The sequence below is a fragment of the Leptinotarsa decemlineata genome, unplaced genomic scaffold (genome assembly GCF_025532065.1).
Source record: "Leptinotarsa decemlineata unplaced genomic scaffold, Ldec_3_MD MMD2_P_RNA_scaffold_8, whole genome shotgun sequence".
Classification (NCBI taxonomy): domain Eukaryota; kingdom Metazoa; phylum Arthropoda; class Insecta; order Coleoptera; family Chrysomelidae; genus Leptinotarsa; species Leptinotarsa decemlineata.
In genome coordinates, this window is record NW_027412535.1 from 2,351,356 (window position 1) to 2,413,975 (window position 62,620).

The following is a 62,620-nucleotide window of genomic DNA, read 5'->3' on the forward strand; positions in this document are numbered from 1 at the left end:
CTTTATGGAGGTGAACAGTGAATGTTTGATTTGTAGAAATTTCAGTACTATTTCTGGCCACTGATCACAAAGATATCAAGTTGATTCATTAGTGAAATGTTATTTTTCCCAAAAGTATTTAATTCATTTCTGGAATTTTATATTGAATACACTTACGTACTTAATTATTTGATTGAAATGGAAATACAATGAATTAATTTCCAATTTTGAGTATTTGTTTCATTTGTACGGAGTTATTTTTATTATCTTATGCATAAATACTGTTGAAATATTTTTTTTAAATATCTACTAATTATTTATTTTTCTATCAATACGATTACGTTTTATTAATTATGGAAAATAATTAACCATTTATTTAATGTTATGGAAATATTTTTGTTAATTAACAAGTATTTTGACTTGTTGACATTTTTTCAAAGTGGATTAGGCCTCATGGGAAAACCAACCGCAATGAAAAAAAAGCCTGTTATTTTATCGCAAGGCGGTGGGGAAAAAAGTAAACTAACAAGATCTACAATAATAGTTTTGAATCATATTTGTTGAACTTAGGAAAACAGTATCGGTGTTACAGAATACACTGACTACGACAGTTTCACGTGAAAATATTCCCGGAAGCACAAATTTTTCAAAAGATATGATTTTTTAAATTAAAATGATGACAGGGGTTGCAGGGGGTGTATTTTTCCGCAACAAAATCGAGAACCATTTAGGTATCATAGAATAAGCCGAATACTTTCGTTTTATGTGAAAATAACCACAGCAGCACACCTTTTTCAAAAAATATGATTTTTTTATCAAAATGATTGAAGGGGTTACAGGGGGTGTATTTTTCCGCGACAAAATCGAGATCCATGTAGGTATCATAGCCGAATACTTTCGTTATATGTGAAAATAACCATAGCAGCACAAATTTTTCAAAAGATATGATTTTTTTTGTCAAAATGATTGAAGGGGTTGCAGAGGGGGTATTTTTTCGCGACAAAATCGAGTACCAAATAGGTATCATAGAATACGGCGATTACTATCGTTTTATGTGAAAATAACCCCAGCAGCACAAATTTTTCAAAAGATATGATTTTTTGTATCAAAATGATTGAAGGGGTTGCAGAGGGGGTGTTTTTCCGCGACAAAATCGAGGACCATATAGGTATCATAGAATTCGCCGAATATTTTCGTTTTATGTGAAAATAATCCCAGCAGGACAAATATTTCAAAAGATATGATTCTTTTATCAAAATGATTGGCGGGGTTGCAGGGGGTGTATTTTTCCGCGACAAAATCGAGAACCATATAGGTTTCATAGAATACGCCGAATACTTTCGTCTTATGTAAAAATAACCCCATCAGCACAAATATTTCAAAAAATATGATTTTTTTTATCAAAATGATTGGAGGGGTTGCAGGGGGTGTATTTTTCCGCCACAAAATCGAGGACCATATAGGTATCATAGAATACGCCGAATACTTTCGTTTTATGTGAAAACAACACCAGCAGCACACATTACAAAATGATTGAAGGGGTTGCAGAGGGGTATATTTCCGCGACAAAATCGAGGACCATATAGGTATCATAGAATACGCCGAATACTTTCGTTTTATGTGAAAATAACCCCAGCAACACGAACATTTCAAAAGATATGATTTTTTTTATCAAAATGATTGAAGGGGTTGCAGAGGTGTACTTTTCCGCGACAAAATCGAGGACCATATAGGTATCATAGAATACACCGAATACTTTCGTTTTATGGTGAAAATAACCCCAGCAGCACAAATATTTCAAAAGATATGATTTTTTTCATCAAAACGATTGAAGGGGTTGCCAAGAGGTGTATTTTTCCGTGACAACTATCGTTTCATGTGAAAATTACCATGGCTGGCCATGAAATTATTGTTATAAAAGACAACTTTTCATGGTTAGCGATGAATTTTAACGACCAATGGCGGCTTGGCGCACTCCTTTCCGTTAATGGTAAATTCCCCCAATTCGTGGCTAAAACCCATGGCTGCCTTCACACTGGTTACTGTTTCTTACTAGTCCAACATATTGTACAATGAAAAAATTTGAAAACATAACCAGTACTTTCTGTCAACAATATCTCCACCCCAATCGGAATCAACATATCCAACGAGAATATCAGAAATACTATCAAGCTTAAGAATTAACTTTAGATTCAATGTTCCCTTGACATAACGGAAAACTCTTTTCAAAGCTTTATACAAACAATCATTTGCCTTATCCTGAAATCTACTGAGTACATTTACACTTTCACATAAATCTGGTCTAGTACCTGACACTGCATAAAGAAGACTTCCTATTATTTTTTTACACTGTTCATTTAAACTTTTTGAAGTTTCATTTTTCAACAGAGCAAAATCTAAATTTTGGTCCATAGGGGTACTTATAGGATTGCATTGGCTCATATTATATTTTTCCAAAACTTGTTTTAAGTAATCAGATTGATCAAGTTCAATATAGCCCTGTTCTAAATTCTGTTTGACATTTATACCTAAATAACTAGAAACAAATCCTAAATCCTTCATAGAAAAATTATTCTTTAGAACAATTTTCAACTTGTTGACATCAGAATCATCAGTACCCATAATTAGTATATCATCTACATACAATAGAATGAACAATTTACTTTTGTTTGAGACTTTACAATAGAGACAAAAATAATTTTGGGACCTTACAAACTTCCGTTTTAATCAAAATATCGAATTTATTATTCCAACATTTTGGAGATTTTCTGAGTCCATAGATTGATTTATTCAATTTACAGTCGAGGAATTTGTTCTATTTTTACCTGGTAATGACATATATACCTCTTCTGTTATATTACCATGTCAGAAAGCACTTTGAACATCCATGTGTGATACATGTAAGCCTAGTTTAGCTGCTATGACTAACATTATTCTAAAAGTAGACAATTTGGCAACCGGAGCATAAATGTCATACAGTTCATTTACCCGGTCTTGCTGAAAACCACGAGCAACCAAACGAGCTTTATATTTGCCGTCACTTTTGATTTTAAACACCCATTTGCTTTCTAACACTTTCTTATCAACAGGCCATGACACTTCACTGCACACATCATTTTGCGTAACACATTGAGTTCCCCTTCTATTGCTGCTTCCCATTTGAGTGCGTTTGTGCCAGAAATTGCCTCTTCCAATGACAATAATGCTTCTAGTGCTGTAAAAAAACTGGTTTCATAGTCGTTCATCCAAGCAGGTTTCTTTAAATCCTCCCTCTTCTTCCTACAATAGGGTCACTAGTTTCTGGAGTATCTTCTCCCTCTGCGAACGAATCATCAGAACTTTCTTCCTCCGTAGAATCATATCCTTCTTCTAGTTTGATCCTCATGTTGAGTATTTTGCGAAATATGTGTTTCTTCATTTTCTTGAATAGTTTCTATATTTATTGGTTGTTCTTCAGTATCTAAATCCAATACAATGACCTTTTCACTGACTTTTTCATTTGTTTTCTCATTTTCTGGTATGAAGACCAAGTCTCTATGAATCTCAACTTTATTAGTATCAGGAAAGTAGACTCTATAGCCTTTGACCTCTTCACCATAGCCTACCAGTATTCCTTTCTTACTCTTTGGATTCAATTTCAGTCTTTTTTCTTTGGGAATATGTGTACCAACTTGAGTCCCAAATACTTTCAGTAATGAAATATCAAAATCTTTTCCATACCATAATTGATAAGGAGTTTTATTAGTGCTTCTTCCTAGTCCTATTCTGTTCATTACAAATGCAGCAGTGTTGATTGCCTCAGCCCAAAATTTATTTTGCAAGTTCTTAATGAAGCATAGTGCTAGCTGCCTCGACTAAAGTTCTATTTTCCCTCTCTGCGCGACCATTTTTTTGTGGGGTATAGATTTTTCGTGCCTGACTCCATTTCTCCTCAAAATATCATCCAACTCTATGTTGGCGAATTCCAGACCATTGTCTGTTCTCAAAGTTTTAACTTTAAAGCCAGTTTGAGTTTCAATAAATTTCAAAAAACTCTCATTTTTTTGTTTTGTTTCTGACTTGTTTTTCAAGAAATGTATTATTCTATAGTTTGGGAATTCATCTTTTAACAGCAAAAAATATCTTGCTCCTCCTATAGATTCTGTCTCGAAAGGCCCACACAAGTCGGCATGGATAAGCTGAAGCTATAGATTCACTTTTATTGAACTTCAATCTATGTTGTTTGCCAACAATACAACCGTTACAAAAATTTTCTTTCTCTATAAATTCTATATTATTGGTTTTTAAGCCTTTTTCACAAGATTGAAATTCATATATGCAAACTTATAATGCCAACCCACACAGCACCAGATATTCATGGAATATTCCCTCTATGTCATAAAACGAATGTATATATTCCAAATATTCATAGAATATTCTTGGAATATATACATGCCTTTAGAATATTCATAGAATATGCTTGAATGAATATGTCAGGATTGTTCCCGAAAGAATGTGCATAGAATATCTATAAATGGATTATTCTCCCGTGAATATTCTAAGAATATTGTCGATCGAATATACCATATGGTATATTCTTAGAATATATCTCCACGGTATATTTTGGAATATTGTATTATATGTATTACTGGAATTTTGAATTATCTTATGATAACGTATTGAAATAATTCAATATTATTAAAAACAAAAATATTTGAAGATTTTAATCGAATGCATAACCTAACTTTTTGAACTTAACGCGAAGATTCTAACTGTTGGAAACGACAAAAAAATTCGAATGGGCCAATAAATGAACCAATGCATCAATGAATCGGTTTATTCTCATCCTATTTGTCTTTTTGTAATTGAAATTATTCAATTACGAAGCGACAAATCCTGGCAACAGAGAAATTGGGAAGTGAACTATTGGACGTTTCTTATTGGTCAATTGAAGTGCAGCGCGCGACAGACATCGCTTGGCAGCTTTGCGTTGAAATCGACATTTGATTTGACATGGCGGTTGACATGGCAGGTTTGCGTGTGTAATGTATGGTGTATTGGTGTCAGTATCAAAGTATAATTCTCTCATGTTCAGTGTACCATTTATAGTTTAAGGCTGTCCAATTTGCAGCACAGCGAATAGTTTGCTTTTGCATCTTCAAACAGTAGAGTTACATATTCAGTCTTTAAGAAAAGTAAGTAAATGACATAATGAAGCACGATGCTTAACGTACAATACCTCATTTCAGGCCCGAGGAAAGTTCGTGTGTGGGATTTGTTGGTTTGACATGTTTATAAACTAGAGTGATTTTAGTTGTGTATCTTCAGTAGAGAAAAGTAAGTGAATGACTCTTTTGTATCATTTGTTTTCATAATTTTTATCATTTTTTTCAAGATAGTATCAATATGCCCAAAAAGGAAACGGAGTGGTACCCGATACAAGACGGTGCGCCAAGAAACTGAAAACGTAATGAGTACTTTTCAACAAGGGAATGCAAGTTGCTCTCCAAGTCATAAAAAGTTGTAAATGTTCATGAGGAACCTATGAGAAAAATATCTATTTGATTTTTATTCCAATTTTATTTTGCCACTTTCAAATAGTAATAATGAACGTTAATGTTGGACAAATAGCAGGAAAACTCTTCTGGTGAGCAAAGTTTGGATAACTTTGAGTAAGTGAAATTCATTGAAGAACCCATCATACCACTCATTTAAAATAATTTATTTGTGGGTTTATTTTTTGAAGTGAGAAACCTATATCTCGCTCATTTCTTGATGTTATACATTTTTTCTTCTTGAATGAAATGATATATTTATTATTTTTCAATTAGCGCTGATGAATCCAGAGAGTTGCTATTTTAGTATATTTTTCAGTGTACATTTTTTTGAAAGTAGGAACATCCTAATTTGAATACATTTGTAATATTTGTAACATGAAAATATTCAGGAATATTTTATTCAGTGAATAAATATCTCGAATTAGATTTTTTAGTTTCAATATTTGTAGAAACGTCAAGTATTTCAATGTATATTGTTTCTGAAATAAATGTATTTATGAATAGTATGTATTTTATTACTTTTATTACTTTATTATATATATATATATATATATATATATATATATATATATATATATATATATATATATATATATATATATATATATATATATATATATATATATCTGCCTAATAGCATATACTCGTCACATTCTTGGAATATTCCAAATATTCCTAGGATATTCATAAAATATATTTTTAGAATATTTTATGGTGATTCCCTATTTTATATTCCTACAATAAGTTATGAATATCCCCAATATTTTATGAATATTCCTCGGATTCTACTCCCGGAATATTCTTAATAGAATATACCTTACATATTCTAAGAATATTTCAAGATATTCCAAGAATATCCCCAAAGAATATTCTTAGAATGTATCAAAGGTTCGCCAGGAGCACTTCCAGGGAATATTCTCCAGGAGATATCTATATTCATGGCATATTCATAGCATAATACAATATCCTTGAATGTATATTCATGAAATATTCCTGGAACATCTATTGCTATGTGGGTAATCAACTAAGCTTTCAGCAACATTACGGTATGACCTATTATCTGTAGGTTTGAATCTGAACATCATTTTGAAGAATTTACTCTGCCGTGGCTACTGCCAGAGTTGAACCTTTTTGGTCAAGTAATTTACTCTTATTCATATCTGATTGAAGAATGTAACCTTTGTCTAAGGCTTTTCCTACAGAGAATAAGTTTATTTTAAATTCTGGGATGTACAGTACTTGTTAAGCTCAGTTTTAATCCATTCCTTTTCATTCCAGGCTTCAAGTACTATTTTTCCAATCCCTTCAACCTTGACAAGAGAACCATCTTCCATTTTCACTAGTTTGGAGACTGAAGTATATATGTATTCAAACTGTGTTAAATCAAAACATATGGTCACTGGCCCCACTGTCCATGCACCAGTCGGTACTGTCAAATTCGGAATCACCTGATAAAGCAGCAGATTTTGAATCTTCACCCATTTTAGTGATAAAGGCATTCCATGAAGCATTTAATGTTCTCTCTCTAGACCGAGAATTTTCTTCCATTTTTTTCTTGAACCAGCAATCATTCAAAGTATTTCCTTGTTTCTTGCAGTAATTGCAAAACTTTCCTTTCTTCCCAGTGTTTCCTGCATCAGAACAAAACTTTTGAATATGACAAGTTACGGTTTTTGAATGGTCTTTCCTGCAGCTAATGCCACTGACTGCTCACTTTGTTCAATTCTTTCCTCTTCCACCAATAGTCTCAAAGTGAGTTGAAAAAAATTTTTGCGTGTACTTACGTATTTTGATGCGTAGATTACGAATCCGAAAGAAAAAAGCGGCGCTCTCCCTTATTTACAAAGTTAAAGCCCTTCAAAGTTCTGGAAATGGCAACTTTTCAGCCTTCTTTTTCACAAAATGAACTATTTAAAAACACAAGAATCTATTCACTAGGTCACCTTTACACCTTATTCCTCCTTCTTTGACACTTTTCACTTCAATAATCAACATTTTTCTTATAAAAAACTTAATTTAAAAACGAATGCTTCTCCTGGTGACGTTATTCTATTTTTAGGTTAGTTACTAGTGACATTTCAGAAAAAAGTGGTTGGTATTTGCAGCCGCCTACTATTTCAAATTCGTAATACACCACCAAAAACCAATTTACGATCTAAAGAATGAAGGTAAAAAACATTTATTTCTGACCGGGATATTATAAGCTTATATCGTCATAGTTACGCTATCAATAAAGAGGGTCATAACTCCCTTGGGACATTATAGATTTTATAATTCCCTCTACCTTTCACAAGTAAAAATAAATAGAAATGAAAACTGAACCATATTTTATTTATTCACGTCATTACAAATAATAAATGTACAATTTTGAAATGTTCTCTGAAAATTACTTCCGCCACTGGAAACAATTTCTTCTTTTGTATGGCTGGAGCTTCTGTTCACTACAGTCGAGGTACCTGCCTCTTCTGATGACAAAGTAGACAACATACCTTACCAGTTCTTGAAAATATGCCAGAAATACAGTTTCAGTGACATCTTTTGGCATAACATTTTTCCGTGTCAGCCAGTCCAGATATATCTTGTATTCTTTTTGGTATACGGCTTCACTTTTCGATGGAATTAATGATTCTCTTGCTTGTTCAGCTTTTTTCAAAATATCCTCCATTATATTTGGGGTAGAAAACACGTTTTCACCGCAAACACAGCTTGATAACAAAGTTCTGTTTATAAACAAGTAACATAGCAACAACCTAGCAACAAGAAAACTCTACTATAATCAACGGTACCTGATTCAAATATACCGGGAAGGTAATGAATTGGTACATTTTTCCGTTTCAAAAATGAACAAAATTTTATTGAAATCGGTCAGAAATAAAATTATCTATGTACCACGGGAATTAATGAGCCTTAATAACCTCAGGCAATTGCTGTCCCTCGGGCCAGAGGCCCTCGGGACGCAAACTTTGCCATCGGTAATTAAGGCCCTCCTAATTCCCTTGATACATAAATAACTATTTAATTACTTCAGGAATATGGACTGCATCAGTCGTACCAGCCATCCCATTAACCTTAAAAACGTAAAATACAGAGATATGTAACCAAAAAGCAGCTCCATACATTTTTTAACATTTTTATTGGAAAAATGTTGATTATTGAAGTGAAAAGTGTCAAATAAGGAGGAATAAGGTGACCTAGTGAATAGATGCTTGTGTTTTTAAATAGTTTATTTTGTGAAAAAGAAGGCTGAAAAGTTGCCCTTTTCAGAACTTTGAAGGGCCGTAACTTTGTAAATAAGGGAGAGCGTCGCTTTTTTCTTTCGGATTCGTAATCTACGCATCAAAATACGCAAGTACACGCAAACATTTTTTCAAAATCGCCGGGTGTCCTCAAAACGAAAATTTACCGTCATATATACCTACAGATGTTTATGTGAAGTTATCGGGATAGATTCGGTTGTCAAACTTTGTTCTGTATAGACGTGTTTCAAAACCGGGTGTTTTTTTCCTAGCGAAATCTAACCAAGTTTTCCTTTGTTTGAAATTAAACCTTTCTTTCCCTTTTGTTTTTGGTGAGTACTATTATATATTGGGAGTAGCAAGGGTTCCTGAAAATGTTAGATCCTGAGGGGGGTCAACCCCCCTATTACTACGGAAAATCAGGATGGTGATAATGATAATACTTTGATGGATGATGAATATGACGAAGAGCAAGCCAGGATAGCAAAACAACAAAAAAATAATGAAGTGGGAAACAATAGTCCAAATACGACAACCAGGTAAAAAAAATCGTTAAACCTATCTATTATAAAAACTCAGATATTGGGCCTTTTTTGGTTATGATTGAAGCCAAGGACGAGCTTCAAAAAAACGTAGGGAGACTTAATCATCTCACGATTGCAACGGAAATTTTTGATCTTCAACTAAAAGATGTAAAAATGGTGAAAATTAAAGGAATTAATAAGTTAGGGATTGAATTTTGCAATGCAGAGACTGCTAATAACTTTACTAAGAATGAGGGTCTGAAAAATAAGGGTTATAATATTTATATTCCACAAAATCAAGTTACATGCAAAGGCATTATCAGAAACGTACCCAAATCTTTTAGTTTTGACAAAATTAAAGCAATAACTCGCAGTCCTTTCAAAATTTTGGACATTAGAAGATCAAATAGGAGAGTTCGTAATGAAGATAACACGGTGGAATATGTTCCCACTGCAACAATTTTAGTGACGTTTGAAGGAATAATCCTTCCCAGACATATTTCTATGAGTTTCCTATCTATGCCAGTCATTCCATACATTCAACCAGTTATGCAATGCTTTTCTTGCTTAGAATTGGGACATACTAGAAATCAGTGTATGAGTAGTAAAGTAAGGTGTCACAACTGTGGCTCCGATACAGTTCATGATAGTACATGCATAAAAAAAATGCAAATTTTGCGATAGTGGTGAGCACAATTCATTGAGTAAAATATGTCCGGAATTTGAACGGCAGAAAGAAATTAAGCGATTAATGGCTTATGAAAACCTTGGTTATTTTGATGCTAAACAGCTTGTTCCTAGAATTGATAGATCTCTTAATGATAGGATAGAAGTCAACATACCGAGAAAGCCTAGATTTAGTAACTTCTCTTTAGTAGCTGGTGACTTTCCGAACATTTCAAAACCTCTTAACTCCCAAAGCAATAGTATAAGTATCGAACAAAGGCGGTCTGTTTTAGGTCTCATTAGGAAAGATTTTCAATTTTTAACTATCAAATATAAAGATATTAACATAATAAACGTTTACTCCACTCCCACAAATAAAATATCTCTCACAATTTTTAACCATATAATTAATAAACTAGATGGATCTCCAATCATAATGGGGGATTTTAATGCTCATCACTATTTAAGGGGAAGCGCTAATAATGATAGGAATGGCAACATTTTAATAGAGATAATTAACAATCATAATATGGTGTTATTGAATGATGGCTCTCCGGCACGTTTATCAAATCCTAATGAGAACCCTAGTCCCCTTGACCTCACTATAGTATCCAATGAGTTAGGCACAAAAACTTGCTGGGAAGTATTGGGGGACTGTGCGAACAGTGACCATTTTCCTACAGCGTGTATCTATAACCAATCTATAATACACACTAACGAGTGCAACCTTGAACATTATAGTAAACGAAATTACTCTAAAGCTGACTGGAGTATTTACTCTAGAGAAATATCCCTTGCACTTTATAATTCTACTGGAAAAATAAGTTACCAGACATTTATCGATATGGTTAACTATGCAGTTGAAATAGCCATTCCAACCATAACCTGTAACCCCTTCAAATCAAAGAAAGCGGAATGTCCTTGGTGGGATGAAGCATGTTCTAAGAAAATCAGAGAACGTAGGGCGGCTATAAACTCTTTCAAATCTAATCCATCTTTAGAAAATTATATACTTGCAAAAAAAAATATTGCACTAAGCAGAAAATTTCTAAAACAAAAAATCTAAATTTAAAATATTTTGTGCTTCGCTTAACAGAGAATCGAATGTAACATATGTTTGGCGAACTGTTCAAAAGTTTAACTTGATCCAACAAGGGACCTCCCCAAAAAAACTCCCTACTGAACAAATCTGTTTGAATATCTTAGACGATCTATCAACCTGCTTCATAGATCCAAGTTTTGTTTTAACGGTTACTGAAAATGTTAGCTCCTTTTCCATTATGGAATTGTGGAACGTTCTAGAAAATAGAAAAAAGTCTGCTCCTGGTAGGGATAATATCACCTATGAGATGATAAAACATTTTCCTTTATGTGCCAAATACAAACTTCTTGAAATTTACAATAACTGCCTCTTTGGAGGAGATATTCCAAGTCAGTGAAAAGAACAAACCCTTGTAGCCTTCCTTAAACAATCCAGGGACCCAAGCTTATCTAGTAGCTATCGGGCGATTATTTTATCTTCATGCATTTCTAAACTATTAGAATCAATGATCAAAAACAGAATGGAATGGTTTATTGAGAATAACCAATTATTGAACCACTTTCAATGTGGTTTTAGAAAAGGAATGGGTACAACCGATAATATAGCTCAACTTATCACTTTTATTCAATTAGCTTTCAGTAATAACGAACAAGTTCTCGCAGTATTTTTGGACATAAAAGCTGCTTATGACCATGTCTCAACATTTTTCTCTTATACGAATATCTACACAAAATGAACATATCTTCTGCATTAGCCAATCTTGTTATACGACTTCTCATCAATAGGCAAGTCTTTATCAAAGATAACAATAATTGTATGTTAGGACCTAAACAAATTTCAACGGGTCTTCCCCAGGGCTCTCCGCTGAGCCCTCTTCTTTTTAATATCTATACGAACTCCATCTATGAAATAATACCTGAAAATATTATCCTGTTGACATATGCAGACGATCTTACAATCCTTATAAAAGATTCAAACACACTTAGAAAGGGCAATCTTATGAACGAGACACTCACTAACATTGCTGCATGAATGAATAAACATAATTTTCAAGTTTCCGTTGGAAAAAGTGAATGTGTTTTGTTTACAAAAAATAATAGCAAAATATCCTTCTTAATCCCATCATTTTCAATGACCAAATCATACCCTTAAAAAAACAGGTTAAATACCTTGGTGTCCATCTCACAAACAATCTTAATTGGGAACCTTACATTGAAACAGTTAAAATGAAAAGTATAAAAGGCATAAATATTATGAGATCATTCAGCAGAGTCTGGTGGGGAGCAGATCCGGCTACTTTTCATATGGCATATAACGGCCTTGTTAAATCACATCTAGACTATGGATCAATTTTTATCAAACCTTCATCTATTCAGTCCCTAAACAAACTTGATTGTATTCAATATCAGGCGCTTCGGGTAATGACTGGATGCATGAGATCTACTCCGACAAATGCGCTGTTGGCGGAGACTTCAGAGATGTCCCTGGACTATAGACGTAAATGCTTGGCTACAAAATTTTTATTAAAAATTATAACAATTCAAGGACATCCACTTATTAACTGCATAGAAAAATTAAAAAAAAATTGTATGACTAATGCTGGTTACTGGTACTGCAAAGAAACTCCTTACCTGGTAGATGCCTTTAATATGATCATTCCTTACAAGGACGAGATTTACTACTCAAACAAACTACCATGTTTTGAATTTGGATATGATCTCCAGTTATGGGAAGTCCCGTCCATAAATTTAAACATTAATAAAGATTCATTATTTAATAATACTTTATTTAAAGAGGCTACCCAGAAGTTTTCAGACTCTTATTCCTTTGTATTTACAGATGCTTCAAAATGCGATGTGGGAAAAAATAATGAAAAAACAGGGATTGGGGTGTACATTCCAGAAATTAATTTTTCATTTTCATCCCGAATACCTAACTTGTTAAATATTTGCAATGCCGAAATCGCTGCAATTAATTCAGGTATAAGTACCTGTTTAAAAAAAAATATCAAAAAATGCATTGTCTTTACTGACTCACGGAATGCTATTTACAAACTTTCTCAGAGAAGAATACACTCATCAAATGACTACGTCTCCCTATGTACTAAACAGCTCTTCTACGACTCCATAGAAAATGGAATGGACTATCGCATTGCCTGGATCCCTGGACATACACACATCGATGGCAATGATAAAGCTGACACGTTGGCATCATAGGAAGGATCCTCAATATCCCCCAACAAATACCATTAGATAAGTCAGAAATATTATGTAAGTTGAGGCATCAAATTTGGCTAAAATTCAATGAGTCCTGGTACAATCTATCCCTTAATAAGGGGAAATGGTATACATTAATTCAGGAAGGTTTTCCAACATCACCTTGGCATAACAAATTTCCTTTCATTGATAGAAGGCACCTCACCACCATAATTCGTATGCGAACAGGACACTGCCTTACAGGAGCCCATTTATTTCGAATTGGTTGCAGAGAACATCCTTACTGTGATTGTGGAAAAGTTGAGGACCTCAATCATATCATACTGGAATGCCCTATAAACTATATACCTGAGTTGGACCTATACCATGAATTTCAAAATCTAGGTTTAAAATCTCCTCTACCATTGCAAACCATTTTATATAATATGAACTTCAAAATAATGCTACTCCTAATGAAATTTATAACCTATAACAGAATTGACTTATAGTATAATAACAAAATTACTCTTACAGATCCCTACTTTTTATAACCTGGGTGCTACTAGTCCGAGGCAACATTTCGGGTGTGTAATGCTCCGCCGTTGCTCCGGAGCGAGAAAAGTGACATCCTTTGTTGTGCTATCTGTCTTATACCTACCTCAAAAATAATTATTCACCTGGTCAGTTGGTCTATACATTGTCTTTCACTGTAAATAAGTTAAGTAAAAATATATATATAGTCATAATTGCAGAATAGGATGTTTATGGAATCACTTCGAGTGAGACAACCTAAACATCTGAGGGAAGGGTGATGGAACAAATCACCGATGACTGGCAAATTGCCGAAAAGGCAGAGCCATAAGAAGAAGAAGAAGACATCGGGATAGAGGAGAATATCCGTCCACTGTTGCCAAGTTTCACATAATTCCTAGCCACGCTTTTGTATGCCCCAAATTGTAAGATATTATGAAAATAATAGTTTGAGGAGATTTTAAGGATGCCCTGAATGTAATAGAAACGAAAGATTCCTAATTTATCAATGTCTTATCTTTTAATTTCTTGAAAAAAATTTGCAGTCTGAAAGTGTAAAAAATAAAAACTGATATTTTTGACATTTTTCTTATATCTCCGGTAATAGGGGATGATCGTTGATGAATTTTCCACTGTAATATAGCACATTATTCATAGATGATAATTACAAGATCAAATAAATTTGCGGTGCCGTCGGAGAAGGTGTAAAAAATTGAAATTTAATTTTTTTCACATATTTTTGCTTATATCTCGGTTGAAGATCCTTCAGCAACAACAAAACAAATGCTCAATACAATGAATAATATTTTTACATATCTATATTTGGAGTTTATGAGTTATACTCTGGGGTTATTGACTGAATTTAATTTGTTATCCCAGTCAGAAAAACCACTTATTCATAAAATTAAATCTGAAACAGAGAGACTTTCAAAAACACTTTGTTGTAATTATATGGAAATAGAAGAGGTAAAACAGAAAAATATTTTTTCTCTAGACCATAATAATCCTAGAAAATTCGTGAAATTAGATAAAATATACCTTGAAGTATCAGCTTCAGAAACATTCCAGTCCTTGAAAATTGACCCCAATGTGTCACAAAAAGATTTAGATTTTTTTTTCAAAACTTGCTTGGAATTTTACGTAGAGTTACAAACATAAAAGATATATTCGATTTTACAGATCCTATTTCTGATATTATATCCATTGTAGAACCATTGAAAGCCCAATCTTTTGAAGAAAAGTCATTAAAGTCCTTAGTAGATTTACAATTTTAAATCAGTTTGTAGATTCTCAAACCCTTGACAATGAATGGTGAAATCATGCCCTATTGAGGCATGATATTTCAAACCTTCCTGTAGAATATTTCTGGATTGAAGGGGTTATATATATATTTTTTTTTTCAAAGAGGAATATTAATCTTCCTCTTTGAAAATGATCACTGGGTGATCGAAACACGTGTCGAGGTGTTAAAAATAACGATTTGGTGTTGGGAAAAAACTCCAGTAATATTCATACTACACCAAAGGTTCCAAACAGTGCATCATAAGTACTTCCTGTAGAAGCAGATGAATATTGGTCTGAAATTTTTGAGTTGAAAAATGCTGTAGGAGCCGAACTATTTCCAAACTTGAAAAAAGTTATAATGTTTCTTTTGATATTGCCTTCTTCGAATGCTTCTACAGAAATAGTTTTCAGTAGTCTGTTCAATATTAAAACAGAGGCTAGAAATTTATTATCGACGTCCACAGTAAGGTCACTGTTGGCTACAAGGGAAGGCATTCGAGAAAATGGGGGTTGTTTACATTTTGTGCCCGAACAAAATATGCTCAATCCTAATATATGGTATCCAGAAAAATAAATTGCAATATTGTAAAAATAGTATTATATATACACACACTATAAAAATGATCTCATCACCAATACTTCCTGATTTTTAAATTTTTTGAGGACTACAGATATATATTATGGGATTATGGCGCTTTATCCAACTTCCAATTATTAATTTCTCACTGTTCTGAAAATCTGAAATTCCTACTGAAAAGTGATGTGATCATTTTTGTGGAGTAGGTATATGCGCTAGTACCTCGAATGCAGTTGTGTTAAATATTTAGAGTTCCTATTTAAGTTATGTCAATGTAGACAGTATTCCGTTTTTACATTTCTAGTTGTATATGGTTTGTTTTTTCGTGATAAATGTTCATCATATTATGTGTATTTTCTCTTAAAATGAATACAAATATCCAGTTTTCGTTTTAGTACATATAGTCAATAAGTCAATATTGGTCTAATGACCAGCAGTATTTGGGAAAGAAAACTTTTGGCTTTCTACTTCTACAAAAATTCTCTTTCCCAAAAAAAAAACCCTTCATAAAACCTTTAACATTTGTTTTGTATTCTGGACACACTCGTGAGAGTGATTAATAAGGGAAAATATAAAAATAAATAAATTTCATTGTTCAAATTCTATAAAGATCAGGGGTGGTTGGGTGTTATATTTCATTTTTGGCAGCACAAAATGTGTGTCAATTCGTATAAAATGATAAGTGATTTTATTTTGCAGTTATCTTTAGTTTTAATATTTCCTTGTTGGCAACCATGAACTATATCAAAAATTCATAACTGTCGGTGCCATTTTCACTGTCACACTACTTTAACCTGTGTTTGGCTCCAACTTAAATAAAAAACTTTTGAATTGCTGTTCCTTGTGCAATAAATACTATTGTGGTTTAAAATATAGAAACAATATTCAGTAACATTGATAGTTGATACAAAAGGTTGCCAACAAAAAATGAAAACGGGCCACCACATCCTATTAGAATATCATCCACTAAAGAAATGGTTCAAAAAATATTTTTATAATACTATTGACTGCCACTATCCTACATTTCATACCGAATTATTTTGGCAGTAGAGTACCAGTGCATATTCAGTGTAATATAATTTTTGTGTGTCTTCAAAAGTATTGCACATTTCGTCGTCAATCTACGATTAGCTTGACTTTCAAATCAACATATTTCTTGCTTTAAACAATGCAATTTTGAAAACACCGACTTTTTGAAAAGTGTTGTGTCCTGGCAAAAATCGGGTAATCTCATTAACAATTTTGGGTATTTTGACGATTTCTCATTGGCAACACTGGTTTTGATAACGTATGACTGTCATTGTTATTTCATTTATATTGGTCAAAGTTATAGAATAAAGAAGGTATTTATTAGTTTTCTTAATATTGATATCAGACGAATGGATTGATTCTAATTTGTTATTAAAAATTATCCCCAAAATATGCCCTATTTTACAGGAACTACAAGAGAACAAGCTGGTAATTTCATGAACAGCCATGACAAAAGTAGCAGAGCTCTGCAGAATAAGTAAAAATGAATACAAAGGACCTGAATATGTTAAAAATTATGCCAAACAAATGTTGAGAAATTCACTTTTTGTTGGTGTTTTTAAAGAAAAGCGTTTTGTCGAATCACTTGGATCCTACCGGGATGTTGTCAATATATCTGAAGCAGAAACTGATTTTATTGAGAATCTTCTGTCTGTACTAAGAAAAATTAACCAAGAATTCTTCAAAACGCCATGGGTTGGTATAACTGGACCTAATACTATTGGTGTTCCCGTGGGTTACTGTTTGTGGGTAGTTTTACCAAAGGAAGTTTTTGGGAAATACTGGTATAGGGTGAAGACTGTAGAATTTTTCAAAGATGAAATTCGTTTGAAGTTAGAAGTAGTTCGCCAATTTCAAAACCAATGTTTTTCGAAAAACTCTTCCACAGTTGATAACAATTTTGTTAACTATGATCTGAAAGCAAATTTTTCAGAAGTAATTCATCAGATTAATTTTGAAAATGTTAAACACTGTACAATTTTCATAATTTTGTTTTCTGGAACAATTATAGTTGGAGCAATAAATATTACCAAGTATTTGTTGGAATATTTGCTACAGTTCATGAAAGAATTATCAAATCTGATCAGAGTCATGACTCCAATTATCATAAATTTCATGAATGTTATATTGAAAGCATTCTTTGGATTTTATCAAATGATTATTACTTTATGTCATGGTAAACCACAATCACAACCCATATATAACTCTTATATAAGCTTTGATCCCAGATATATGGATAATCCAAGATTTAACAGATATTTCAATAATGACATACCACCTTATTCACAACAAAGAATTGGGGACACAATTAGACCTATATCTAATTGAAAGTTGTCTAAGTTTCAAAGGATATATATTAATATTTGGGTAATATGTAATATAAATCATCAGTTAAAATCAAATTTTCTTTATTGTTTTGGAATTGTTGATTGATTACAATAGTTGTATTATTCACTTCTTGAATAAATGTTTATAATTTTTACAGTTTGTACATTACTTTTTTCATATTAATTTTTCCTAATGATTTCTTGTAATTTTATTCTGTCTAATATTTATTTTTTCAGTTCTGTTTATACAATGTGCCTCACTGAATAATATTAATAAATATATTCCTCATCATACCGGTGAAATGAACAATAATTTTACTCTACGAATAAAAAAATTTCATTTAAATAATGCAGTGCTAGTACACCACTGTTCGATAAGGGTAAGGGAGCAAGGCTTCATCCTGATCAAAACGATGATGACCATCGACCACTGGTCGATCACAGGCTATTTTATAGCTATTCTATTACATTTAGAAATGTTCACACCCTTTGCTATGCTTACAAATAAGTTACCAGCAAAACATGTTACAGAAATAACCAACTTTCCTCTGGGGAATGGCATGTATAAGAGGTTGGCTAGGAAAATTCAAGTCACAAAGAGTGTGATTATGTAAATTTTTTCAAATTTGTTAAAATATGTTAATGAATACTGAGGAGACACTGGAGAAATTATGTTACCATATATTTTGATAACCAATACTTATTTTGTTTTCAGCCACGACTTGCTTGTATAATTTCAATCATTCAAGCTAACTTAGGCTCGATTATACTTTTCATGGTAACCAGTTGCTGGTATCAATTTAAAGGCAAATTACTAACCTTGTCATATTTAATAAAAAAAGTTTTTCCAATACAATATGTTCTATATTTACCCAGATAATATGACTCAATGAAACTCTTATTTGTTGTGCAATAAGTTATTGATATATAACCTATTGTTATTCCAAAAATAGCTATTCTATTACATTTAGAAATGTTCACACCCTTTGCTATGCTTACAGATAAGTTAGGTCTGTTTTGTTATGAAGATGTTTTGAAAATATAGTGCAACGAAATACAGGGTATTCCATTAAAAAAACAACTTCGATATTTCACTTTTTTGATCCACCCTGTAGACTCCAAAATAATTACCTTCTGAAGCCTTAACCAATATACATATTCCGAAAGAATTAATTGTTTGATTTACAGGGACCGTGTCGTATAGGGTGCTCCACCTTATTATAATTTTTGAACCGCTAGGTATGTAACTATACATCCCTATATTTTTCAAAAAAGGTTTTTCATGGAGAAATCACATATTGAAAGAAAAATCCAGTGTTTCATTTGAAAAGAATCAAGAATAAATTGTTTTTGAGTTACGAAAGTATAAGAAAAAAAGATTAGGTATAGCCAAATTATTGTTCGGTAATGAAAAAAATAAATTTTTTATACAGATACTTCAAATTTGTTATTATTGATCAAATTTTTTATATTATTTTAGGCATAACTTCTGAAATGTTCGATAGATAAGTACTTACTTTTCAAAAGTACTTTTCTAACGGAAATCGAATATAGAAAGTAATCCATCAGCATACAAAAAATCCTATGCTTTGATATCTAAAACTTTCATACGAAACATATTTTGATAACTTCACTCCTTCATTTTAAACTACTCGAAGCTCGATGTTGTGTAACACAATATACACATAGAAAAGTAGTACAATCAAGTTCATAACAATATATTCAAAGTGTAACTCATTTAAAAAAGATTCTAAACTTATATTTGGATCATATATAAATAAAGTGAAAAGATGAATATAAAATATATTCTTTGAATAAAAATTGGACTATATTTTTTACAGGGCTATTTGAATTTGAGTATATGACTGTCATCATCCCCTCACCGCTCATATCACTATTAGTGAAGTTTCAGTTGTTAGATTTTATAATATTGCTTGAATAAACATTTGAATAGTAGGTAGCAGAAAGGTTTGTAATATCAGAGCCTCTATCATTGTTAATTTCTTCAAGATACATGCTGTTGGGTATGAATAGTCTTTACTTATAGTATTAATATGATTTAAAAAATATTTTGGGTCTTTGTGAATTGAATTATTGACTTTTAAAAGGTCGGTTCAGTAACACTGTTTAGTCACAAGTTTGCATTGCCATAAAATAACAATTATTGTATGTCATGGAGGATTTGTACACTGTAGTAAATACATGAATAAATTAATTATATCTATGAAGTGAGGTTACAATAATAGTTCTCGTTTTCAGAACATTCAAATATAGTTTAGCGAGTTTCCATTTAACTGCCCAAGAACATTCAAAAAGTTGTCAAAATTTCACTAACAGCACTTTGGTGATAGAATCGCATTGTGCAGCATTGTGATCAGCAAAAAAGTCTATAAATTCATTATCCACAAACAATTCAATGATATTATTATATAATAACAACCACATCAAACCTAAAACGTTCCCTTGAGAAAGGCCTAACTGAACATAAATGTTATCAGCTAATGAATTATTAGCTCTCAATCTTTGATTTCTAATCAAATAACTACAAAATCACTTACATACTGAATCATCAACGTTTTTTAGTAATACTGGACCAAAAACTAACATGGAAGGCACATATCGACAGTTTATGTGTAAAAAAGGTTGGCAGTGCAAACTATGCAATTCGGAATTTGCGAGACACTGTCTCTACAGAAGTTATAAAATTCATGTATCATGCACTGGTTCAATCAAAGCTACAGTATGGATTGATTTTCTGGGGTAGTTGCATACACTGACCGCATTTTTAAGGTTCGGAAAAGAGTCATTCGCTGTATAGACAAGTCTCGTCCACTGAACTCTTGTTAACCACTATTTAAAAAATGTTTGCATGTTACCATTGCCGTGCCTCTACATATTACAGCTACCTACTGTTATTCATCTATGATAATAAACACCTATATCCAAAAAACTCTGATATACATAATTAGGCTACTCGGGGTATCACTTTATACCACCCCTGAGTGGGTATTATATAAAATAATAACTTTTATAGGGATCAATAAAAGTAGAACTGTAATGAGGAATGACAGTTTCTTTTATACATGTAGTCTTTTTTAAATTTGTTCAAGATCAAACATTTGTGCTTAGCTTTTTAGTTTCTTTGACTAGTCCAAAACGTTTTCTCATGTATTTAATCTAATTGTGTATGTGTGAAAATTTTAGTGATGACTAAAACTGTTTCTATTTGAGCTTTTCGTAATAGTGTATCTCTGTCTATAGTTTCAAAAACCCTTTCTAGATAAATTGTTATTATTTCACCCTCTACCTCATCACGGTATATAAAGTGCATTAAAATTTTAATTTCCTTCTTCTTGTGGAAGTTGAAAATCTTCAAAAATGTCGAAATGAATAATATAAAAAATATTCTAAAACAATAATAGATAAACACTTATGTACGCACATAAACACCCACACGCATACATACAGGAGTATTCACATATATGTATAAGCAGTTCTAAGACTAATAGCATAGTTAGTTAGTAATAGAATATTGAAATTCATAAACAGTATAGCAATTTCTATCAACAACTTTTCAATTGAGATTGGAAAATTCATATATTAGGTTAACTGCAACTGTATTTTCAATTGCCTAGAAGAATTGTTCGTTGACTTCTAGGCAGGTTTTGCCCAAAAGATACATTCTAGATTCAAATTTAAATCCCTAGTACCCAGCTCATACTCAGTTTTTGAGTCATTAGGTTAAATTAGCAAGTTAAGATATTAAATATCTCGAAACGAAAAATAAGACACAATATAGTCGAAACTTTTTTTATTTCCAAACCAATTTCACCGAAATTTTAATGAAACAATAAAACATTAGAACTTTAAAACAAATTATATTCAAAAGTGAGCTTTCATCAATTAGATTTTAGCCAAACCAATAACTCCGCAGGCCAATCTTGCTCCTGCATTACCAGTAGTCTTACTAAGTTCATGTCCACCTTGACCTAAATCATCTTGATCACCATGAACAACAACTGTTCTACCAACGATATTGAACTCTCCTTCTAAGGAAATGAGCTTGTCCGTGATGTGTACTTTAGCTACACCATTATCTCCTGCTTCAATATTTCCCAAATCTCCGACATGACGAACGCTGTGGTCTGGACCACCATGATCTTTTTTCAGAGGATTGAAGTGAGCCCCGGCAGAGATACAGCCATTAGTATTGTCTCCGAATTCATGAATATGGAAACCATGCAGACCTTTATTCAGACCAGTAATTTCCCCTGTTACTTCCACAGGACTTTTTCCATCCTGAAATCAACATGAAGTAATAATTTCTGAATCAGTCAAATCTAATTTTGTGCATTTTTTTACATATAGTTGTCATCATGAAAAATAATTTCAATCGATAGCATTTACCATAGCGACTAAACTGTTATATTCATATTATATATTATACATCGAAAGAATGAAACTAAGGCAGGCTCAAGTAATATACCAGTGTATATTACTGGAGGATCAAACTGATTGATTTTATTCTTGAAGATGATCACTTGTTGATCGAAACACGTGGCGAGGTGTTAAAAAATAACGGTTTGGTGTTAGGAAAAAAACTCCAGTAATATTCATTACTACACCAAAGGTTCCAAACAGTGCATCACAAAATGTACCACTAGTGGACTTATTCATATCCGGTCAATTTACACATCCGAGAGTACAAAAATTCGCACTCAGCTCAAAGTTGGTAGGATTGTTCAATGTTCAAAACATTATCATAAATGAAATCTTGAAAGTACTCATCGATTCGATGCCTGAAAAAAATGTACTCGGAGTCAAAGGTCACAAAACGGGGTTTTCGCAATTTTCAGCAAAACGGTCAGTTTTATCATAAACTTAATTCAGACAAAAATTGTAGATCAGATAATTATTATCTATATACCTAAAATGTCTAAAAATTTTTTTCCTAAGAGCCACCGTTTCTGAAATATAACGATTCAAAAAGTTGGAAGAGTTGTAATCGTCATAATATGCACACGTTTCCACGCCACTTTTGAGGAAATGTACATAGCGCGTTTTCAACGTGGTTTCCTCGGTAGGCCTATTCTACGGATCTGTTGTGATTTTGTTTAATTTGGAACTATTGAATAATCTATAGGTACTTATTCATCTCTGTTTCCCCGGAAATTAACTTTTGGTATACAGGTGCTTCTTAGGTCTTAGATGCCCATCAAGAAATGATAGTCAAAAATTCCCCCCGTGGGGGGCTCCCCAGTTGGAATATTTCTCCGTACCGCTATTTTTTCGAAGGCTGAAATTTTGTATGTAGGTTCGTTTTATGTTGTAAATGTGCAAAAAGAAAATATTTTCAAATATTCCAACTGGGGCTGACCCTTGGGGATAAAAGGGGGCCTTTGCATATGAATATTACCTTTTCATCACTGTTTCTCCGTACCGCTATATTTTCTGAGGCTGAAATTTTGTATGTAGGTTCGGATCAATAAGGATTTTTTAAGATTTCATTTTTGAGAGTGTTTTGAACAAACCTTCCAATTTCAAGCGAAATTGGCGAAAGTACCTTCACGTCTAATTTGACCGGATGTGGAATATTTCAATAATAAATAATAAGGATGTGAGTGGTCAGTTCAGAAATAAATTTGATAATTATAAATATAAATATTGAATGATGGAAAATGTGCCGATTTGATAAGGAAATGTACAAAACTGAAACTTGACTTTTTCTTGATTATGCAAAAACTTTTTGACAAGTACTCTTGCCAAGACGTGAGTGAGCATTAGGTCTAAGAACCGTATATCCTGAGTAGACTCAATTTTCATTATTACTATAATATGCATAATAACAAACATATTTCGAGCAAAAATTAATAGATAACAAATTATAATTATACCTGGCACATTGTATTAAATAATTGTCCAAAATTTTGTTAAATTGCAGTAGTCAACCTTCTGATCAAAAGTGTCTATGGGCCCAACTCAATCGTATTAGCTTTCGAAAGACAAGGTTTGAAGTGTGTTCACTACTTTTTTGTAATATATTTTGAAAACAAGAAAAGAAATTTTTAACTCGATTCAGAAAATGTGTTGATTTATTTCTGAACATTATATTTACATATAATTGTTGTTGATTTCATTTCATTTGCAGTCCACTATTACAAGTGAGGTAGGTAATTTCTCGAAAAATTTTATTGATCAAAAACAAAACAAGAAGAATAAAAAAATTACTGAATGCTTCATTTTTGGTATGAAATAACAGGCACAATATTCCATTTATACTCTGTATCTTGATACTATCACCGTTGAGTTGAATTTTTTTCATATTGTATAAATCAATTACTCATGTTATACCCACTTATTAGCTTTTTTCTATTAATACAACGTATCGAGTTGTGAATTCAAGAAGAAAAATTGTATTAAACAGTTAGTAGTTATTTCAAAAGTATTTTTTGCAAACATTGAGTTACCTCAAATTATTAGTCTTTTTTTTTTAGAACAAAACACAAGCACTACGGGAAAATCCTTTAAGGCGCACTAAGAGCGGTGCCAGTGCGAAAGTAGCGATTCACACTGGATTTGAATCGCTGGAGAATAAATCCATTTGGAAAAACATTCTTAGGAAGTTTATGAGCGCAGTTCTCCAAATGAAAAAGTTCTTAAACAGTGAAGTTCGGGGTGTACTGAGTTGTGGAATTGGCCGCGGTGGTTGTGCGCCCGACTCAGGTCGTGGGTTCGATTCCCGCCCCGACCAACCAGATATTTTTCTCGAGAGAATTTATCTGGTTGAAGCTGGGATGATTCTGCAACCGTGTTAGGAATCACACGTTAAAAGGTACGACCTCGTTAGTCCTTAGCTCGCACAAGTTTCTCAACTTTTGAGAGTTGTCGTTTGTATGGGGGCGACAGCTGATTAACGGAAAAACATATTTTGGATAGATTTAAACAGAACCTCAAAACGATGAGTAGCCAAGGTCCGTCTCGTATTTGGGATATGTACCTCTCTTGGTGGAATTAAATGTGCCGAGTCACTTGAACACTTCCTGTGAAAGTATCTATAGAAGAGAGACAAATCTCCAACCAGAAAGCGGAATTACATTATTATACCTGGTTCGGAGACATTTATCTTTTTGGAGAAAACCGATGCCTGGGTTTATGTTGTATTGAAACGAACCTGGTTACTTTCACCTCAATTCGAAATCACTTCTAAATCCTCATTAGGCTATATAACCTCCTGCTGCCAGTGAAGATGTGCATCCGCAGCCAATGTCCTGGAATCCAAATGGAATGACGAGACAAGTGTGCGATCGTCAGCAAAGCAATATATTGGATTCTTGGTTTTTCCCAATGAGTCTTTGACATACAACGAAAAGAGGGTTGGAGACATTATGGATTTCTGGGGAACATCAGCGTTGATGGTAAAAGTATTCAAGAGATATCCATCGACGGCCACTTGCATTAACGTTCTTTCAGGAAACTGACCACACACGGTCAAAGACCCGTTGGGTTTGGCAAGCCGTTTATCCCAAATTCTCTGATTGTGGCGTTCTTTGCTTTTATTTATTCTAAGTTTGCAGCTGTTGTGAGCATTAACAAACCTAGTTCGGTTTTCGACACTGGGATTTTTGCGCGTCTGCCGGTAAGACAGCTTGCTTACAATTTTGAACCAAGGTTTGCCGTTAGAAGTTCATTTCATTGAAAAAGGTATTTATGCATCCATGGATGATAGAATAACTTTCGTGACTTCAGAAGTACACGTCGATGAATCGATAGAGCTGAAATAAACAACTAGCCAGGGGAAATTTCGGAAATGATCTAGAAGATATGTAATGCCAAACTTTGCGCGGCTTATAATACAACATCTTTGGAAATGGTAGGTTGCATTTGATTAATCTAAGTAAATTTGATTTATTATGGTTAAAACATATTTTGTATTCAAGAAACACTTTGTGAGATTGTGAGAAGCTATACAATAGCTTCTTTAGGTGTCTATTCTAAAATCTACATATTAAATTTTTAACAATTTGAGGTACCCGAATTTCAAATACCTGAGGTTTTACCTACCCAATTCATGTTGAAAATGTGTACCTGAGTTGGAGAATAAATAAATTAAGGAAAAAACGTATATAAACTCCATTAAATAAACACTTATGAATCTATTTATGCCTAAACATTCCAAAAGAATGAGTTTCAAACTTTTCTATTCTAAATGTAACACATTATAGTCGTGATTGAACTCATGTCTTTGGAATTTATGGAATTTGTTTCTGGAGAAATTGTGCATAATTTCGTTTTAATATGGTATTCTCTCTACAAAAAAAATCTGTCAGATATTTATGCAAGGCTAGCTACAGGGATTCATGCTAACCATTATTTGTGAAGCAAAAATTCTGACCTGAGTATGTATTTTTATTTTGGAAACAGTGTGTCTTATCCACAAAAATATAAAAATTAATTTAATACCATCTCAACTTATAGTACACGTCAGTCTTACTTCATTTCACTTCCAACACCTACTCTAGCCCTTACACAAAATTCTATTATTTTCAATAGCAAGAAGTTATTTAACCACTTTCCCATTAATTTAAGGTGAATATATAATGAAAAGAAGTTTAGAAAGAAAGTAAAAGAATTCCTTGTTGGGAGGCCCTATTATAGTGTGGCCGAATTCTACCAAGGCTCTATCGAGTAATTGGAATGTAGCTTTGTGCAAACAAGGTATTGAAATCAACACGAAATGGCTATAAATGTTCATTGCGTATCATTATATATATTTACATTTACTCAATATTCATGTACTTATATTTGTATCTGTTCAGCTGGGCTTAATATTATTCTGTCCATATATTCTGTTTTTGTCTCCAAGCATTATTTTATAGTTTATATTTGTTAATTGTCCATACGCGTTTTACTTTACTAGACTTTGCCAATAAGATGTTCAGATCTTGGGTAATAAAGCATATTTTGATTTGATTGATTGATAATCATGGTCAAGTTGATTTTGCTAAAGCATTTGATCGACTTGATCACATGATCCTTATACAAAAACTCCACCAATTTGGTTTCCATAATTCAGCAGTACTTTTCATTAAATCCTACTTACTTCAACGTGAACAGTTTGTATCTTATAATGGTTATGATTCTTTTTATAACAATCCTTCATCTGGAGTACCCCAGGGGTCGAATCTGGGACTACTTCTGTTCTTATTATTTATTAATGACCTCAGTAATTATGTCGTTTGTAATAAGTTATTTTTTACAGATGATTTGAAAATATATTTACCTGTCGAAACTATTGAAGACTGTAATACATTGCAACGGCAGTTAGAATATATAAAGACTTAGTGTGAAGTTAACAAACTATATTTCAATGCATCCAAATGAAAAGTAGTGTCTTATAGTAGGAAAATGTCAGTCATCGAGTACAATTATCGAGTAGATACCATTTCACTGTCACAAAAGAACTCAATTAAAATTAAGGATTTTGGTGTATATTTTGGTCAAAATTTGTCTTTTTCCAACCACATTAAATCAAAAGTAAATGAATCATTGAGAGTGTATGGCTTCATAGTTCGCAATTATAATAATAATAATAATGTTTACTCACAGATATATCATTATAAACATTCGATAGAGAATTTAGTTGAACAAACAGATAATATCACAAAAGTCACACAAGTGACTTGTGCGTGATAACATAAATATGACAGATAATAAAAATATAAATAACACATAAATAATAATAATAATTGAAATATTACATTTTCACAATGACATGTTGAAATGTCTCAATCAAGAGATAAAAAGTATTGAAATATCTATTAATCAGTTTTTAATAATCAAATTTGATGGAGAAGGTATAATTAGATCCAAACTAAAACTTTTACAAAAGAATCAACAGTCGAACAGAACGAATGAAACCGGGGTACATGGAAAATATTCTATATATTTGTGTACTAATTTTGCTGTAAGATGTTATTTATCAATTTTTTCAATTATTTGGTGGATCGCTCTCCGGTTCCTCTGATATACATATGTTTTCAACTCTCTTTTGAATTTTGATATCGATTGTTGAATTTTTATTTCATCAGGAAGAGTGTTGAAAGCCCTTGGACCCAAAAACTGATGCCTTTTCTGGCCTACTGACTTGCTCATTATCGGTTGGACAAATTTGTTTTTTCCTCTGGTAAGATACGTATGATCCAGATTGAGATCAATTTTTTTTTTGGATACTGCAATATTCAGCTGTTCAAAGTATATTTGTCTTAGATCAAACGTTTTTGTCTCTTTATATACTTGATCACTGGAGTATCTACTATTTTTATTCAGGATGATTTTCAATAATCTTCTTTGGGATACCTACTTCCAATGCATTAAGGTGTGTTCTTGACACCCCGCCCCAACCGAAATTGCCGTATTTCAAGTGCGGTTCGACAAGACTTTTGTACAAAATGATTTTTTGATCTTGGTCCGAGTACTCCGTCACATACTTGAATCTATATAAAATGCATCACAATTTTTTCAATAGATAGCTAATATGCTGATCTCACCGAAGATGTGAATCTATGATGATTCCTAAATATTTAATTTTTTCTTTTGGTTTTATTGTACATTTTGTTAGAGTAATATCAAACGTAGGAAGAAATACATCTTGACAGTTAAATGGTAGGTAGTGTGTCTTTTCGAAATTTATTGATAAGAGGTTATAGTCGAACCACATTTTCAATTTATTGAGATCTTTTTGAATTTTATTTTTCAGGTCATACCAGTTGTTGTCTGTATAAAAAAGGACAGTATCATCAGTTAAGCTTGTGATTTTTCCACTTTTTTCCATACATAGTAGGTCGTTGAGGTAAATTGTGAATAATATTGGTCCCGGTACTGTTCCTTGGGGTACTTACTCCACATGTAATGGATTTTTTCCGACTCGTTTTTTCTTTGAATTTCAATATTTGCCCTCGGTCTGTTAGATAATTCTTTAATAATTCATATGATGAACCTCTTACCTATGTCCTCAAGTTTTTGTAGAAGAATGGAATGTTTAACGGTATCGAAAGCCATAGTGAGATCTATAAATACTGCTATTGATGGAATACCTTTATCTAATGCATTGTATATGTCTCCAGTTAAGACCTGAATTGCGTCCTGGGTAGATTTTTCCTCCCTAAACCCGTATTGTGTTGTTGAAAGTAATCCATATTTGTTAATGAATTTGCTCAATCTAGTTTTCAACATTTTTTCTAGTATTTTGGCGAGGTTTGAAATTAAGGAAATAGGTCTATAGTTACTCATATCGGTTTTATTTCCGCTTTTATAAATAGGCGTGACTACCGACAGCTTAAAGGTAGATCTTTTTCAAACATATCTGCTCTTTTTACTCTTTATGTAGCCTACATAAGGTCAAAATTAGAATATGGCTCTGTTCTATGGTCTTCATTCTACAATTGCTATAATACATTAATTAAAAAAGTTCAAGGTCGTTTCCTAAAGTTTATTTACTTCAAATCTTATGGTATCTATCCTGATAGAGGTATTCCAAATTAATCTTTTACCATAACATTTAATATTGAAAGTCTTGAATTACGCAGAAAACTTGCTGGAATAATTGTTCTGTATAAATTACTGCACAACAATGTAGATGCTATGGAAATGTTATCTTTTATAAATTTCTGTGTGCCTCATTTTAGAACTAGAAGTACAAAAACTTTTTACAGCCGACTGGCCAGAACCAATTTGTATTTCAAGCCACCCATCTTTAGCATTTGCAATAATTTCAATTTAATTTCATATTTGTGTGATATCATAGTGTTACTTATTTTCAAATTGATTAATCCTTCCTGTCTTTGGAAGATTCTCTCATCCATTTTTTTTTGTATCAGATGGAGTAGTAGAAAGCCAAAAACTTTCTTTCCCAAAAAATTAATCACTCCTAAAAATATAACCCTTTCAAATCAATTTTGATTCCTTAGAATATATTGTTGACACTGCATCTCAGTATTTCATGGAGAATTTTTAATTTTGTGGTAGTTTTCTTCATTTTATTTAATTATGTTATAATTTTTTTATTCATTTTCTCAAATTGTAACTTTGTAATTATAAGGATCTATATTACTTTTTTTTTAGCATACTTAGTTAACCTTCTTTTTATTGATTCGGCCGTTACTTCATGAAAATCCATAGTAATTTCAAAAACTAAACCTCTTGATTTGATCTCCACAAACTTTATTTGCAAAATATATCACATTTTTCACTATTACAGTAGCTTTGTTAAGTGATTTGAATACTTCAAGTTGTTCTTACATTAATTAATATTTATATACTACAGATAACTGAGACTACCTACAAAAAATCACCTGAACCTCTACCTAAGGTACCTCGTCAATTATGATCACCTGAAACATATTACCTCACATCCACATCAATGATAATTCTTTCTCGGTTTTTAAGAAAACAAGTCCAATAATGGTGATCTATTCAAATCTAGTTGGTCATTCATTACAATATTTGAAATTTTAGGTTTACTAATTTCCATTGCTTCCAAATGATTCAGTTTCAAACCTTTATTTTCTATGTGCAAAATTTTAAACTCTTCGTTAAAGATATGATTTTCTTCTAGATGATTTGAATATGTTGAATTTGTTTTCTTATTTACATAGCTCGTATGATACTCCTGGATTTGATTCTTGAATGTTCTGCCAGTTTGACCAATATATACCTTAGGGCACGTTCCACACTTTAATTTATATACTCCTGATTTTTTGAATTTGGATGTTTTGTCTTTATCATTTTTAACTAACGTTTTAAACGTATTATTTGTTCTATATATGCAATTTTAATATCTGGTTTCCTCACAAATGAAGCCACTTTTTCCGTTGGTTGTCCACAATATGTTAAAGTGGCTTCATTTTTGAGGAAACGAGATATTAAAATTGCATATAGAACAAGTAATACGTTGGGAAAGTTAGTTAAAAGTAATAAAGACAAAACATCCAAATTCGAGAAATCAGGAGTACCTATATAAATTAAAGTGTGGAAATTAAAGTATGTGGAAGGTATAAAGCAAGAATATTATTATAATAAAATTGATTCAAGCTCTAAGAACCAACAACTTATGTGGAAAACCATTAAATCTCTAATTAATACTAAGTCTAATACAGTTGACACAAACAATATTGAATTTGAAGGAGAAGGACAAGTAAAAATCCTTAGAGATGAAGCTGAAATAGCAGAAACTTTCAACAAATATTTTGAATCCAGCTTAGAAGAAATTGTTAAATCAATTAAGATTACTACTTCATGGAAAGGTGAAATTACGCCGGTCTCTAGTTTCGAAAGTTTTAATCAACTTGAATTGAAAGATCTTACAGGAATTGTTAATAGATTGGAAAATAAATCTGGAACTGAAATCTTAGATATCAAGTTTATTTAAGCTACGTTTGGAGTCATCGGTCATGTTTTGTTACATTTTATAAATATCTCTCTACAATATGGGCAATTTCCTGAGTACCTGAAAACTAGTATAATAGTACCTGTTCCCAAAGTCAAAAATACTAATAAAGCGGGAGAATTCCGTCCAGTAAACACCTTACCAGGAATGGAGAAACTACTAGAAATGGCTGTATACGATCAGCTCCTAAGTTATGTTGAGGCCAATAATATTCTCATAAGTAATCAATCCGGTTTTAGGAAAAATCATTCTTGTGAAACGGCTTTACAACTTACGATTAGTAAATGGACTCAATCTATTGACAACGGAGATTATGTTGTAACAGTATTCTTAGACTTAAGAAGAGCTTTTGAGACAATTGACCGTAACATATTAATGAAAAAATTGGAAGCTATAGGTCTTAAAGGAACAGTGCTAGGATGGTTTAAGGACTACTTAAGCGATCGAAGACAAATCACTAAAGTGGGTAATGTTCTCTCATCTCCTATTAACGCAAAATTTGGGGTACCTCAAGGAAGTGTCTTGGGCCCTTTACTATTTCTTATATATATTAATGACATCAGTTTATGTCAAAATTGTGACTTTATGAATTTATTTGCTGATGATACAATGTTAACAACATCTCATAAAGATTTAGAGATAGCTTTGACAAAAATGAATATCTGCTTGGAGGAGATTCATAAATACTTGAACGTCAACAAATTAAAACTAAACGTATCTAAAACAAAAGCCATGATTCTGACCACAGCATATAAATATAAATATATAAACATAAATTACTATTCTTTGGAAATTAATAAAGAAAAAATAGAATTTGTAACCGAAATTAAATACCTGAATTCATGTTAGACAACTGTTTATCTTATAATGCACACTTTAAATACATAACTAAAAAAATATCAAAGAAACTTTACTTTTTTACTCGAATCTCTTATCATTTGTCAGTTTCTTCCAACACAATCATTCAGCCTCATTTCGAATATTGTAGTACATTACTATATGGGTGTGATCAAAACAAAATTTCGACTTTACAAAAACTACAAAATCGTGGAATGAGAGTCATATTAAAATGTAATCATTATACAAGCATAAAGTTTATGCTCGACGCATTACAATGGTTATCAATAAAAGAAAGGTTCTATAGATCAGCAATGATATTTATTTTTAAGACTATTAATAATATGTTACCATCTTATTTTGATGAATTCATTATTTATCGTGATAGTACTCACAACTACGAGACAAGACATAGTTATCTATTTCACTAGTTCGGACTTCCATTGTCTATTATATAAAATGATTTGAAATCCCTGAAACAAGTAAAAAAGAATAATTAAAAAAGAATAGTTGAAAATAACAATTATATTAAACTATTCTTTTTTAATTATTCTTTTTTACTTGTTTCAGGGATTTCAAATCATTTTATATAATAGACAATGGAAGTCCGAACTAGTGAAATTCATCACGAAACATTGTCAATCACCTTCAAACAAACATAGTTATCTTTTTCACTTGCCAAGATTCAGATTAACCAGCTCAATGAAAATATTGTTTTACAAAGGTTTAAACCATTTTAATAAGCTGTCAAGAGACATAAAACAAAGCGAAAGTATTTATATATTTAAATCTAAACTAAACAACTATATTAAAACAAACACAATTTTGTAGGAAAAGACTCAATGATGCAGAACATCAGTAGTCTTAAACCTTAACATTTATTATCATGTATCAGTATGTTTTAAATTCTTAGTATAGTCTTATCTAAGTTAGTTAACTTTGAATTTTATTTCCTTTTCTATTTTATTTCTCAACATTGTTAGGTTACAGTCATATGTATGACTCTAGTTATTAGTTATTATTATTGTTGGTTAAGGACATATTATTATTGTTTACTGATTTATTATTATTATTGTATATTATTATTATTATTATTGTATGTATATTAGGATTTCCTAAATAAACGTATTCATTCATTCAAAATATATTGATCAAACTGGCAGACCATTTAGGAATCGAATCCAGGAACATCATAAGAGCTATGTAAATAGGAAAACAAATTCAACATATTCAAATCATCTTCTACAATAAAATCATAACTTTAACGAAGAGTTTGAAATTTTGCATATAGAAAATAAAGGTTTGAAACTGAATCATTTGGAAGCAGTGGAAATTAATTAACTTAAAAATTCGAACAGTCTAATGAAAGACCAACTAGATTTGAGTAGATCACCATTATTGAACTTGTTTTTTTAAAAACTGAGAAAGAATCATTATTGATGTAGATGTAAGGTAATATGCTTCAGGTGATTATAATTGAAGAGGTACCTTAGGTAGAGATTTAGGTAATTTTTAGTAGGTAGTCTCAATTATGGTTATCTGTAGTATATAAATATTAATGTAAGAACAACTTGAAGTATTCAAATCACTAGTTAACCCTGTAAATGTTTTTTAACTATTGGGTAATAAAAGCTATATTATTAATATTATTATTGACGTATCAGTTTCAGTTGATACGTAAGTCAACGACTACGCCGAACCTAAACTGAGCAAGAATGACGTGCGTACATCAGATGCTGTCGCTCATCCGTGCCTACCGCAGCGGCAGTGGAATTTCGAGTGGGTAAAGGCTGTGGTGGGTCAACGGGGTCCACCAATTTGCGTTTTCTTTACACATATATTGATATTAATATCAATAGCATAAAAAAATGCTGCCAGTAGAAGTTCTAAACGGTTTTCTCATGGTGGCACTCTAAGTGTTAAAAGTTTAGTTTCAACACAGCCACCTTTAATTTTTTTTCAAATCCGGACTTGTCTCATTTACTACAAATATTTATAAAGCGACAAAATCACAATTCAATGATATTTTTATAGTGTTTGATTCAAAATAACTAGCATCATCAGTAAAAACAATTTTTAATTACAGACCTGTCGTTAGTTCTTTTGTAAATTGTTTAGATTTCTTTAAAATGTATTCAACTATTGACATATACGACATCTCCCAGTAATTACTTCTTTAGATTTTTTTTCTGAGGATACATAAAGGATAACGTTTTTTCGACATCTAGTACAGTACTAAAAATAAGAGATGCATGTCATTACACCTATCATGCTAGAAAATTGTCGCAGAAATTGTATGTAGAAATTGTATGCAGAAATTGTACAACTTACGTGTATTCAACAAAGAGGAGGTCAGTTCTGGCACAGTTTGTCATGTAGAATTCATTTTCTGTATTGGTTTTATTTTCCCCCAAAAATTCATTATAAAATAATATGTTATTCTGTTTGACTGTTGTCACTGATGATGCTACTCATTTTAAATGAAATGCTATAAAAATATCAAGTGTGATATATCACTGAATTGTGATTTTTATTGTTTTTTTCAATGTTTGTAATGAAAGAAACAAGTACATATTTGAAAAAAAAATTAGATGACGGCCGTAGTGGCATGAAGCATTCCATCAAAGATTTATTATTACATTGTTATAGTACTATTGTAATACAATAAAACTTTCATTTTCCTTTGTTATTTTTTCTGAAATAACAATTTTATTTGTAAAAACCTGAAACAACATTTTTATGATTTTTTTTCAAGGACGAAACACAAGCACTAGAGCAAAATCATTAAAGCGCTCCAAAAGCGGTGCCTGTGTGAAAGTAGCGATTCACGTTGGATTTGAATTGCTGATGATTAAATTCATTTGGGAAAACGTTCTCAGAAGTTTATTTTACATAAATGCAGTTCTCCAAATGAAACAGTTCTTAAACAGAGAGATTCGAGGTGTACTGAGTTGAACCAAAGAGACAAGCGTCACAGTCTGTCACATATTACTGATATGTACCGCTCTAGGTAGAATCAAATGTGAAAAGTCACTTGAACACCTTCCGTGAAAGTATCTATAAAAAAGAGACAAATCTCAAACCTTTCTTCAATGTTCCAGACTATTAAGGTTGCAAGGATAAAGGATTTGGGAGTTTTATTTGATCCTAAACTAAGTTTTATGGATCATATATCAAAGACAATCTCGTCGGCCCTCCAAACATTGGGATACTGTATAAGAAACTGGTCCAATTTTGCGAATACTAGTACACTCATTATCCTGTTTAATACGTTCGTAAGAAGCAAATTGGAGTATGCTGGCCTAATATGGTCTCCTTTTTACCAGTACGCCAAAATAATCATAGAATCTGTCCAGAGGAAATTCCTGAAATATCTATTCTTCAAGTGTAATGGCATATATCCTGAACGCGGAATTGAGTATAATGTTTTGCTTGAAACGTTTTCATTCGACTCTCTTGAACTACGAAGAGATCTGTCGGCAATTACATTCCTCTTTAAAGTCTTGCACAACAAAATTGATTGTCCAGACATTCTAGCTCAAATTTTCTTTAGAGTACCTCGTCTTCAGTCACGTAAAGAAATTACGTTTTACACTCCTACACCAAGAACCAATCTACTTATTGGATCACCAATATTCCATATGTGTGGTTTAGTGAATGGAATGAGCTTGCAGTGCGACATTCACCATGACTCACTAAATAGTATATTGGAATGTTATCGGAGGAATACGGTCTTACTCTGAGATCAGCAAAGGCTACGGGTTTGTCGTTCATAGTCAATATGCCGTATGTATGTGTATAAATTCCATTTATAAGTTTCTGCATTCTCTTGAATTTCATTTGTTATTAATTAATTTTATATTAGTACTAATTTTTATGCCTATGTAACATTTCATTATAGTATCTCTAAGAAATAGTTTTAATTGCATTGTTCTGTATTTCCTGTGATTGGGTGTTAACCTGTTGGAAATAAAGGTATTATTATTATTATTATTATTAAGTGATGTTCATGTCTCCAATCAGGCGGATGGCTCTTTTCCTGATGGAATCCAGCAGCTTCAGGGTATGCTTAGGGGCGGAGCTCAATACATGAGAATAATTCTCCAAAGAAGATCTGATATAAGCTTTTTAAAGCATAAAAATTTTTGAGGTGTGTTCAGTTTTTTGGTTCGGAACAGTGTTCCAAGCAGCGGATTTACTCAGGTTTCTCTGTATAGCTCGAGAAAAGCTCAAGTTCCTGTAAATTTTCTTTGAGCATTGTACTGTTCCCCATGATAGTTACCTTTTTTTCTCATTTACTCGTTTTCATATCTGTTATGGTTTAGACTATAGCAATGTTACCAAAAGATAAAAGAAACTATCTGTATATCTAACATTATAATTGATTAATAGTAATTGAGATATGCAATAAAATCTCAATTTACTCCTACTCAATTTATTTTATTATTAATCCCCCAAAAATTTTGGATGCAACCTTGTCTGGCTAGTCATTTTTACAGTAGACAGATTTTTAGAATATGAAATAGATTGTAGGCATCAACTTACACATTGACTGAAATATACCATTCCTTTCACTGATTCCCCGTTAAGGACACAAACAGCCTTTGTTAGCATTTTCTGCTAGCAGAAATAAGAAATATTACACAATAAGATATCTAGTAGTCAGAATGACTAGGCATGATTCGTATAGTAGAATATAAATTTATGAACCAAGGTCACACATTCAACTTCATAACACCCTTTGCCCCATGATCCAGCAGTGCACACGGCACCCATTATTATAAGGATACATCTTCATTATATTATATATGGAAGTTCCTTTGATAGTTTTAAAATAATCACTGAAACCAAAATATCTTACCACTTGTTGAAAAAAGACGGTCCCTTTAACCGCTTCTCCGTTAAGGACACAAACAGCTTTTGTTGGCATTTTTTAAAATCTTATTTATGAAGTACTCAAGATCAATTAATTCGAGGTACACGGTAAATATCCTACAAAAATAAAGTGAAATGACGATAACAACATCAACACTATAAAGTTAATTACCAGAGATAGTAGGATAACTAAAACTCTTGTCTTTTAAATATTCTTATTTCTTGAACCTATGTGAAGTTACCGGTGTGAACTTGGCAGCTAAAAGGTTGCAGCCAATATCCCGAAAACACCCGAGCGCACATAGACGTACGTCGAAAAATTATTACGGAGAAATAAACATTAAAAAGGTGAAAAATGATTAGAAGCTCTATTATTATCGCTGAACGAACACCTCGGGCAACTCTTTCGAATGTGCCTACTAAAAAAGCAGAATGAAAAAAAATTATAAATAGGGGATGAGTACATTTGTAAGAAATTATCTATCACTGAAAACATGTTTTGTTATCAGACGTAGTAGATGAGATCAGCAGTTAGAAGGGCTCAAATAGTAAAATAATTGAAGGGGGTCACATGGAGACATACCTATAAAAAGTAATCGAAACTCCTAGAAGAAAAAAGCCTGTCAAATGGGGATAAAATTGAAAAATGAATCGAAAGTCATAAAAGGAAAAATCCTCTCACCATAATTTTATGTTAGAAAAATCGATTTTGAAAATGATATACTGTGAGAAGCAAAAGATAAAACCGCCCAGGGATACAAATACAAAAATAATTTGAAACTCATGGAAGGAAATATCCTGTCAAAATAATTTCATATTGAAAAAATCGAATTCAATCATAATAACAATCTGTGGAAATCACAATATGAGACCGCCCGTCGAAGGGGGTCAAATGGGGTTATGAATATAAAAATAAATCGAAACTCATAGAAGGAAAAATCCTGTCACAACAATTTCATGCTGGAAAAATCGAATTCTATCATAATAATAATCTGTTAAAATCACAACATGAGACCGCCCGTCGAAGGGGGTCAAATGGGGTTATGAATACAAAAATAAATCGAAACTCATAGAAGGAAAAATTCTGTCACAACAATTTCATGCTGGACAAATCCAATTCGATCATAATAACAATCTGTGAAAATCACAACATGAGACCGCCCGTCGAAGGGGGTCAAATGGGGTTATGAATACAAAAATAAATCGAAACTCACAGAAGGAAAAATCCTGTCAAAACAATTTCATGCTGGAAAAATCAAATTCTATCATAATAACAATCTAAATCACAACATGAGACCGCCCATCGAAGGGGGTCAAATGGGGTTATGAATACAAAAATAAATCAAAACTCATAGAAGGAAAAATCCTGTCACAACAATTTCATACTGGAAAAATCGAATTCGATCATAATAACAATCTGTGGAAATCACAACATGAGACCGCCCGTCGAAGGGGGTCAAATGGGGTTATGAATACAAAAATAAATCGAAACTCATAAAAGGAAAAATCCTGTCACAACAATTTCATGCTGGAAAAATCGAATTCTATCATATTAACAATCTGTGGAAATCACAACATGAGACCGCCCGTCGAAGGGAGTCAAATGGGGTTATGAATACAAAAATAAATCGAAACTCATAGAAGGAAAAATCCTGTCACAACATTATCACACTGGAAAAATCGAATTCGATCATAATAACAATCTGTGGAAATCACAATATGAGACCGCCCGTCGAAGGGGGTCAAATGGGGTTATGAATATAAAAATAAATCGAAACTCATAGAAGGAAAAATCCTGTCACAACATTATCACACTGGAAAAATCGAATTCAATCATAATAACAATCTGTGGAAATCACAATATGAGACCGCCCGTCGAAGGGGGTCAAATGGGGTTATGAATATAAAAATAAATCGAAACTCATAGAAGGAAAAATCCTGTCACAACATTATCACACTGGAAAAATCGTATTCGATCATCATAACAATCTGTGGAAATCACAATATGAGACCGCCCGTCGAAGGGGGTCAAATGGGGTTATGAATATAAAAATAAATCGAAACTCATAGAAGGAAAAATCCTGTCACAACATTATCACACTGGAAAAATCGTATTCGATCATCATAACAATCTGTGAAAATCACAACATGAGACCGCCCATCGAAGGGGGTCAAATGGGGTTATGAATACAAAAATAAATCGAAACTCATAGAAGGAAAAATCCTGTCACAACATTTCCGTACTGGAAAAATCCTATTCGATCATAATAACAATCTGTGAAAATCACAACATGAGACCGCCCGTCGAAGGGGGTCAAATGGGGTTATGAATGAAAAATAAATCGAAACTCATAGAAGTCACAATAATTCTGTGAAAATCACAAGATGAGATCGGTCGTTCAAATTGGTCAAGTGAAGATATAAATTCAATAATAAATTGAAAATCCCGGAAGAAAAAATCTTGTAACCATAACTTTATATGCATTACAAAAATTGAATTCAATAACGGTATTATACTGTGAGAAGCAGAACATTATTCCGGGCTTCGAAGGGGGTTACATAGAGACTTGAGAAAAAGAAAAATTCTATCAATAAAATTTAGAGTTAGAAAAACCAAATAAAAATATAAACATGTTATTGAATGCAACAGATGTAGGGTTGTCAAATACTGAAATGAAATGAATCATTGATCAGATATTATTTGAATTTTTTTTGACAGAAGTTTTGTCTCTTTGATTCGTGAAATAGTAGACCTAATGAGTTCAAAAAAATTCAGTTTCAAAAAGTTTGAATCAATATAATCTACAAAGTTCACACATACCATTTATTGTTTTATCTGTGATTTTCAATCCATAATTTATATAAAAAATTGTTAAAAGGCATTTTTTATGTATATACCTCAGACAAGTTCTACACTTGAATGGAAACTGTATGTCGCTAACGATTTGTCCACAGGAAAGACAGATATTGTGCATTTGTTTACTGTTTTTCAGTAGAAGCAGTTTCAGATCATTGCGGAATACTGAAGCATCAAAATATTCTAATAAACTTTTTTGCTTCGCAATTTTCATGAAAAAATATATGACATATACACCACAATTGAAGCTGTCCTTTTGTATCACATGTACCAATGTATTATAAGTCCAATTTTGACTTTCTAGTGGTTTTAATCTAAGAAAATATTTAAATCGTTCTAACAATTCGTCTCCAAGTAATATTTCCTTTCCCAACGGATCTATGACAGTTATTAATTTTTCAGAAAAAGATACTTTCAATAAAATAAAGTGTTGGTGTTTCGCAACTGGAAATATAATTGTATTTTTATGAAAATTTACAGAGTCTACAAATTTTTTTTCAGTACTTCTTCACCAAAAATTATTGACGATTTGGCTACTGAAATTATTTGGTATCTCTGTTCCGAATTAAAAATATGCAAACAATGATCCACTATGAAACTACTTAGCCATTTTCTTCCGTTAAGAGTTAAATAGTCTTCTACTAATATCTCCTTTATTGAAAAATCAATTTTCGAAATAGATGTTACTATGTAGCCACGATTGTCGCCAAGTTGTTTATAATAATTTATATCGGATACAAGTCCGTTTTCAAAGAAACTAACTGGTTTCGTGGTAGTCCATTTCTTCTCGGTGGGTGATAAATTCCTTTCCGGCAATACCAGTTGAGGTAACATATGAAAATAATAAAAATCCTTCAACTTTAAAAACATCATTTCCCAGAAGTGTGTTGATCTATAAACTCTCACGATTTTTATTTTAGTGAAAGTGAAGATTATCAAATCACACCATGATCTATCTGTTATTTCCAGAAGACCTTGAATTTGATAGTGGTAGTTATGCTCAGACTTTATAGATGAATTATTTTCCAAAAAATCAAATTTATGGATATAAGGGTCAACATTTCGCGAATTATAGGGACATTTCACTTCTATAATACCATCTGTATCAATAAGCCCGTCTGGAGAACCAGCTATGAACGGATATTTTCTATGGATAATGAGTCCAGATGGTTGATATGTCGAGTTGGTCTCTTTTATATAAAGAGCAATTGCCTTTTCTTCATATTCAATGCCGTGTTTTGTTGCCGCTGTATTTATTTGTTTTCCAGATTTTATGTCTGATATCATATTAGGGTATGAATATATATTTCTTAGTTTGCAAATTCGGCCGAAATTGGAAGCGGTTAACCGTATTTTTCGTTCTTCAAACCATTGTGGACATAATCTCTGAGTTCGTGTCATTTTTTCTAGTTGTTTCATCTGAACTTCCGACAAAGATAGGTTTCTCAAAAATTTTTCACACTTTGTATACAAATTTTCAGAAATATTTTCTTCTTTATTTAATGAAATATTGAGCTCACATATTTTACATATAAAATTTATTGAAGAATATGACCGGTCTCCTTCTGATTTATCACATAATTGATGAATCCAACGCTCACATTGATCGCATTTCACCCAAGAAGTTTTTTCCTCAAGCATTCCGTGGCCGCAGTATGCACACTGAGCTAATTCTTGATCATCTTCCGGAAATAATACACTCTGTTCATTACTTTGACTACTAGTCTGATTTCTTAAAAATCTAGCATCAAAGTGAGTAGTACTCCTTTTTTTAAATTTGCGCATCCAACTCTCTCGAGATCCTTTCTCTTGAGCCCAATCCTTGTATTTCGTTAATCGATACTTTTCAATTCCTAAATCGCATTCAATTTTCAATGATAAAATGTCCTCTCTCAACTTCCTAATGAATTGCAAGCACTTTAAATATTTTCGAGATTCGAGTTTGTTATACTTCAGTGTTCCAAAATAATTTTCCACAATTGAATTACTGACTGATTTCCTATCAAACAATAATAATCCTCTCCATAAAGGACAAAATGGCAAATATTTGGTGATAATTATGTTGAAAAATTCTTTATTATAATATAAGTTTTTCTCTTTAAATAGTGTTTCTTCGACATGAATTGTTTCGATTTTTTTCAAAAATCTAATATAAAAAGGACTGGAACTGTAAATACTTTCATTTTTATTTTCTTTTTCGGCATATTCAGTATTTACTCTAAAGCCGTCGTCTTTTAATGTCTCTTGAAATGTTTCTACTGCGTATTCAACTTTTTCTCTAGCCAGTTGTGTCAGTTTCCTAAGAGCACATTCCGTTTTTTCGTTGCGGTATTCATAATTCAAAAGTATGAAAATATTTTCGACGAATGTGTCAAATTTATCAATTTCTTTGATTAAAATGGCAGATGCGTTAATATCTTTTAAAATATTTCTTTGGTCTATATTTATGAATAGGTCATTCACATCCTTGGAAACCATTTTCATGAAATGAGCACAGCATAGGTAGATTCCCACCAAGCAATGATTTTCCAGACTGGTAAAACCTTTTTCTATTAACACATAGCATTTATGTAGATACTCTTTCAGAGTACATCTGTTGAATGCTTTACAAATTGCATGTATATTAGCGAATGAAAAGTCACCTGAAAATGCTGGCCAGTACCTGTTGTCTTCGCAAAAATATCTAAAGTCATTCAACAAATTTGAGAATAGAATTTGAATCGTGTGTCGAAGAAATCATAGAAAATATGGGATATATTCTTTTAGGTTTCTCAATCTTGACTACCGCTGTATACAAATAAACCGTTTTAGAATTTGATGTTGGTTTCCTTACGACTCCCCCTGTTGCATCAAAATAAATGATTCCTAACGATTTTTTATTCTGTGCTTTCAAAACACTCAACTGTTCAACGCTATAAATTTTTACGCTGAACGGGAGACATATCTCTTTAATATACTCTGGGTGATCATTCTGCATTAATATTAAATCAAAGAGATCGTCTTTGTCACGATCCAAATGTGCCATTGCTTGGGACCTTATCTTCCTCAAGGTTGAATCAGATTTGATTTGTTGCAGATTTTTACCTTTATTTAAAATATTTTCGTTAGCTTTCAGAAAGGTTTTTTTTGTAAGAGAATGACCTTTCATTCAATAATCTCTTCTTTATCAATCGTCTTTCCACCCCTTTTCACGTGATTGGTTAAATGAAATGGATGGTTGTAATTTGAAGATGTACTAAACACTTGAACAGTTCTATCAATAATATTCAATCTGAATTTTTACATCCATAATTCTTATGTTTACAAATACCATATACGTTAATGATATTATTTTTCTTGAGATATTTAATGTATTTGAATGCTATAATGCAAACATTGTTCACATATTTAGCAATTCGATTTCGAAATACATATGGATAATATTTTACATCTAATCTTCCATCGGTAAATATCTTTCTCCAGATTTTTTCCTCAACTACAAATACTCCTTCTAGAAAATTGCAGCTTTTATAAGCCGTTTTAACCGATTTCCCGATGATATTAATTGAACTTATGGGTAAAATTTCAGAGCAGTTCCTGGGACTGGATAAATTCAATAGTTCTTCTGGAATTTCAAAATTTTCCGGTGAAACGTTTTTATGATTTCCATCTATAGCTTTTGCTCCGGGCATTACTTTGGTACAATTCTCTGAACTTCCCGAGTTTTCCATTTCTGAACGCTGACTCTGTTCAACAATGTCACATTTTGTAATCGGTACCTTGATTTCCCCTTCGATGGTACAATCTACTGAATATTTCAGTTCTTTCTATGGAGTAGAACAGTATTCAATCGAAACATCATTAAATTGATTATCGTCCATTATACTACAATTACCGCAATTTTCATCCAAAATTCTTTTTTTTAATATTTTCTACATGTAATTAATTCGTTTTCTAATTTTGATCGAATTTTTCATACCAAATTTTTTACATAGTATAGCGTAAACAGAAACATCACTTCGATATGAACTACACAATTCAACTGGATCAATGTTCATTGAAAATACCATTTTCTTCAAATTATCTTCATTCAAGGTACTACAAACTTTCGTGGTGGGAACACGAGAATTCATAAAATTCCTCATAAAATAATTTCTGAAATTGTTATTATCATTCACAATTCTCTGAATTCGACTACAAACGTGAAACGATGTTCCTTTCAGAGAATCAGCAATTTCTCGACAAATATCTTTTTCAACTATATTTAGGTTATATGAAGGAATTTTCTCTTTTAAGGCTATTGATATAGCTTCGAAAGCCTTTTCAACGGGAAGGTAACGTTTCTTCATAATAAAAGAGTAAAGGACCAAAAATTAAAATTTAAAACACAGAAAATAAAATCTATAAAAACAGCGTGAACAAGAATAAATTCAAATATAATCCAACAAAGCTCTCTCAGGCAAACGCACGGCAAGTATCTTCTATAAGTTGATCGCTGGTAGAAAACCAATAAAATTTGCGTTCGGTTAACGCGATATAAGGTAGGACGCGTATCTCATGGGACAAGAAATAGTGCCCATATCTCACTTAATTCACATGATAGACAAATAATTCTGAGAATGAAACTTGTTTTAAATTTTCTTCTCTACAATTTTTATTTGAAACATTTTTTCCTAAATACCTCTTTTCTTGTAATAGTACAATACAATATCATTTATATCCCCATTTCACCCCCTTCGACGGCCTGTCTCATCTTGTGATTCTCACAGATGATTATTATGATTGTTATTATGATCGAATCCGACTTTTCCAGTATGAAATTGTTGTGACAGAATTTTTCCTTCTATGAGTTTCGATTTATTTTTGTATACATAACTCCATTTGACCCCTTCGACGGGCGGTCTCATGTTATGATTTCCACAGATTGTTATTATGATCGAATTCGATTTTTCCAGTATGAAATTGTTGTGACAGGATTTTTCCTTCTATGAGTTTCGATTTATTTTTGTATTCATAACCCCATTTGACCCCCTTCGACGGGCGGTCTCATGTTGTGATTTTCACAGATTGTTATTATGATCGAATTGGATTTTTCCAGCATGAAATTGTTGTGACAGGATTTTTCCTTCTATGAATTTAGATTTATTTTTGTATTCATAATCCCATTTGACCCCCTTCGACGGGCGGTCTCATGTTGTGATTTTCACAGATTGTTATTATGATCGAATTGGATTTTTCCAGCATGAAATTGTTGTGACAGAATTTTTTCTTCTATGAGTTTCGATTTATTTTTATATTCATAACCCCATTTGACCCCCTTCGACGGGCGGTCTCATATTGTGATTTTCACAGATTGTTATTATGATCGAATTGGATTTTTCCAGCATGAAATTGTTGTGACAGGATTTTTCCATCTATGAGTTTCGATTTATTTTTGTATTCATAACCCCATTTGACCCCCTTCGACGGGCGGTCTCATGTTGTGATTTTCACAGATTGTTCTTATGATAGAATTCGATTTTTCTAGCATGAAATTGTTGTGACAGGATTTTTCCATCTATGAGTTTCGATTTATTTTTATATTCATAACCCCATTTGACCCCCTTCGACGGGCGGTCTCATATTGTGATTTCCACAGATTGTTATTATGATCGAATTCGATTTTTCCAGTATGAAATTGTTGTGACAGGATTTTTCCTTCTATGAGTTTCGATTTATTTTTGTATTCATAACCCCATTTGACCCCCTTCGACGGGCGGTCTCATGTTGTGATTTTCACAGATTGTTATTATGATCGAATTGGATTTGTCCAGCATGAAATTGTTGTGACAGGAATTTTCCTTCTATGAGTTTCGATTTATTTTTATATTCATAACATAAAATTATGGTGAGAGGATTTTTCCTTTTATGACTTTCGATTCATTTTTCAATTTTATCCCCATTTGACAGGCTTTTTTCTTCTAGGAACTTCGATTACTTTTTATAGGTATGTCTCCATGTGACCCCCTTCAATTATTTCATTATTTGAGCCCTTCTAACTGCTGGTCTCATCTACTACGTCTGATAACAAAACATGTTTTCAGTGATAGATAATTTCTTACAAATGTACTCATCCCCTATTTATAATTTTTTTTCATTCTGCTTTTTTAGTAGGCACATTCGAAAGAGTTGCCCGAGGTGTTCGTTCAGCGATAATAATAGAGCTTCTAATCATTTTTCACCTTTTTAATGTTTATTTCTCCGTAATAATTTTTCGACGTACGTCTATGTGCGCTCGGGTGTTTTCGGGATATTGGCTGCTACCTTTTAGCTGCCAAGTTCACACCGGTCTATACGGAATACCGACTATCCCTAGTGTTATTATTTTTTTAGATGACATGGCTTTTTATAATTGAAAGATAGTAAATATTTTGGATTTGTTTTTATCATTTATCAAATTGAATTCCGGATCTATATCTTGTATACAATATTTATTTAATAATTGTACTGCTATTTCTTCATCCTCCCTAATTTGTTTTGGTTTTCTTTGATATTTAGGTATAGAGTAAGATTCCTAGAAACCCTGGTGCATGCAATGATTAGATTTTGTTAGAACTTTTTCAAGGAACCACCTGTTGCTTTCAAAGATACTTACGAGAGTTTTTACAAGATGGCGCTATTCTGAATTGTTCGAGTCCCCGCTGAGTCAATCAAATTAATTATTATCTGTCATTGTCAAAAAGAATTTTCAACTTTTGGTGTTTTGTAAACCTTCAGGATTTTCATGAAATTTTGACAGACGGTTAAAAACTCACCAAAAACGATAAAAATCGTGAAATTTTTCTGCGGAAATGCATGGAAGATAGTTTTTTTTTGAAAAATTGCTCAACGGTGGTCGGTGGAAATACACAAATACGAGCAATTTATTTGCACTATTTCACTGCTTTTAGACCTGCAACTTATGCCAGTACATATAAAATAGTAATTTAGAGCCATACAAAAAGTGATTTGCTCACAAATATATAAAGAATAATTAAAATTATCATTTATTTCAATGATTCAAAATTCATCAATCTGACATCTACAAAAAAAATCTGTTTTTCCGTTAATCAGCTGTCGCCCCCACACGAACGACAACTCTCAGAAGTTGAGAAACTTGTGCGAGCTAAGGACTCACAAGGTCTTACCTTTTAACGTGTGATTCCTAACACGGTTGCAGAATCATCCCAGCTTCAACCAGATCAATTCTCTCGAGAAAAATGTCTGGTCGAGGTAGGAATCGAACCCACGGTATTCCGATCGTGAGTCGGGGTGCACTACCACGCGGCTAATTCCACAACAAAACCGTGATATGTCAAATAGTCTAATCAACAAGTTCAAAAACATGAAAAATAGAGATAAAGGTCTTAAAAATATGAGAGATAGCTCATTCGATTCGGAATCACCTCTAGAAAAATGTTTTTGAAAGATTTTGGTGCAGGTAAAAAATTGCAATTGTTATTAACAAAATAGGATTTAAAAAAAATGGTATTTAGTTTTTCGTTAATAACTAAAAAAATATTAATATTTAAGCAATTTTGAAAAAAGCTCGTTAAAGAGGAGGAAATTTCAGATGAAATAGTCCCTACTCCCGAAATTCTATCTCCATTTACGTTACGGCATGCGCGCGCTGCCGTTAAAGAGAGTTTATCGAAAAAAATAATTTTTTTATAACATAAAATGTCATTCTGAAAATTTGAAAAAAATCGTATCTTCTTAACACTTAATGAATCGAGTCCCGTAGAAAAAAAAGTTTTATCACCATTTTTCAAAAAGTTATTCGATTGTTAACTAACAAAATTTTTTCCAATCTCCGTTGGCATAAATAATGGGATAAAAGGTATAAATAATTGGCCTATAAATTTTAAACTTCGTGGAGTCTTTTTGATATATATACCCCATACGATCCTGCGATAAAAGTTCACAAAATTTTGTTATATTGTTAATTATATTTTTTTATAACTATTGCCTAACAAATTACTAATTAATCATACTTTTATTGCTAATTGTTTAAACAATATACTTACTGTTTTTGTGTTCAGTTGACTGGAGCTCCATTGAACATAAATGCATTTTATTTTATAATGTTATAAATCAATTTTTTTTGTGTATTTTATTTAAAACTGTTCCCGTGATATACTTGACAGTTTAATAGACTTCTCGTCGAGATTCTACTTCATTTTTTAAATTTTTATTCGAACTTTCTTTCATAAGAAAATAATATTTTTGTGTCAAAGCATATAAAATATTCATAATAATGACAAGTTTCTTGAATAATAATAAAATTAATTCGATTATATTTCTTTTATTTATTTTCATCTTTTACAGTATTGAAATTGTTCTTTACGGTTTTCGTTTATGTTTGACGTTTTCTTCTCTTTTTAAAGGGAGAAATTCGAGAACAACTTGGCTCGTTAACGTTGGAAGTTGGAGAGTCTTCTACCGTTTCTTCGACAACATGATCTTCTTCCATTTGATCTTCTTCTTTTTCTTCTGAATCAGTATCCTCAAATCCAAAGATTGATCGTTTGAATCTTTCATAAGCTAATCGTTTTGTATTTCGCTTTTCCAACTCTATTTCCGAAATATAATCAAAACCTTCATCTTCATCGTCTTCTTCATCTTCATATCTTCATTGACGTTTTCATTCAACAAGTTCAGTAGCATTTGAACAGCTCTCCCCTCTACATTCCTTACATGCTCTAGTACACTTCATCCCAGCTTTTTTGCAACTACAAGTTTTGCTGCAATTTGAAATTGAGCAACTACAGTGTACTAGTTTCAATAAATCTATTCGTGCCAAAGGTTCTGTCAGCCACGTCCTCAGCTGTATCAGGTATACGAGTCAGGTGCAATTTTCCACAAACCATCGTACACGGACATTATCATACATAATTCCTTCACACACCCGTACCAGCATAAAGTTGCTGCATTCAATAGTATGCTTCACAGATTATTGAATATTCCAATGTCTGATAGGGATTTCCAGAAAGAGCTGAATTTGATCAAACAAATCGCGATTAATAACGGTTATAAGGTAGATATCGTAAACTCCATTCTTTCCAAAAAACGACAAAAGCAAGCCATGGATCTGGTCTACCCATATTCAAGATGTGATAACGTTAGTTATAAGACATTGACATATGTGGGGGAACCAAACAGGAATATTGCCCGTTTTTTGAAGAAAGAAGGCGTAAACGTAGCTTATAGAACGAATAATAACCTAAGTAAATTTATTAAAAACAATAAGGACAAAACTTTGGTGTCGGATAGATCAGGAGCATATAAGCTGACTTGTGGCTCTTGTCCAAAACTGTATATTGGCCAAACAGGAAGAACATTTTTCCAACGAATTAAAGAACATAGGAGTAGTTTTGTAAATAGAAAGACCAATTCCACATTTGCAAACCATCTTTTAGCAGAAGGACATGAGTTCAATCATGAGTACGAGGTGTTACATTTAGAAGAAAAGAGTATGAAACTTAATTTTCTAGAATGTTTAGAAATCAATAGATTCAGGAATTCAGGTAATTTACTGAATGATCAATTAGAACTCAATAACTCTCCGTTACTGAATATGTTTTTTCAAATGTGAAAATGGAACATAAGTGCAGGTAATTTAATTCGTTAGAAACTCAGGTAAAATATCAGCTACTTAAAATTCAGGTACTTCGTTTACAGGTACTTTGATTTCAGGTACTCCATAAACTATATATATATATTTAGTATTGAATGTGTAGAATTAGTTGAAAGACACGCCAGATGAAGCCATTGTATGGCGAAACACGTGTTGCGTTTTTGTAAAACAATTTAGTGAAAATCTCACAATAAAGTGTTTTTGGAATACGTCAGTTATGGATTTTCATCATCAAGTATCGGCCGATTCCATCATATAAATCTGTTTTAAAATCTGTTTTTCGGTTAATCAGCTGCCGCCCCTATACGAACGACAACTCTCAGAAGTTGAGAAACTTGTGCGAACTAAGGACTAACGAGGTCTTACCTTTTAACGTGTGATTCCTAACACGGTTGCAGAATCATTCCAGCTTCAACCAGATAAATTCTCTCGAGAAAAATATCTTGTCGAGGCGGGAATCGAACACACGACCTTCCAATCGTGAGTCGGACGCACTACTACCGCGGCCAATTCCACAACAAATTACGTAAAAAATTCATATACTATGGTAATAACTGCCATTGTTTAATGTGAAAACAGACATAGCTGAATATCAATTGAAAAAAAAAATTATTAACAATTTTTAGATATTTCATTTTGCAATAGTTATAAAAATTCTTAATTAATAAATTAATAAATTTATATGAAGTATATATCTGTATTTCGGATGTTGTAATTGCATTTGACTCGGTTGTGCAACGTTGCCAAATGTTAGGTGGTAAATGGGGGAAGTGGGGGAACGATAACACGCGGCATTGGAGGCATTGGATTTCGTGCAACGTTTTTGTTTTTATCATCATCATCATCAGGTGGTGAAATTTGCTAAAAGAAAGGAACGAAACATTTCAAATATTTATTATACATTTTCATTTTGGTAATATATTATAAAGCCATTTGTATAGAATATCTGCATTTCGGAGACTGCAATTATATTTGGTTCGGTTGTCAATGTGGTGCATGTAGAGTGAGACACCTTCGTTGTTGTTGCCGAATGTGGGAACCATCCACGATGTATTGTCATACTCCTCTAAATTCACAAAATCTAAACGATATCGATATCGTTTACGATCTTCTTTACTCAAACAGGAAAATGGTTTGTTTGGCAGCAATTAAAAGTTACCACACTGATTTCCAATCCTAATGGCTATTTCCTCAGGATGGAATTGTTGTTCGATGATGAAACCTTGAATATCTACAATAGCTATTCTCATGTTGACTTTGCGATTGATACTGAAGCAAAATCACATATTCAGTTCCATTTCTTGATTATTTCGCTGAGTGGGAGGTGCTCGATGACAGTGTTGTGTGCAATGATGCAATAGGCTCGTGTATTTTGTGGAAATCCCTCAGATGCTTCGATTTCAAGTTTGACATCAACACTGAAACTTTTGATGCTTTCGTCCCTTCTGGAACAATCGATGACGAAGAGAGATTTTTTTGTGAAGTCTGCGGTATTGATGAGAGGGTATTGATGCGGTATTGATGTTGATTTGTTATTTTGTAGCTGAAACCGAATTGTGCGTAGTTGAAATATGCTTGCAAACAATTCATTTTCTCAAAATTCAGATGCATATTTTCTTTGGGGTAATTTTCACCGTTTAGAGTCAACGTTATATTGGTGATATTTATATGGTTGAATTGTGTTGGATCATTGTTGACTTTAGTGTAATCACGATATTTTTGGAAACATACAATCACATAGCGAGAGCTTTCGAGAAACGAGAAAGTCTTGACGGCACATATTTCATTTTTTGCCCCTTGTGTGAGAGCAGGCAGCATATTCCCAAGTTCCGATTTTCTGAACGGTATGAGAATAGGAGTGTCGGTTTGGATAGCTTTCAAAAGTTGCAATTTGATTTGATCATGAGGGAAGATTCGTTTAACTTTCAGTTCGATATTTTCAATTTCTAGCTTAACTTCCGTTTTTGGCATACCAGAAGCCTCATCTATTTTGAAACAGTTGCTATCATCTTCAGCTCGTACTAATCGAATGGTGTATTTACCGTAGGAAACACACTGATAATTATTGAAAATATTCAGGAAATGCTTGATGAGTTTAAGTATGTTGAACTTTGAGAATACACATTGAATGATGCCGAAGCTGTTGGGGTATGTCCATCCTGAGATGGGCAAGTGCTTGATATCTTCATCAGTGTAGGCGAGGAAGCCTCTGACAGCACTAATTCCAACTTCACGAACCGCTTCCAATTCTTTTCCATTCTGCTCGTAGGTAGCAGATTGAAACATGAAACCTCCAGCATTGTTTACAAAGATTACCCGACCATCTCCTTTAATTCTCTCAACTTTTCCGCTGATGAATAGCAGGCTATCGTACACAGCATCATAGGCATCGGATTGATTAATGTTGATTTCAATGACGTCATTATTGCGAAAAGATTTGACATACGGGTAGTAGGTCCCCCATTCTACCTTTTGTATGGACTCATCGTTTTGCGGTTTTCGGAAACTGAACACTTGATTGGACAACATAATAACCCAGAGATCTCAGGAATAATTTATTCTCCGTTGACAGTTGTCGTTGACAATGTTTGAAGGTCTTGGTGAAGACTGACGTGCCGGTTGGTGATGAGTAATTCTTATAGATAGCCAGTACCATACTTTCGCTTCAATTCCAAGCGAATTATTATTTCTTCGTTTCGAAAATCAATGAGTATGGTCGAGCACTCGTAATGTAATGTTGTTTATTTCGTTTGTATGAGAAATGGATAGAAAAATGAGATGATTGGGTATTTCATCGATTGCGTAACCAGGATCAACATCAACAGCAAATTCGTATATCGTATGAGACGGTCTGTCGCTGTAGAAGGCTACACGTAATGTTGAATGATATCGACAGGTAGATCGGATGCGTAATGCAAGTTGGGCTTGAGAAGGGTAGACGAAAAACCCAAAATATGAGCCAAGCTATTTGCAGGTCAGAAATCAATAGAGTGTTTCGAACAAAATATTTCATTCTTTAGCGAGCGCAAAGTACGGAAATTGCATTTAGAAAATGCCAAAATTAGGTACTTTTTAGGTGCTTGATAGGTACCGAAGTCAAAAATTAGCCGCCCGGCCACCGACCGGCCAGTCGGTACCGGTACCGACCCATAGGCATTATGGAATCTAGGTTTACTATTATTTATCTAGTGAGCACCTAATTAGCACTTTAATTTCTTGCCCTTATTCATTAAATAATGTACTATAAAAACTCAGTACATCAGTCATTGAGGTTTTCAGGTCCACGAGCCCCATAGGGATTAAAGAAATTAGTTTCACTATGAATATCTAGTGAGCACTTAATTAGCACTTTACTTTGATTGTCTATGTATTAGTTTACGAGTATCTCAAAACTATTCCATTTTAATTAATTTTTTTTCTCAAATCAGGTATCTCGAATTTTTTTTTCGCTCATTCCCGGTCGTTTTCATCTTAATTCATTGCAAGCACCTAATGAGCACTTCATTACCACGCTTAGTTTATACCTGATAGAGCATTCGTCCTCGTTTTCGAGAGACCTGATTCTTAGATCTGTTGTTTAGCGAAATTGAAAGCTATTGTTTATTATTTAGAAAATTTAACGATCCTTACCGTTTAGCACTTAATGAGCACCTGATAGTGTTCCCTTAATATTAATTATTTTATTATTATTATTTTCATTGCGTTGCTAGCATCACATAATGCTAGCAACGCAACTTCGAGTACCTATTGAGTTGTGGTGTAAGTTAAAGAGCACCTAATTTTTGACTTCGTTACCTGAAAAGTACCTAATTTTAGCATTTTCTGAATGCGATTTCCGTCCTTTGCGTTGCTGGCGTAACAGAGCTCAAAATTTCCCAAATTATTTTCAATTCTCAGTTACTCGTCTCGAATTCATTTCAAAACTTGTAGAAACTCATAAATATATCACGCATTTCTCACATGTTTCACACGAATTCCTTAATATTTCTCATAATTCACGCCTTAAACCAAAAACACAACACAACAAAGTTTTTGTTTCGGGGTTGAAATTAGATGATTTTAATGTATTTCCACGTGTTAAAACCGAAAGTGACCATAAAAATTATATATTAGCTCTTGTTTTCAAGATATAGTATCATTATATTATATATATGTATATTGAGTTTTCAACAAATGAAATATTTCATCACCAACAGTTGGTACACATGTTTGTTTACATAACACCCCTCTCATCAGCTGTTCTTAAGTAGTAAACATAACCTATGTGAGTTTGTCAATTGTACGCACGTGGTTGCTATTGAAATTATCGTGTGAAGTTGATTTTTAAATTAATTTAAGTGCTGATCTGAAATGCCTCGAAAGTGTGTGAATTCTGTCGATAGCTTTTGCTATATATGTGGTGAAATAACATTTAAGGCTCAGAAACGTAAAATGACACCTATCGTTAAGACAGCCTATGAACATTATTTTGGTGTGAAAGTTGGGGACCAAGATAAATCATGGGCTCCTCATATATGTTGTAATTCTTGTTCCGTCATATTGCGAGAGTGGCTGAAAAATAAAAACCGGGCAATGGCTTTTGCAGTACCTATGGTTTGGCGTGAGCCTACCAATCATACAGACGACTGTTATTTCTGCTTAACTCCTCCCATTAAGCAAGGTTTATCTATGAAGAAAAGAGGAACGGTTAAATACCCTAATCTCCCATCTGCTCTTCGGCCTGTACCACACTCAGACAATTTGCCAGTCCCTTCTCCACCCCAAAACTATGAAATTTTAGAGGAAGGTGATAAAGACTGTTTAGAAGGAGCAACCCATCCTTCTACATCCTATGACCCTGATTTTGAGGTAAGCGATAGGTCTAGTGATCCGCACAGAATTAGTCAAGCAGAGTTGAGTGACCTTATAAGAGATCTTCGCTTGTCTAAGGAAAAGGCTGAGCTGTTAGGGTCAAGACCACAACATTGGAATCTTCTAAAATATGATGTGAAAATATCTCAGTACAGACAGCGTCAAAAAGATTTGCTTCCTTTTTTTGAGAAAAAAGAAAACCTCGTAGTTTGTTCTGATGTTAATGGTTTGATGGACTGCTTGAATTTGGATCACACTCCATCTGAATGGAGACTGTTTATAGACTCTTCAAAACTAAGCTTAAAAGCTGTACTTCGGCATAATGAAAATCAGCTACCCTCTATTCCTATAGGTCATGCAGTTCACATGAAGGAAACGTATATAAATATGAAAACACTTCTCCAATCAATCAAATATGAACAACACAAGTGGCACATCTGTGGTGATCTGAAAGTCATTGCTATACTCCTAGGAATGCAATTAGGGTTCACCAAGTACTGTTGTTTTTTGTGTCTGTGGGACCAGGAAGGACAAGCTTTTAAGTACTTGAGAGCAAAGTTTCCCAGGTTGAGTGATGCTAAAGTCAAGGAAGGCATCTTTATTGGGCCTCAAATCCGTGAAATCGTAAATGATCCTGCTTTTGACATGATTTTAACAGGAAATGAAAAAAGAGCCTGGAAGCCTTTAAGGGGGTTGTACATGGGTTTTTAGGTAACAAAAGAGATGATAACTTCACAGCATTGGTTAAAGAGCTTCTTCAAGCTTACCACCAACTTGGATGCAACATGTCCTTAAAAATTCATTTTCTTCACTCTCATCTTAATTTCTTCCCACAAAACTGTGGAGCTGTGAGTGACGAACATGGAGAAAGATTCCATCAAGACATTGCCTTAATGGAACAGAGATATCAGGACCGTTGGAATGAAGCAATGCTTGCAGACTACTGCTGGTCTGTGTGTAGGGATGCTCCAGAAGTGTTTTATAAAAGACAAGCTAAACGACAGCGATCTTACAATGAATCGGATGGACTTAATTGAAATTTGGTGGTACAAACTTCTTTTATTTGTCAAAACACTAAGAATGATGTTTTTTTATTAATTTTGTACTTAAAATATTCTAAAAGAAACATAACAATATTGTTTCATGTACTTTCACTTTTCACGTATAGTATAACTACTCTTTAAGATTAAGTACTGTGTATCTCAAAAACCAGAGCTAATAAAAATTTTTCATTGTTATTTTCGTTTTTATCACCCCAAAATTAGTAGAAATTGACTAATTTAGTGTAGGAAACATTCAAAAAATATTTTTTTGTTGTGTTGTGAAATTAGGGAATTTCCACTAACTTCCTTCTGTATTGAGATACTCATCACAGATTGTTACAAATAATGTAGAAACGTTCAACAAGAGTGAAATTGTGCATTTCTCACAAGATTAACAAAATCATTCACCAAATAACACAAACTCGAATAAAATAGAATTTCCCAATTCTCTCTCGAATTCATTTAAACAATTGTAGAAACTCATAAATATATCACGCATACCCCACATGTTTCACACGAGTTCCTTGATTCTTCCCATAATTCCTGCTTCAAACCCAAAATTAAGGAATTTCCACCAACTTACTTCAGTTTTGAGATACTCATCTCAAATTATCACGAATAAAGTAGAAACGTTCAACGAGAGTGAAATTGTGCATTTCTCACAAGATTAACCAAATCATTCACCGAATAACACAAACTCAAATAAAACAGAATTTACCGAATTTTTTCAATTCTCTGTTACTCGTCTCGAATTCATTTCGAAAATTGTAGAAACTCATAAATATATCACGCATACCTCACATGTTTCACACGAATTCTTCAATTTTTCTCATAATTCACGCAACACAAAACAGGAATTTCCACCAACTCAATTCAATTATAAGATACTCATCTCAAATTGTTACAAATAATGTAGAAACGTTCTACAAGAGTGAAATTGTGCATTTCCCACAAGATTAATAAAATCATTCACCGAATAACACAAACTCAAATAAAACAGAATTTCCCAAATTTTTATTTTAGTTTTGTGATGCAATCATGCATCACAAAACTAAAATATATCCATCAACTTCCTTCAGTTTTGAGATTTACAAAATCATTCACCGAACTACACAAACTCAAATAAAATTTTTCAATTTTTTTTCAATTCTCTGTTACTCGTCTAGAATTCATTTCGAAAATTGTAGAAACTCATAAATATATCACACATACCTCACATGTTCCACACGAATTTCTTAATTCTTCCCATGATTCCCGCTTCAAACCCAAAATTAAGGACTTTCCACCAACTTACTTTCAGTATCAACTCATCACAAATTGTTACAAATAATGTAGAAACGTTCAACAAAAGTTAAATTTTGCATTTCTCACAAGATTTACAAAATCATTCACTCAATAACACAAATTCAGATAAAACAAAATTTCCCAAATTTTTTTCAATTCTCTGTTACTCGTCTCGAATTAATTTCGAAAATTTTAGAAACTTATAATATATCATGCATTTCTCACATAATTCACACGAATTCTTTAATTCCTCTCATAATTCACGCAACACAAAACTAAGAAATTTCCATCAACTTCCTTCAGTTTTGAGATACTCATCTCAAGTTGTTACAAATAATGTAGAAACGTTCAACGAGAGTGGAATTATGCATTTCTAACAAGATTAACAAAATCAATCACTCAATAACACAAATTCAGATAAAACAAAATTTCCCAAATTTTTTTCAATTCTCTGTTACTCGTCTCGAATTCATTTCGAAAATTTTAGAAACTTATAATATATCATGCATTTCTCACATAATTCACAAAACTAAGAAATATCCATCAACTTCCTTCAGTTTTGAGATACTCATCTCAAAATGTTACAAATAATGTAGAAACGTTTAACAAGAGTGAAATTGTGCGTTTCTCACGAAATTAAGAAAATCATTCACCGAATAACACAAACTCAAATAAAACAAAATTTCCCAAATTATTATCAATTCTCAGATACTCGTCTATAATTCATTTCGAAAATCGTAGAAACTCATAATATATCACGCATTTCTCACATAATTCACACGAATTCTTTAATTCCTCTCATAATTCACGCAACACAAAACTAAGAAATTTCCATCAACTTCTTTCAGTTTTGAGATACTCATCTCAAGTTGTTACAAATAATGTAGAAACGTTCAACGAGAGTGGAATTATGCATTTCTCACAAGATTAACAAAATCAATCACTCAATAACACAAATTCAGATAAAACAAAATTTCCCAAATTTTTTTCAATTCTCTGTTACTCGTCTCGAATTCATTTCGAAAATTTTAGAAACTCATAATATATCACGCATTTCTCACATAATTCACGCGAATTCTTCCTCAATTCTTCTCATAATTCATGTATCACAAAACTAAGGAATTTCCACCAACTTCCTTCAGTTTTGAGAAACTTATCTCAAATTGATACAAATAATGTAGAGACGTTCTAGAGTGAAACTGTGCATTTCTCACAAGATTAACAAAATCTTTGGGAAAGAAAGTTTTTGGCTTTCTACTACTCCATCTTGATACAAAAAACAAGGATGAGCGAATCTTCCAAGGAAAGGAAGGAAGTGATCAATTTTAAAATAAGTAACTCTATACATGGATGTGCAGATCATGCAAAGAAGTTACTTTCAGACACAAACAGAAAGAAAGTCCTCCTGAAACAGCTACTTTCATATAAACATTGAATTACACGATAATGTTATCCGATTTGGTACTGAAGAGCCTTGTGGCAAGTGTCTTAAGCCGAAACATCGGTGTATACCAGTGAGGGTGACAGTGTTCCGTGTAAGTGCAATTTATTACCATTCATTTAAAGTAGAATTCATGTGAATGATATCTGATTTTTATTCCACAACGAATGTTTGAAATACAAACTGAGTAGAGAAAAGTATCTTCTGTATAATTCAGTGTTCATATAGAAGTATTTGTTTCGAAAGAATTTTTTCTTTCGTGTAATTCAATGTTTATATGAAAGTAGCTGTCACATAATTCAAAGGAATTCTTTATTTCTTCTCATAATTCATGTATCCAAAACTAAGAATATCCATCAACTTCCTTCAGTTTTGAGATACTTATCTCAAAATGTTACAAATAATGTAGAAACGTTTAACAAAAGTGATATTGTGCATTTCTCACGAAATTAAGAAAATCATTCACCGAATAACACAAACCCAAACAAAACAGTATTTCCCAAATTTTTTTCAATTCTCTATTACTCGTCTCGAATTCATTTCAAAAATTGTAGAAACTCAAATATATCACGCTGTTCTCGCATAATTCACAGGAATTCTTCAATTCTTCTCATAACTCATGTATCACAAAACTAAGAAATATCCATCAACTACCTTCAGTTTTGAGATACTCATCTCAAATTGTTACAAATGACGTAGAAACGTTCAACAAGAGTGAAATTGTGCATTTTTCACAAGAATAACAAAATCATTCACCGAATAACACAAATTCAAATAAAACAAAATTTCTCAAATTTATTTTGATTCTCTGATACTCGTCTGGAATTCATTTCGAGAATTGTAGAACTCATAAATATATCACGCATTTCCCACATAATTCACACGAATTCTTCAATTCTCTCATAATTCACGTAACACAAAACTAAGAAATGTCCATCAACTTCCTAACTTCCTTCAGTTTTGAGATACTCATCTCAAATTGTTAAAAATAATGTAGAAAGGTTCAATAAGAGTGTACTTATGCATTTCTCACAAGATTAACAAAATCGTTCACCGAATAACACAAATTCAAATAAAACAAAATTTTCCCAAATTTTTTTTAATTCAATGTTACTCGTCTCGAATTCATTTCGAAAATTTCAGAAACTCATAATGTATCAAGCATTTCTCACATAATTCACACGAATTCTTCCTCAATTCTTCTCATAATTCATGTATTACAAAACTAAGAAATATCCATCAACTTCCTTCAGTTTTGAGATATTCATCTCAAATTGTTACAAATAATGTAGAAACGTTCAACAAGAGTGAAATTATGCATTTCTCACAAGATTAACAAAATCATTCACCGAATAACACAAATTCAAATAAAACAAAATTTCCCAAATTATTATCAATTCTCAGATACTCGTCTATAATTCATTTCGAAAATCGTAGAAACTCATAATATATCACGCATTTCTCACATAATTCACACGAATTCTTTAATTCCTCTCATAATTCACGCAACACAAAACTAAGAAATTTCCATCAACTTCCTTCAGTTTTGAGATACTCATCTCAAGTTGTTACAAATAATGTAGCAACGTTCAACGAGAGTGGAATTATGCATTTCTCACAAGATTAACAAAATCAATCACTCAATAACACAAATTCAGATAAAACAAAATTTCCCAATTTTTTTTCAATTCTCTGTTATTCGTCTCGAATTCATTTCGAAAATTTTAGAAACTTATAATATATCATGCATTTCTCACATAATTCACACGAATTCTTCCTCAATTCTTCTCATAATTCATGTATCACAAAACTAAGAAATATCCATCAACTTCCTTCAGTTTTGAGGTACTCATCTCAAATTCGGGGAAGAAGTTCCATATGGAAAATTGATGTTTTTGACTTTTTGTGGTTCTCTTGTTCTCCTTCAAAATGAAGTGGAATGGGCTTTTTTTGTTAGCACATCGTTCCTGTCTAAGTTAATTGATGCTCCAATGTTTCGCAGCAAGTCGATTTCAATGAGTACATCGTATTAAGGGTTGAAATCGAAAATGAAGAATTTTTGGCAAAGATCGGGTCTTCTGAAAATTTTTGATAGAGGTATAGTTATGCTATAGTTGTACCTAGAAATATTGTGAGCTGATTGTATCTGGAAATGATCCTCTTGAATATGCTGTGGGTAATATGTGTAAGCCGAATTTGTACTAATGAGGGTTTTTGTTGAGCCAGTGTCTATCATGAATTTTGAATTAGTTTCAGGAAAAATAATGTACGGTAGTTTGGAAATAGATGTAGCGTTAATCTCAATTAAGTCATTGATTTGTCCTGCTGGGTAATACGAAAATTTTGGCATTCTTCCGGTTCATGTCCAGGAATTAGTTGTTCCTGTGTCTCTGGATAATTTTCGTACAACTGATAGTTTTCTTCTTCTTGTTGATCGATTGAGTGGTATTGATTGTATCCATAATCTATATTTCCACTGGCATATTCTGCCTCTCCTGAGAAATATAGTTCTTCAGACACGAAGGTTGGTTTAGGTTAGGCTGTGTGTTTTTTGAAAAATGTCCTGATGACATATCCATTGGTGTTGGTCTGGATGCTTGACGGAATGGATTCGGTTGAAAAACATTCCTTTGGGTAGGTTTGATTTGTTGGTATTGGTAGGTTTGCATTTTAGATGAATTCCACGCAGGTAGTTGCCTGAAGAGTGGTCTTTGAAATTTCACTTGATTTTGTTGTATGAAATATCCAATTGGTCTCTGACCAATGATCTGGTGAGCTGGTGAACGGTAATGTGTGAGTTTCCCTTCTTCGGTTATGCACTTGTATCAAAGTATTGGTTTTGTTTCGCACATTTGAAATATTTTCTTCACTGAAACTTGAGATGAAGCTGTTTCAATATTTTGGGGGCCTCTTGAACGAATGATTGATCCTAGTAGTTCCTTCAATCCTGTGAGGAAAGCTTTCAATGTGAAACTATCATATAAGCTGGTTTTGACAACTCGAACTTGTGCATCAGGATCGTTGCAGGCAAGGCTTGAAAGAAGACTTCTTATACCTTGACATCGAGGACCATATTGTTGTGGTGACTCGTTGTTTCCTTGTCGCAAAAGCATAAGGTCTCGAAGCAGTGAATTTTCGTCTCTTTGATCGGCAAAATTTCGTTGTAGTAAGTTTCGAAGGTCTGCCCAAGACGTTATTTCCCTTGCTACGGTTATAGTTTTTGCTCTCCCTGTAAGTTTGTTTTTCATGGAGGTTATCAAAAACTTATTGATGAAGGCTCCAGGGTCCTCTCTTTTAGAGAACTGGTCCACTATGAGGTCACATGCTACAATAAAATCTGCTAACTCTGCTTTTTTGAAAAGCGGTCATTTCGTCGGGTAGTTCCTGGTTATAGATTTCAGATGATTCGTTATGAAGATTGATATTCGAAATCAAATTTGCGAAATAATCAATTTCAGACATATAAAGGGGATATAAGGGGTGTCACTGTTAAGGATTAAATTGGGATAAATGAGCAATCACTTACAATACATTTTTTAGTATCCTCATTGGACCAAATGGGCCTGAAGTGGTAACCCAAAAATTATCAGTGGAAGACTGACCCAGAATCGCTTCCACTTAACTACTGCTACTGGAGATGAAATTAATTGAGTGTTCCTGGTACTTCCACAGGTTGATTGTCACCGGTAGTCCACTTATAATACAATAAACTGATTGGCACTGATAATCCAATAAATTGGTTGGTAATGATAAATCAGATTTTGTTTTTCACTATGTTTACATTTTTCACTTGAATGTTCGATGTTTGTTCAGTTCTTAAAAGTAATTGGAAATAACTTCAACGATTTTGTTCGAAATCATCCGGTTCGGGGATATAGCAATGGATTTGTATCGATTTTTAGATCACTACGGGCCACTACTATTATACAACGACTGCGCCAATTGAGTTTGGGAGCTTCCGAAATCGATTTTTGAAAATAAAACTTTTTTCGAAAAACTCAAAGATGAGTTACAATTATATTTTATTAGCAATGTCAAAGCCAAAGGTACAATTATAACTAAACTGAAACAAAGAAAAACTCATTTATAATATCGGGTAAGGTTGGGTAGAATTGCAGCGTCTATTGAATTCCTGGTATCCAGCGTGAGATACTTAATGTGAATGCACTCGAGGAATTGGCCTTGGCTATATCTATAACATGGGTTGTCCATACCTAATAGGCGCTCTATATTATATTTTTTATAATCTACAAATATAAAAATGTATAGAGTTACTTATTTTCAAATTGATTACTTTCTTCCTTTCTTTGGAAGATTCCCTCATCCCCCTTTTTTTGTATCAAGATGGAGTAGTAGAGAGCCAAAAACTTTCTTAAAAATTAATCACTCTTAAAAATATAACCCCTTCAATACAAATGAAATCATT

At 32.7% G+C, this 62,620-nt stretch overlaps 2 protein-coding genes and 2 long non-coding RNA genes across 5 annotated transcripts; 2 read left to right on the plus strand and 2 right to left on the minus strand.

Annotated features, from left to right (window-relative positions):
• Nucleotides 1-4,961: 4,961 nt before the first annotated feature.
• On the plus strand, nt 4,962-5,800 carry LOC141480424 (uncharacterized). The gene is made up of 3 exons (XR_012464334.1): nt 4,962-5,153; nt 5,208-5,295; nt 5,354-5,800. It is a non-coding gene; the product is annotated as an uncharacterized lncRNA (long non-coding RNA).
• Nucleotides 5,801-12,991: 7,191 nt separating this feature from the next.
• Nucleotides 12,992-14,156, minus strand: LOC141480385 (uncharacterized). The gene is made up of 2 exons (XR_012464305.1): nt 13,334-14,156; nt 12,992-13,277 (listed from the first exon to the last, which is right to left on the minus strand). It is a non-coding gene; the product is annotated as an uncharacterized lncRNA (long non-coding RNA).
• A 2,611-nt stretch (nt 14,157-16,767) lies between these two features.
• On the plus strand, nt 16,768-18,083 carry LOC141480384 (uncharacterized). The gene is made up of 2 exons (XM_074170316.1): nt 16,768-16,914; nt 17,009-18,083. Exon 2 carries the CDS (start codon nt 17,048-17,050, stop codon nt 17,927-17,929), a length of 882 nt encoding a protein of 293 aa, XP_074026417.1. The 5' UTR covers nt 16,768-16,914; nt 17,009-17,047; the 3' UTR covers nt 17,930-18,083.
• A 3,641-nt stretch (nt 18,084-21,724) lies between these two features.
• Nucleotides 21,725-37,404, minus strand: Sod1 (Superoxide dismutase 1). Of its 2 annotated transcripts, XM_074170317.1 has the most exons (3): nt 37,257-37,404; nt 37,071-37,201; nt 21,725-22,227 (listed from the first exon to the last, which is right to left on the minus strand). In XM_074170317.1, the coding sequence occupies exons 2-3, from the start codon at nt 37,137-37,139 to the stop codon at nt 21,832-21,834; spliced, it is 465 nt and encodes a 154-aa protein (XP_074026418.1). In that variant the 5' UTR covers nt 37,140-37,201; nt 37,257-37,404; the 3' UTR covers nt 21,725-21,831. The 2 variants fall into 2 exon arrangements, with proteins under 2 accessions (XP_074026418.1, XP_074026419.1); XM_074170318.1 differs by lacking the exons at nt 37,071-37,201; nt 37,257-37,404 and adding an exon at nt 36,755-36,913.
• Between the last annotated feature and the right edge of the window lie 25,216 nt (nt 37,405-62,620).

Excerpts from the sequence above, each read along its gene's own strand:
- LOC141480384 (XM_074170316.1), top strand. The coding sequence starts at position 17,048 with ATGACAAAAGTAGCAGAGCTCTGCAGAATAAGTAAAAATGAATACAAA.
- Sod1 (XM_074170317.1), bottom strand. The coding sequence starts at position 37,139 with ATGCCAACAAAAGCTGTTTGTGTCCTTAACGGAGAAGCGGTTAAAGGG. Across the intron at positions 22,228-37,070 it reads CCGTCTTTTTTCAACAAGTG|GATGGAAAAAGTCCTGTGGA; the intron begins GTAAGATATTTT and ends TGTTGATTTCAG.